The 72,089-nt window shown below is 35.8% G+C and overlaps 1 protein-coding gene across 1 annotated transcript; it reads right to left on the reverse strand.

Moving 5' to 3' along the window:
- Window positions 1-29,541: 29,541 nt before the first annotated feature.
- Window positions 29,542-34,905, reverse strand: LOG7 (Putative lysine decarboxylase family protein). Its single transcript, XM_079005711.1, has 7 exons — window positions 34,685-34,905; window positions 33,774-33,871; window positions 32,375-32,405; window positions 31,786-31,885; window positions 31,050-31,120; window positions 30,648-30,791; window positions 29,542-29,875 (listed from the first exon to the last, which is right to left on the reverse strand). Exons 1-7 carry the CDS (start codon window positions 34,793-34,795, stop codon window positions 29,780-29,782), a joined length of 651 nt encoding a protein of 216 aa, XP_078861837.1. The 5' UTR covers window positions 34,796-34,905; the 3' UTR covers window positions 29,542-29,779.
- Between the last annotated feature and the right edge of the window lie 37,184 nt (window positions 34,906-72,089).

The following is a 72,089-nucleotide window of genomic DNA, read 5'->3' on the forward strand; positions in this document are numbered from 1 at the left end:
GTTGTAATCGTGCTTGTGGGAATAATAAGAGACAAGGCAAGGATACGCCACCAGGGGCAGGAAGAAACAACTTCCTAGTGAAGAAAAAGACATGTTTTCACTGTGGAACAGCTGGACACATTGCCAGAAATTGTCCTAATCGTGCATACGTTCCCTACTATGCACAAGGGTGGCAGAACACGCCAAGAGGGAGATACTCCAACAGAAACCCCTCAAGGTCATGTTTACACGATGGTGACTGGAATGTGCAGAAGGCCAAGAATCAAACCCATAAGGCCAAGCATCTGAATCCCAAGGGAAAGAAGGAAATGTCAGCCAAGAAGCCCAATCCAAGAGATGCTCCACTGAAACAAAGACCGGTTAGGTCAAATTCATCTTAACGGCCGACATCAAGATCAAAAGCAAGTACTAAGCCACCCATCAGATCGAAAAAGAAATGGGTGAAACTCAACTACAAATGGGTTCCAAAGGCTCACTCTCCCAAATCTTCTAACGATTCTAATATTTCTACATCTTCTGTTTGTGATAAGCAGGACATGTCTTGGGAGAGAGTACCCTGCAATGATGACAAAGGTCGACCAAGTTTCAAAATGGACTGGGTTCCAAATACCAATTGATCCCGCTCTATGCTGGAGCAGCTATGGAGGCATATCATCAGACTTCGGTTTGTTGGTAGTGGTTGTTCCAGGCACATGATAGGAGGCATCTCTCAATTGTACAACACTCGGAATTTTGTTTGAGAGTATGTGTCCTTTGCGGGAAGGGAAGAAAGGAAGGAGTCACTCATGGGGTTAGTGCTTAATGACATGAAGAATTTTTGGATCTGTTATGAGATTATGTGTGCTGTTCTCAGACCTTCTGGATGCAAATTCAATCGGTGAATTATGGTTTGAGTTTTCTTTTCTATACTCCTGAGTTTATCTTAATCTGATTCATTTCGAAGACAAATCTTTTATAGTTTTTTGTTTGTAAGTATTGTTTGGGAAGTGATATAAAGAATGTGATAACGGGCAGTCTAAAACATGTGTAAGGGACTGAATCTGAACTGTCTAGACTCTGTGTTCAATGTGTTGGTAGGCACGAAGGATTTGAAAGTGTGAATTTAGATAGGATTGTTTGGACTGACCATACGATTCTCAGGTAGATTGAGCAGTCAGATAAACACGGGAACCTACAGGATACACTAAATTAATATGCATCTAGAATAGTTGTTCAAATTTTCCTTGATGTACGAACTTATGTCCTTAATTCTAGTTCTGATTGGACGACCGGGGGGTTCTGATAAAGTAGGTCTATATAAATTATTTTCTTGCTTTCTCTCTGTCAGTCATATGTTGCTTCCTCTGCGTGATCGGAAGATCCAACCTGGATTGCAACATATGCAACTCTATTTTTACGCACCTCCTTATCTATGAAATTCTTTCTATCTGTTATCCATATGTTGTCCCTTCTACGTCATCGGAAGATCCCACCTGGGACATAGCATATGCAACACCCTACTATCGCTATAACCCTCTATCTCTGTTAGTCATATGTTGTCCCCTCTGTGTGATTGAAATATATCCGACCTGGGACACAACATATGCACCTATTTCTAAATCTGACTTCCTCCTTAATAAATGTTTACTCACCTAAAGTAAGGAGTCCTTAGGAAGTTCTTGATAACCAGGGTATATCGGGAAGTAGGGAACACGTTCTAGTGCAACTAAAATTAAACCATTTAAGAGGTTGCCTGTAGATCTCGTTGCTTAATTTAAGTGGACAACAATACCTGTGGTCGTCGTCAGCAAAATAGTTTACTTAGAAAAGTTTGTTGATATCCTTCATGTTTAAGTGAACCACAATACCCACAATTAACCAAATCTATTCATGAAGGTGAAGGTACTGATAAACATAGTTAAGTCTGTCTCACAACTTTGATCCCAAATATTTTTGTTTTTGTTAAATTTGTTCATAGACTTCGACTTCTCAAGGTTTATCTTGGATGAGTTCGTGGTGAACATCAACGCTATAACCCGGGATACTTTTTTGATGTATCCCAGGTTCATTCAATTGTTCATCAACATTCAATTTCCCGACATGGTCAAGGAGGGAGAAACCCTAGACATGAAGTCTCTAGGTTCTCACACTGTTGGGCTTATCAATCAAAATCGCAAGGGAAAGGTCGTTTTCCAACGACTGTATCCGCTTGTGATGTTTGGAAAATTTGCTGAGCTAAATGAGGCATCCTGGATCCTCTGATAAAGTATCCTCTGAGCCTACCTCTTCAGAAAGAGTGATTTCAGAAGAGGATGTGATCACTGTGTCAGACCAAGAAGAAAGAGAAGAGACAGTTGCTCCAAATGTTTCTATAGCAGAGGAACATGATTTGACATCAGTTCAAGTTCAAAGTGATTATAATGAAGGGTCTTCAAAGAGTGGGACTAAGACTGATCTATATGAAGACCTTGATCTTTCTGGCTTCGATAAGGATAAAATTCCATTAAACTTTGGAAGTAATGAATATTTTTTGTCAAATGATAATCTTAACTCGCTACTTGACAATATCAATGATGTTGCTCATCCAGCAACGGAGATACGGGACTCTGATGACGTTCTCAAGTCAACGCCTCTTACTACCGAACAAGTGGTTGAAAGACAAATCCTATGGTGACGGTGTTAGGGATTCCTCCCCTTGATATTGTTTCACCTACCACAGAACCACTTCAGAGTGATGATACAACAACCTAGATCTCACAACCTCCTCCAAAAAGAAGAAGACGTGATCCTAGATAATGATTTCTGCATTCTGATCTATTTCAAGGCCTCCCAATTCCACCAACAACCACTCCTGCCATTGTCTCATCAGAACCTTTCAGTGAAGGTCCTAGCACCTTCTTTGAGGCTGGTGGATCTTCTGCTCAAGTAGGATTTTCTCCTCCCAGGCCAGATCATGATGTTGCCTCTATACGGCTCGCCATGCATCTAGCTCAGGAACAAAGCTCAATGCCTTCTCCCAGAGCTAAAGGAATTTCTTTTAGAGAAGGCCATTTAGGAGAAGATAATCCAACCATTGATGAGCTTCAGAAGAAAATGAATGTACTTGATCAAAAAACATTAAGCTCGATATCCAAGTTACTGATCTTTTGAGCGAAAATGCCAAGCTGAAGATTCAAGTTTCTGATCTTGAAAAGGAGAAAACTTTGAAGACTAAGCAGATTTCTGACCTCCAAGATCAGTTTAATCTCCCCACTTCAAGCTACTTTGATTTGAAGAAAAAGCTTGAAGAGGAACTTGGTGATAAGTTCAATACATCCGCTGATGAGTCAAGGATCAATCAGCACATTCAAGCTCACTCCATTGTGACATCTGCTAAAACATCTCATGTTGTAGATCGATTTCAGGAGGAGCTAGCTCAAGCTCCTAGTGTTGTGGCCTTAAAACGTGCCAAACTGGCCGAATCTGCTGAGAAGGGTCAATTTTTGTTCAAAAGGAGCTCAAATAAAAAATGCTCCTGTGGATCCCATCACTTTTACAGATATTGGATAAAATCGCTTTAGAAATGTATACGGTGATAGGTCAGGGATCATTTCATGGGGATTTCACGAAACTTTAAACATGTGGATCGTAAGACGGAAGAGTGGCAATACTGAACTATATAAAGATGCTCATGACTTCAACTCCTGGACCAGGGTTGATCTTTCAGAGTTGTCAAATGCTCCTTTTGCAAATCCCTCTCAAAATTCCAAGGCTACACAGTTTAAGCATTTCTTGGAAGATCAAGTGATTAAGGGTTTTCCCTCTATGAAGACTGGAGAGTCAATTATTAAAGTATACCCAAGTGTAATTGATCCCAAAGCCAATCAACCTCTTCGATCTGTGATGTGGCCTGCTACCAATCAAGTAAAGCAGATTCCTATTCTTCAGGATCATCCAGATGGATCTCTACGGTCCATGGTGTGGGTGTTTGATGAAACTACAGCCTCTGCTGTCATAAAGCTTGAAAAAGGATGCATTCGCTTATATGATTAAAGAGACCTGCTTCACTATGGGAAATGGGATATACATCAGTTGAGCCATCATCAGATCAAAGTTGCAGAAGACATCTTTCAGTCAGCTACCAAAGAATATACGACTATGGTTATTGATATCATTAACAAACGGATGTGAAATGGAGCAATGGGGAAGTCAGATGTGATGGTGGTCGACAAAGACTGAGCTCAAGCTAGCACCAAACCAAGGGGGAGATTGAAGGGTCCGGTTAGTGGTTCTAGTTTCTAAAATTGAACCATTTAAGAGGTTGTCTGTAGATCTCGTTGCTTAATTTAAGTGGACAACAATACCCGTGGTCATCGTCAGCAAAATAGTTTACTTAGAAAAGTTTATCGATATCCTTCGTGTTTAAGTGGATCATAATACCGGCAATTGATCAAATCTATTCATGAAGGTGAAGGTTCAGATAAACAAGTTCAGGCTGTCTCACAACTTTGATCCCAAAATGCTTTAAATCTAGTTAGTATTTTTGTTTATGTTAAATTTGTTCATAGTTTTCCTCTATGCACAAATTTAGGGGGAGAATTAAAAAAATTCAAAAAATCAAAAAAAAAATCAAAAATTCAAACAAAAATCAGAAAATTCAAAAATCAGAAAATTAAAAATCCAAAAATATTTTTGTTTCTGTTTTATTTTTCAGAAAATATGAAAATTCCAAAAATATTGTGCGCTAAGTTTTCTTTTAGTTTTGTTTTGTCTTGAAAGGTGAATTCAGGTGTAGATGAGACACATGGAGACTGTATCGAGATTTTCTAAGCCGAAGCTTCATCCGTGAGCATCGAAGAATTCTCAATCGAAGGAACAAGAAATGAAGATTATTCTTTCAACTTTCAATCTTTCAACCCCAGAAGCAAGGTGAAGCTGACTTGAAGACTATATGACAGATTGCATTGAAGACTCCTCAATCAGTCTGTTGCTATCTTAAACCCGCTGAAATGATCCAGAAGATTTGTTCTCTTTAACGTTCTCTCTAAAGATTCTCAAGCTGAAAGCGCTATCTTTCAAGAATCAGTATGTCAAGCCTCCTCACCCAATGTGCGTTCAATGCCAAATTCTAAAGAAAATCTCAAGTGCTCAAGATGAAGTCATTCATTGAAGATTCATCAAGTTCATCTTGAAGTTGTGAAGAATCTGAAGATAAATGTTGAAGCCAAGCTTACAATGAAGATGAACAAGAAAGCCAGCTACATTTTAGGGGGGCTTGTTGGGTCATTTAAGAAAAGAAAGCTATAAACCAAGGGGAGATTGTTGGGTCAAAAATATGGTTTATACTTTACTTTTCTAGGCATTAATAATTTTTGGCCGTGTAATATATTTTTGCAGTTGTATTTACGGCCCAATGGGTGTTTATGGTCGTAAACCCATTTATGGCCCATATTCCCCAAGTATATATATATATATATATATATATATATATATATATATATATATATATATATATATATATATATATATATATATATATAGGTGTTAAGTCGTTGTGGAGGGATTGATGAACAGAAGAGAGTGTACGGTCTATAGGAGCTTATGTGTGTGTATTCTAAGGTGTTCTAGAGAGAGAAACAAGAGAGAAGAACAAGTGTGTGTTAGTGTGTGTGAATCTCATGTAAAGGATCATCATTATGTTCATTAATACATTGAGATTCATCATCTTCTTCTTCTCCTTCTCTTCTATTTTGATCTGGCATCATCCATTTGTTTGGGATTCTGCACCATCAAACGGATCTGATTGATACAAAAGCATATTTCGGGACTTACATAGTTGATTATCCGTGATTCCATGCTGCTTGAGTACGCTGCATGTACTCTTAAGTACGCCTTCCGTACAACCATAATCGGAAGCCTTTTTCCTCAACGGACCAATTGTGAAACTTTTGATAAAGATGCAAGAAATAATAAAAATACATGATATTGGGATGTTACATCTAAACAAAAAATCTTCAATCCTTCAACCGTCTTTTGTGTTAGAACAGAAAGAACATACACAATCATGTTCATTGCTTCAAACCCTTAGACCCAAACAATTCTTCAAGCTCTTCAACCCATAAATCCTTTAACCACTTCAACCTAGATCTATTCATCTTCAAGAACAGCTAGATCATAAAACAAGTTCATCAGAACTGATTTCATATTTGTGTGTGTATGTGTGTGTGTATTATATTTGAACATCTTCAAGAACAAAAATATAGTTCTAGATTCACAAAATGATTTCAGATTTGTGTGTGTGTTAAATCAAAAATTGAAAACCTTACTTCCAAAATTGAAAAACATTAAAACGATTTCGTATTTTGCTAGAGCTGCCATTGATGAACTCATTTTTATAGATTTTTGTATGTGTTATATGAACACGAACCCAAATTTGCATGTGTGTATGATTTCATATTTGCATGTGTATGTGCTAGATTTGTCATGGTTCTTTGCTTTCTTTCAACGACTTAAAATAAAAGAACCCAATAATGATATTTGAAGAAAAACAGATGTTGTTAATCGTTTTTCAACAAAAAAGGGTTTTCATTGGTTTCCAGAAAAAATAATGTTTTGTCGGAGAACATGACCAAAGTATTGCTGGAGTTGCCAAAAACACCAGAAAGAGGCTAAACATACGATAATAGGTCAAAATGATGTTTTTTTGGAACAATATCAACAAGTTTACTAAGAAAATGTGAATGAAAACTTAGTGATCAAATTGAAAATATCTCACCGTTTTAAGTAGACCTGCCAATGAAACAAGTTTTGACTTTGATTTCACCCAAACATGTAAGAATTATATGGTTCAGTGCGTAGTTTTTAATTTGTTTACCCGTTAAAGTCCCATATGTAACATCCCATAAATCAAGGTAAAAATTTTCAATTTCAAAACCAAACCAAAAGCCATAATTGTTTACAAAACATGGTTCCTAATTGTTAAATCATAAATCAAAGTATCCAAAATTAATCTCATAAAATCCAAAGGATGTGCACGATCAAGCCTTCGCCTTGCCCCTGTCCTCTGAAATACATGAAACCATAACAATCAAACTATAAGCCAAATCTTAGTGAGTCCCCCATAAGTACCAGACACAACCATACAAATAATAGCATGCATGTATGAGCCTTCAGTCTGACTGTACCACCTCACAAGGCCTACAACCTATCTGGATCGCTTTCCGGGCCTTCGTCCTGACTAGACCGCCTCTCGGGCCTTTTGTCTATCCAGATCGCCCTGAGTATCTTGGTCTTTAGCATAAAGCAGTACCGCCTCAACCCAACCAACCATAACATGTCGACATATACAATAAAAATCAATAACCAATAAGTACAGGTAATCATACAGATCTACCAGTCTAACACATATAAAGTTAACACATAATCATACCGATCTACCAATATAACATATAACCAGCATAACATCAATCCAATATACCAGGATACATAATCCAGTGGGCTGACATTGGTGCCTTCGACCCACAAGTACAATGAGGAAAACTCACCTTAATGTCAAAAGGATAGCTGAACTAAATACTGCTCCAACTAACAACTCTACGGGCCACCTATATAACACATATGGACCAAGCCTCAATCAACGGTCAATGGTCAAAAGTTAAAGTCAAAGTCAACCTAATTCAACCTCCACATCATGGTTGATGGATTCAAGCCGATCGAAACCCGGTCTCGGAGAAACCCATATACGTACCGAAATACATAGCCACGTTGTGTCCACAAAGCACCACGTCGTGGCAGAGACAGTCTCAAAACAGTCGTAGAAAACCCCATTGCCATGTCGTGGCACCCTACTGCCACATTGTGGGAAAACGTTTGAAGGAAAAATTCTTTCCATGGTCCTTAATCCGTAAATCCTTTTGCCCAAACATTCTAGAAAGCATCTAGGGTTCTTATTGATCCTAAAAATGTAAACTTTATAAACATGCATTCCCCATGCATGTCCTCCATCAAATCTAGGTCAAAAGAGTACAAAAGGGACCTAAATTAATGCAAGGATCCCAAATCACAACCATTTCTCAGATCTACAAAGTATAGTGTCCTTGGGACTCCCAAGAGTCATAAAGTTGCAAACTTTATTACTTTTCTTCACTCAAAATCCATCAAAGAGTTCAATCATGCAAGATAACTGTAGATCCATTGAGAAAAGATGAGAAGCTAGGTTAAAGATCCTTACAAATGATCTAGCAAAATGATTCTAGAGATTGGAGAATGTTGTTTGCTTGCTTCTTGCACTCAATCTTCTACTTCCTTCAAAATCACCAAAAAAAATGCTTGAATATGAGATCAAAAGCTTTAAGGTGGGTTAGGGTTTGGTTTCTGGGGCTTGAGAGTGATGGAGGCTGAAGATGTGGAAGCCTAGCGTCCATACTTTCCTTTAAATACCCAAAAAATTAGGATTTTCAAGACAGAGGATCGCCACGTCGTGGCTAAAAGATGTCACGTCGTTGGGATCATTAAATGATCCACGAAACTTCCAGCGTCACTATGTTGGGGGATGCCTTCACCATGACGTGGTCACTCCCAAAATCCAAAATACATTAAAATTAAATACCTCCCAGAATCCATATATTACAATTCTCCCGTACTTGAACCAGATTTCGTCCTCAAAAGCCCGCTGCTACAAACAACTTTGGGTAATGCTCCCTCATCTCCTTCTTAAGCTCTCGTGTCCACTCTGAACCCTGGATGCTGCCATTGCACCTTTACTAAGCTCACAACTTTGCTATGCAAAGTCTTCATCTTCCTGTTGAGGATGGCAATCGGTCTCTCTATATAATTCAAGTGCTCGTCCACCTGAATGTCCACCAAAGGAACCACTACTGAATCATCAACCAAACACTTCTGCAACTGTGAGATGTGAAAAGTGTTGGGTTTTGAGCATTCTAACACTCCTATGGTTTACATGCAACCCTAATTACCTTGGATCTATGTTTTCTCTATTATACATGCAAATATCAATGTCGAAGGTATTTATCCTAATTAGCATATTATGAAGTACAAATAACATAAAATCTAGTAGAATGACATACCTCATTGTTGGTGCTTGATTCCATGTAGCTTGAGAGCCTAGTGCCCCAAGTGTGACACCTCAAATGGTTCACACAACATCAAGTGCACTTGGAATAACTTAGCGAGAAATTAGAACACTTCAAAATCGGCTTGCCCTCACTTGTTTCACTAGTGGCCGATTTCTTCAACAAAATGATCATTATATAGTTAGTCAAAAATATGGTAAACCCTAATTGTCATGGTTTTCCATTTCCTTGGATCCATGGGTTCAAATACCCCACGGAGCATCCATGGAGCATCCTATGGGTTTTAGCCCAACTTGATAATCCATGGAGCATTAGCCCACTATATATGTATGGATGATTTACACAATCAACCCATATATTTAATTAGTCTTCTTTTGACCACTTAATTAATTCTAGATTAATTCTTGATCAATAATAATTAAATAATCTTATTAATATATTATAACTTATAATATATTAATAAACCTTAAGTGTTATTTCTCTCATTTTAGTCTATCCAAATGCATGATGCCATGCAACCCAAATGGACCATGCCGAGTCGAGTCAAGTATATACCAATTATAGTTATGGACTTAGACACTAATCCAACAGTCTCCCACTTGGATAAGTCTAAAAATATTATTGCAAGTACCACTTCATAACCCAACTAGCAATCGTAGCTCTCAAAATCCGTTGTCAAACTCTGAACAAATCAATGACGCGTCCATTAGATAAGTGATCATATATTCCTCCATTCTTGATATCATATGGACTGAGACATGGATTATAATCATTCTCTCTGTCGATTTGTTATTTCCAGATTTCCGATTCTTGATGATTGACTAATTGAACAAATCAAATCAGTCCAGGCCCGGCCGAGCACTTACATTTTGTCATCAGTAAATCATCGAGGGGCCCAGAAATATCGCTTTTATCCCTTTGAGGGTAAAAGGAATGGATAAACTTCGACTCATATGCTTGTACTGACTACTTGTTGAATCATACACAAAGGCACGTTTTATAACATCAAGTTACCAATGCGTTTTCGTGCAATCAATGTATAACCAACTCATAGTTAACAACTCATATCTCTAGGTTTGAAGAATATAAGATATTATCGTCTCATGATTCACTCGTGATAAAATCCATGAAGTGATTCAAATGAGTGTGGGTTGAATCCTATACTCATAACTTATGAGCACTCATGAATGTTGTAGCAACCATTGCTATGTCTAATGCACTTTAGACAAATCTTACAAGCCAGATTCATGACAGTCTTGATTCATGTCTACTTCCAACATATGACCGGTTGTGGATGATTTGAATAAAATAATTATTATGGAAGTCAAAACATGCAAAGTGAAACACAAGAATAATACTTAATCCTATATGGCCCCAAACTCTTGAGTGTAAATAAAAACCCTTTTATCTAAGCACCATATTGATTACTCATTATTCATGTTTCGATTAATCAACTTAATACTTGAATTGAAACAATAGCCATGTCATGCTCCAAGCATGCACACTATGTTTACATGTGGTCCTCTCATTGTGAAACAGATCGATTGACAACATTTCCATGATGCTTATTTCACAATTCCAATCCTTATTGTAAATGTAAGAATAACAAACTCTTGCCATTTACTATAATTTGTTAGATTCTAAACTTATATTTAATTATCCTCTTGTAATGAATGTGCACACAAGTCACAAAGACTTGGCAATAGACATTACAAAGTATTTCCAATGGAAAGCAATTCCATGGAAATGAAGTCTCAAATTCAAAGTACATTCCTTTGAACATCCTTCTTTGCATTAAGTTCTTTAATCTTACACAGATTCAAAGAATAACTTCCACCTATGGAAACAATTCCATATTCCCAATTTGACCATCACTTTGAACAAGATTTGCCTCTTTTCAAATTATGGTCCTTACTCTATACTTCCAATTGTCCATGAGCACCCAATCTTTGGTAAACCTCAGATTGTCCTCGACAATTTGCTTAATCATTTTAGTCAATTCCAATTCTATTCTTTTTCCATCTTAATGCCCTAGGCATTTGGAAAATTTAGATCGGATTATAGCACATGTAATCGAACCTATATCCGAAAGCATATGGGACACGATTCATGCTATAAAATTTTTTATTTGCCATGTTTTCATAAATCGAACTATGAAGAGGTATGCCGTAATCATAATCGAATTTTGAGAATGCAACATATATAGAGTTTCCTTATGTTGAACCATTCCAACATAACATTCATATATATCATTGACTAAAGTTGATTCAAATCTTAATCTAAGCTTGTAGAATTGTAATGAAGTATAAAATCCTCTCCTTTAATTATAGCAAAACAACTTTTCAAAGTAGAATTGAAACTTTTGTTTTCTATAATTAACATTGCTAGCTTGCAACACTTAACATAATAATCATGCTCCCACGAACATGATGATTATTAGTATAACACTCATGCTCCCACTAGCTCTGACATGTATCCAGAAATCAGCTGGACTTCTTGAAATCAATACTTTATTGACTTTCTTACCAAATTTCAGATTTTTGATGCGAGATGCTTTGATAAGAATTTATCAAAATCATACACCTTTCCTTATATAGCTTACATGTTTGTCTAGACCTTTTGCAATTCTCAGTAGTTAGTGTGCCGGTTAACCACGCACGTGTTGGATATAGTGTCTAAGTCCATAACTATATTTGGTATGTACTTGACCCGAACCGGCATGGTCCATTTGGGTTGCACTTCACCCGAACAATTTATGGATAATGTTTGGAGAATAGTATAAGTTATGATTTATTAATATATTATAAGTTCTAATATATTAATATAAGATCATATTATTTAATTAGTATTGATCTATAATAAACTACGATTAATTTAGAGATCAAAAGTATTACTAATTAAATATGGGCTCCTATATTTATATATAGTGTGGGCTAATGCTTATTTGGAATGGGCAAGGCTTGCATGGAAAGTCCATGGATACTCCATGGAGCTTTAACCCATGGATCTCATGGAAATGAAGAGACATGGGTATTAGGGTTTACATGGATGTAACCCTAATCCACCACACTATATAAAGAAGGCCTTGGTTCTTGAAATCACACTAGTTGTGGTGAGTAAAGCAAGAGGGCCGATTTCAAGATAGTTGTGAGTATTCTCTCAAAGTTCCAAGTTTGTGGTGATTTGTGATTTCCATTTGAGGCATCCACACTATTGGTGCTAGGCTCTAAAACTCCAAGTAATCAACTACAACTACAAGGTAAGTAATTCTACTAGCTTTATTTGATTCAAGTTCCCCATGCCATGCTAGATAGGATAAGAACCTTGGAAAATAATTATTTGCATGTATCTTAGACAAACAGAGATCCAAGGTTTATTAGGGTTGCATGTACACTTAGGAAGTGTTAGAATGCTCAAAACCCATCAGTGGTATCAGAGCTTAGGCTTGTTTGTTTGATACTTGATGCAAAATATTGGAAAAAGTCGAAATCTTGATGTCTGCCTGATGAACTCCCCGATTCCATGGGGGGGACTCGCCGAGTTCATGTGTATCTTCATCCTACTCGCCGAGTAGCTTCGTGCACTCGACGAGTAGGAGCCTCATAATGCAGATTTTCGACTTTTGCTGCTGGAAATGGTGTCATAAAACTTGTTTTAGATGGTGTAATGTTTATGCTAATCCATTTACAATGGCTATAATCAAAAATTACAAGATTTATGAGTAATTTATGATTCTTGAAATGTTCATATTCATGTTCTTGAACTTATGAAGATTAGATGATCATAGGAATTGTTTGTAACCTACTTGGTAGTTTAATTCTTGATCATAATGTGTTTTAATGGAGTCCATAAATTGTCCTCAAGTTATGGAAAACCAAGAGTCACACTTGAATTAAAACCATTAAAATAACACAAAAGTTAGAAAAATGAAAAGTCATTTTAATACTCAATTAACTTCATAAGTTATAAGAAATAAAAAGTTTTGAATGTTTACAAAACTTGCCCTCAAGTTCTGGAACAAGTAAAGTCATGATTAATAACTTTAGTTCCAACCCTTAGAATTTTAAAAGTTAAAATTCAACCCTTATACTTATAATATTATAAGTTAATAATATATATATATATATATATATATATATGTGTGTGTGTGTGTGTGTGTGTGTGTGTGTATAAGATCAAAGTCATCTTACCGCTAGTACGCCTCATTCACGAAGCCGGTCTATAAGGGGGGGTATAAGGTTGTTGCCTATAAAATGGCAACTTAATGGGTGTCCACTCTCACCCACCGCTTCCTTGATCGGTGGAGGGTCGTTAGCCGAACGGGTAGGACAAGAACTTATAAATTCTCATTAAAAGTATAATGATAATACTAAAGTAACTAAACTTTATAGAATTCCCAATCATAGTTATTTTAGGAAAAATGTGAATAAGGTGCTAATCCATCAAATTACACCTTACACTTTGTTTAAGTCGTTAGTGGAGTGTGTGTGGTTAACCGGCACATCGATTGAGAGTAATACATTGAGGGTACCAAGTAATTTGCATGGTTACTTCACACCTTGTTTTGTGATCCTTGGCATCCCAGTCACAAAACTTGAAGGGCACACTCGAGATTGAAACATGCCATTGAAGAAAGTTCAAAGAATCTTGGAGTTTCTAAACCAATTAAAAACCTAATTAAAAATTTCGTTTTCATGGTGGAAATTGGTGAATCGTCATTCACCTACCTCCAAATATCTTATAGCTTAGATTACGGCATCCCTCTTCTAAGTTATAAAATATTGTGTTGGGTCCTAGCCTTAATACTACATTTGGGTGTTTTATTAAGGACTATCTCTAAATCTAATCTAATCTATTCCCTCTTCTTTTCAGATGTCTTCCGATAACAATGCTTCTGGCTCTAACCCTACTAGCTCTTTCTCTCTCATGAATCTTTGTGGGAGAGTCATCTTCGATGGATCCAACTTTACTGATTGGATCATGAACATCAGGATGGTCACTCGGTATGAGAACAAAGAATATGTTCTCGACAAGGAGCTAAAAGTACCCGAGCCAACTGCTACTCCTGAAGAGCTTGCTGAATATGAGGTACAACAAAAGAGATGCTACAAAAGTAGCATGCATCATGATTGCCACCATGACAGCCGAGCTCCAAAAGTCCTATGACGACTATTATCCTTTTGAGATGCACCAGGACTTGATGGACCATTACCATCAAAGTGCTCGTCAAGAGCGATATGAAATAATCTCCTCCATGATAACAACCCGAATGAAGGATGGTGAACCCATCACGGGCCACATGAAGAAAATGCAAAGGTATGTGGACCGTTTACTGAAGCTGAATGTGAACTTCCCCGAGGAGTTAGCAATAGACATCATTTTGCACTCCTTACCATCGTGTTATGATCAATTCCGCATGACATATCACATGAACAAGGAAGAAGTCACCCTCAGCAAACTTCAGGGACTCTTGAAGACCATGGAAAGTGGTCTAAAGGGTAAGTCGGTTGTTACAACTCCTACTCCTACTCCAACTGCGGCCAATGTCTTGGCAATCGGGCATGGAAAAGGGAAGAAGAGAAAGAACCCTTCTAAGGGTACCAAGGGTAAGACCCTTGAAGGATCCTCTTCAATCAAAACCAATAAAGGTTTTGTCACTCCTTCTGCTAACCCTAATGAGGCTGAATGCTTCTATTGTCATGATAAGTCACACAGGAAGCGAAATTGTGCAAAGTACCAACAAGATGTGAAGGATGGGAAAGTAAAACCCAACCATGCAGGTATATACACTATATTGTCTAATAACTCACCTCATTCTAAGTCTTGGGTCCTTGACACAGGTTGTGGTATTCACATATGCTGTGATTTGGAATGGGCTAGGCTTGCTTGGAAAGTCCATGGATACTCCATGGAGCTTTAACCCATGGATCTCATGGAAATGAAGAGACATGGGTATTAGGGTTTACATGGATGTAACCCTAATCCACCACGCTATATAAAGGAGGCTTTGGTTCTTGAAATCACACTAGTTGTGGTGAGTAAAGTAAGAGGGCCGATTTCAAGATAGTTGTGACTATTCTCTCAAGGTTCCAAAGTTTGTGGTGATTTGTGATTTCCATTTGAGGCATCCACACTATTGGTGCTAGGCTCTAAAACTCCAAGCAATCAACTACAACTACAAGGTAAGTAATTCCACTAGCTTTATTTGATTCAAGTTCCCCATGCCATGCTAGATAGGATAAGAACCTTGGAAAAATAATTATTTGCATGTATCTTAGTCAAATATAGATCCAAGGTTTTAGGGTTGTATGTACACTTAGGAAGTGTTAGAATGTTCAAAACCCATCAGTAGCCTCTAGAGGTTCCCTTATGGAAGTGGGAGCAGATCACCATGGATTTTATTACAAAGTCGTCGAGGACTGCGACGGTTATTGACATTATCTGGGTGATAGTGGATCATTTAACGAAGAGTGCTCACTTCATAGCCATTAGTGAGAGCTCTTATGCAAAGAAGTTGGTCGAGATGTATGTTCGAGAAGTGGTGGCTCGGCATGGGGTGTCGACGTCTATTGTGTCAGACTTGGATGTATGCTTTACTTCCAGGTTCTGGAAGAGATTTCACGAGGATTTGGGGACACAGCTACATTTCAGTCCTGCATATCATCCATATATGGATGGGGCAGAGCGAGCGTACTATTCATACACTCGAGGATATCCTACGGGATTGCCTCATTGATTTTGGTGGGAATTGGGACTCCTATCTTCCATTGTCTGAGTTTTCTTATAACAACAACCATCATGCTAGTATCAATATACCCCCCATTCTAGCTCCTATGTGGAAGGAGATGTCAGAATCCTATTTGTTAGGGCGAGGTTGGACAGAGGGTCATGGGGAGCACGGAGGTAGTGCTCAAGACGATAGAGCTAATACAACAGGTTAGACTGTAAGGCCCGTAGATCCGGGCTAGTCAATTTAGAGACGATAAGCATCAAAAATGACTTTATTATGGAATATTATCTAGAAGGATTAATCTTAACTAAGTTCTAGTATATGTTATAAGGATTTCATACATATAAAGAACGCCAAAATCCGAGTTATAACGAAGAAGTTATGACCTGTCGAAGTTTCGCGACAGAACCGGCACGACACAACGCGACGTAAATAGTGAGTTTATGTTAGATTGATATTTGGCCTTAGCGATCTAAATTAAAGTCGTAAAATACGTTAAAACGACAGCGTGCGTAAAAAGAACGCCCAAATCTGACTTCGTATGAGGAAGTTATGATTTTCCAAATTTTCGACTTAGCGGTATGCAGCCCAAATACTCGATTTGAGATCAAGCGGTTTTTAGCTGAAACAATCTAAATGAGAATCGAAGAGCTCGTTATTAGTAGTGCAGCGGTAGAAAGACAGACGAAAACGGACGTCAAATGAAGAAGTTATGAATTTATAACGGAGTTTTCCTGTCATGGCCTACTAAAATAATATAATAAAAATAAAGTCAAAATTAGCCGACGAAGCCTAAATAAAAGTTGTAGAGCGCAGTCTCACCTACGCGTGGATATAAAGAATGTCGAAAACGGAGTTCGTATGAGGAAGATATGAATTTTTGAAGTTTATTAAATAATTAAAATATTAGATTTAATTATAAATTTCGATATTATCCGAAGGGGGGGGGGAGTTAGCGGCCTTATCCACACTACGCCCCATGAAGCTAAGCATTACGCCCAGCGTAATGCGTAGATCCAGCCCCTATAAAAGGGATGCAAGGGCAGTCGAGTTTTTTGCTCCTTTTCTCTTCTCTCTCTCCCGTTTTACCTCGTTTTTCGTGCAAGAAAATATCCCAAAGCCCCGTTATCATTCCCGAGCCCCGAAGCAAGTCCCGAAGCCCCGAAGATCCCGAGAAGTGAAATTCCTGAGCCGAAGCTCTGCCCGTGAGAAGCCAATTTTTGTGAAGATCTTTCAGATCTACCGAAGAATACTACTACAAGTCGTAGTGTTGTCCGATCATCTTCTGACCAAGTGAGTGTGTGGTTACTTTCTTCTAACACATAAATACGAAGTATTTGCTTTGAAATACGTGTTATGTGTATATAGATTGTTGTTTAATTGGGGTGAGTGTATAGTTACTTTCTTCTAACACATAAATATAAAGTATTAGCTATGAAATACGTGCTATGTGTTATATATTATTTATCTATTTGAGATGGGCTTGGAATTGATGTTTTTATACGGGTGTTAAATGATTTAAATTGTATATGTATTTTATATATACAAATATGTTAGGTAGAACATAGGTAGATGAAATAGTGGCGACTATGAGACGTAGTGCCTATTGAGTAAGCTTTGGTGACGATGCGACTTCGTGCCTATTTGATAAACCTTGGTGATAATGTGACTTCGTGCATGTTTAGTAAACCTTGGTGATGATGTGACTTTGTGCCTATTTGATAAACCTTGGTGACTATGTTACTTCGTGCCTATTTGATAAACCTTGGTGACGATGTGACTTCGTGCATGTTAAAGTGAACCTTTGTGACTATGGAGTTAGTGCCTGTTGAGTAAACCTTGTTGACTATGGAGTTAGCGCCTGATAGCTATGGATTTAGTATCTGATAGATAAACTTTGGCAGCAATGGACTTCGTGCCAATTCCTTAGGTAAATCCTTAGGAATGAATGAATGAAGGATAATTGGTTCTTAGGGTAAACCCTTAAGAAATAAAGGAGATATGGGGATGGGTATTTGGGTTTATTGTTTGATGATTGAATAATAAATGTATTACTGTGGGTTGAAAACCCTATATGCTCACCAGGCTCCCAAGCCTGACCCACTCAGTTTTCTTTGTATCACAGGTATCGATGCGAAGACCCATTTTACTGAGAGATTAAAAGAGGTGTAAATCACTAGTGTAAACGAATGTATGCTATGTTTATGCTTATGTGTCTGTATGGGAACATGACATCCCGAGCTTTTATTATTAAATAAAAATACATTCTCTTTGAGAAATGTTTTGATAAGTTATTATCATATCTTGTTTTGGGAACAAATTCTGCAACTGTTTTCTTTAAACGATTACTCTTATTTATAAAACAAAGCATAAACAAATCGGTCTTTTCTGGCAGTGAAATTGGGGATGTCACATAGACAGAGATTGTTGATAGCTTAGAGCCGCCAAAAGCGTTATGCAGAACAGCGATGCTCTAAGCTAGAGTTTCAGGTGGGGGATTTGGTGCTTCTGAAGGTGTCACTGTGGAAGGGTGTTATCCGCTTCAGGAAGCGGGGCAAGCTAGGCCCCAGGTTCATTGGCCCTTTCCGAGTTTTGGTTTGTGTGGGCAAGGTGGCTTTCCGGTTGGAGCTACCGGAGGAGTTAAGTCATACCCATGATACTTTCCATGTTTCTCAGCTGAGAAAGTGTATAGCTGATGCGACAGCTGTGGTCCTTTTGGAGGACATTCAGATCGATGATTGTCTGAACTACATTGAGAAGCCTGTGGCTATTATGGATCTGAAAGTGAAAACCTTGAGGATCAAGGTAGTGAATTTATTCAAAGTTCAGTGGCAACACAGGTGAGGTTCAAAGTGATGGGTTTTGGTCATAAGACATCCTATGTGCTCATACAAACCCTAATGCTTTGATCTAGGTTTCTCTATTGTACATGCTTTGAATCCAAGACTATAAACCCTAATTCTAGCATTCAAATAATCATATTAACATGAGAATAGGTTTATAATGTTACCTTGATTGTTATGTAGCAATAACAATCCCAAATCTCCTTGTATTGACTTTGGAAGGCTTAGAGTCACAAGTGTCACTCCTCTAATGGCTTACAAACACCAAGAGCAAATGGAGAAGGTCAGAGAGAGGAGAGGTATTGAATTCGTCTTTTGATGCTCTAGGGATCAAGTACACGAAATCCTAAGGCCTTAGGGGTCTTTATATAGGGTTGGGATTAGGGTTTCAGTCCTTATCCTTATCTAGTTACTTGCCCATCAAGCAACCATAAGATAAGCCTTGAAAATCCCTATCTCTTGGACCTTGAACGATTTCAAGGATATCCTTATCCTTGAATTCATCCATCCTTTAACAAGGATAACCATTGCCCTATTTTGCAACTATCACATAATTACAATTCAGCCCCTCTATTTTAATTAATTACATTTGATCACAAAATTAATTCTTAATTAATTATTGACCAATATTAATTAAACAAATATGATTTCTCATTTAATATATTATTCTTATAACATATTAATAAATCATAATAACCTCTCTCTCTATTTATTTCTCCAATCAAGTTGCTTTGGTGAAGGCAACCCAAAAGGACCATGCACCATCGGGTCAAGCACATACCAAAATAGTTATGAACTTAGACACTAATCCAACAGTCTCCTACTTGGATAAGTCTAACAACTATTTTGCGTATGACTTCAGATCCTGATCTGCAATCGTAGCTTTCCAAAGCCGTTGTCAACTCTGATCCTATCAGATATGCGTGTCCTTAGATAAGGGATCATATATTCCTCCATTCTAGATATCATATGAGATATGATTTCAAATCATTCTCTTTGTACTATATCTCGATTCCCGATTTATGACGACTGACTAGTTGAACAAATCAAATTAGCCCTAGCCCGGCCGAGCATTTACGTTTGTCATCACAAAATCATCGAGGGGCCCAAAGATATCGCTTTTATCCTACCTTGGATAAAAGGAACGGATAAACTTTGATACAATGCTTGCTTGCACTTACTCACCAAATCACACACAACATTATGTTTTATAACACCAGGTTACTAGTGCGTTTACATATTATCAATGTGCAACCGATTCGCAAGATACAACTCACACATCTCGGTTTCAAGAATATAAGATGTTATCGTCTCACCAATCACTCGTGATACAATTCATGGAGTGATCCAAGTGAGCGTGGGTTTGATCCAATGCTCAAATCACATTCATAAGCACTCATGAACGTTGCAGCAAACATTTGCTTATGTCTAATGCTCTTTAGACAATCCACACACCAATTCACGACAGTCTTTATTCATACCTACTTCCAACATATGAACGACTGCGGCCCGTTCGAATAATTTGATTATTCTTAATAAACTCAATTATTCTGGAAGTCAAAACATGAAAATGTGAAACACAAGAATAATATTAATCCCATATGGCCTCAAACCTTTGAGCATAAATAAAACTCCTTTTATTTATCACCATACCGATTACTCATTATTTGTCGTTTCGGGTAATCAACTTCTTACTTGAATTACAACACTTGTCCCATGCTCCTAACATGCACACAATGTTTACTTATGGTTCTTACTTTGTGAAATAGACCAAATTGAGCACATTTCCAATCATTCTCATTTCACAACTCCAAATCCTTTTTCATAAGTGTAAGAATATCAAATTCTTGTTACTTATAAAATATGCTAGATTCTAACATCCTATGCAATGATCCTTTCATAATGTCACTGCACCAAAGTCACAAATACTATTGCCAATGATATTACAAAGTCCTCTAACGGAGATTGTTACAAGACAATTCCATAGACGTGATGTCTCTCACTCAAAGTATATTCTTTGAACATCCTTTTGCATAAAAGTTTCTAATCTAGTCATAGATTTTCAATATTCAATTCCCCATATGGACATGTTTCCATATTTTCCGTATGACAACTCATTCTTAATAGAATCTTTTCTATTCATAATAATGTCTATATTGTCCATCCAATACCATGCTTCCAACTACTCACAAGCAACCAATCCTCGTCGAACTTTGGATTGTCCTTTGATAGTTGTTTAATTATTTTAGCCAAAACCAATTCTAGTCCCTTTTCCCTCTAAATGCGCTCGACATTTGGAAAATTTTAGATGATCAAGCATTAAAGCATTTGCAATCGATCCTATACTCGAAGCGTATGGGACACGACGCATAATGTTTATTTGCTATGTTCTCAAAAATCGAATTGTGAAGAGGAATGTCGTAATCATAATCGAAATTTTAAGAACACACTATGTACCTTTGACTAAATTTATTAACATTCCACAACCTAAGCCTTTAGATTTGAAATGAAGCATAATATTCTCTCCCTTAATTATAGCAAAACAACTTTACAACCCTTACGACTTTGCAAGGTGTAACTCTTGTTTTCTATAATTAATATTGCCAACTTGCAATACGTGCCTTAATAATCATACAATCATAACTTTTATGCTCCCACTATCATGATGATTATTACAAAACATAACACTTATGCTCCCACTAGCTTCGACATGTATTTATAAACATCTTAACTTTCAGAAAACAATACTTATTGAATTTCTTAAGTTCATGTTTCTAATACTTAGTGCTTTTATAATCCTTTATCAAGGCTTCTTGAACTTATACACCTTTGCCTTCGATAGTTCATATGTGTGTCTAAACAATTAAGACTAATTGTCAAACCTCACAATTCAAATTATGGAAAGGGATACCGTAACCATGATTGAATTCGAGAATGCAATTTTACAATTACTATCTTCTTAAAATCTTTCTTAGTGAAAGCATTTCCTCACAATCATTTTCATGAAGGAGGAAATCCTATGACACTTAGATTTAAACGGTGTATGTGTTCCTATCCATGCGAATTTGTTAAAACCAAGGTTTACGACAAATTCAAACTTATATGGATCGAACTTTCTTAATCTTGATTTCTTGCCTTATGGTAGCACAGCTGCCCACCACGTCTTCCAAGTAGTTAAGCAGCTCACCTTTTCCTATCAATGTACCTTTCATTGATTAAGGTGCTTTGCCTTTTATGCGTTCAAAATGAGAACTCATAGAACTCACATGCATAATTAACTCGATTGGATTGGCACAGAAACAAAATAATGTCATCACGATAGGTTGTAAACCTCAACTCGTGTGCTAGTGATGATCGATAAGGTCTATTTGATTTGTTTTTGAAACTTTTCAAGACCATTAAGACTCCCACTGACTCCTTGACATATAGGATCCTTTTGTCAATAAACATTTCTTGACAAACAAATATTCAAGAGTTAGTGTAGCTTTTATCAAGACTCTTCATAAATTGGTTCTAGTTGGTCTTTGTCTTATCCAAGACATCACAACTTTCCACATTTGATGAATGTTATAAACCTTTAATACTTTTCACTCATTGTCACAATCTTAACTTTAAGACTTGTCATTGGAACGAAGTATGATAGACTTCTTGATTTAACCATTTCTTCAATCCTTGATTCCTCTTCTTAAACATACAATTGTGCTAAGATTTACTTAGAGGATCAATTGAGATATGGTTCTTAATCATTAAGACCTATCATAAAGCATAAAAGCTACTCTCCCTTCTTCTTAGAATGGAGAAACTTTTATCTTTCTGCCTACTTGATTCTTCTTATTCGTTCTACTATTGATTTAAACCTTTTTTCAATCAATCTAGAATTACACTTAATCTTGTAAGTATAATCACATTTACTAAACCTTTAGTAAATCATGACGAATATCTTGTTATTCTTATGGTGAACTTGATCAACACACAACTTTGTGTACTCGATCTCCTAGTCCTTCACTTGACACTTTGTCAATGAATTAGTCTAATTTCCAAAATATGAAATTTCTCATTCATCGTGCAACCAAGTTGCATGATTCCAAGTTTCTGTCCAATTGAAACTTGGGTGGTGAGAAACTCTCCCTATTTGGTAAATTCTCAACTTTCCATAAGAACTAAATCCATTATTGCTAATATTCAAACATCAATTTTTCATATACGCCATTGCAAGGATAAATGAATAATATAAAATCAAAATTTATTTTATTGCGGAAAAAATTGTCCTTACAATGCAATTCATTGAGAAACTATGCTAATACATCTTTCTTAGCAATCTAATTCTAACTCTAAATAGTAGCTCAATAATCTAATCTTCGAGAACTGCGATAGAAATCCATTCCTTCACGGTTAGATTCTGCTCACTTATTCCCTTAAGCTTCCTTTCTTTTCTTCGATCCTACAAAACATCAATTGTAATCTTATCACATTATGTATTAGGAATCTAGAATAGAAGCTTAAATGGATTTTACCTATATTAGAGCCATACGTTTCGACTCTCCTATCTCTTAGATCTCTTAGGTAAATAGGGCAGCTTCGTCTCCAATGCCCTTTCTCTTGGCAATAAAAGCAGATTGACTCTCTTGGAACAGAACATGGAACTACTTCAGACATTGCCTTTCTCTTATGATCAAACTTTTCGATCATAGCATATCTTTCGTTGCCATTGTCTATATCCATAGAGGTCTTGAAGACAGATTCACCAATCAACTTTGCTTTTCTATTGCGCCAAACCATTGCTGATTCAGCAACAATAAGCATATAGGTGAGATCTATAAGGGTCACGTCGCGGTTCATCATATAGTACTCTCTTACGAACTCACTATATGAGTTAGGAAGTGACTGAAGAACCCAATCAACAGCCATTTCCTCACAGACAACGGATCCCAACATTCTTAACCTATCAATGTGTGACTTCATCCCTAGGACGTGTGCACACACCGGCTTTCCTTCTTTATGTTTACTTCCCAAAAGGGCTTGAGTGATCTTGAACTTTTCAAGCCTTCGAACTTGTGGGTTAGGGAGAATAATTGGAGGAGGAGGAGGAAGTGAAGTATGATCTCTTGTTCCTTGATCGAATCGTGGAATATCATCTTCATGTGGAATGCTTGTTCCACGGGATTTGAGAAGACCATAGTTGTCAAACTTTGACATCTACAAAACGGGAGAAAATAAATTCAAATTAGTTGATTGATTGAGTCCTTAGTAAATCACCCAAATGAGATACTAAGGCTAGGACCCAACACAATATTCTATAACTCGGGAGAGGGATGCCGTAACCCTAATTGTAGAATATTTGAAGGTAAGTGAATGACGATTCACTAATTTCCACCACGAAAACGAAAAAGAAATTTAAGTTTTAAACTTATGAAAACTCCTAGATCCTTTGAGATTCATTGAACTTTCAACGACATGTTTAAATCTCAATATGCCCCTCTTGTTTGTGACTGGGATGCCGAGGATCACAAAGCGGGTGTGAATAACCATGCAAACTTACATGGTGCCCTCACATGTTACAGTCACCTATTCGATGTGCCGGTAAACCACACACGCTCCACTAACGTCTTTGCAAGGGCACAAAGTGTAATTTCATGGAATTGCATCAATTCACTTTTGCCTAAGTAACTAAGATTGGGAATTTTATGAAAACATTTAGTTACTTTAATAATTCATTATACTTATAATGGAAGGTTTCATCCTATCCTACCCGTTCGGCTAACGACCCTCCACTAGTCAAGAGTGTGGTGGGTAAGAGTGGATACCCATTCAATCGCCATTTTATAGGCAATTTCCTTAAACACCCCTTATAGACCAGCTTCGTGAATGAGGCCTACTAACGGTAAGACTGACTTTTTACTCATACATATATATAATGTTAGACTTTTAATGTTATATATAATATAGGGTGTATTTTATCCTTTTAAAATATTAGGTGGTCAATTTTAACAATTAAATTTTAAACCTAAACTTTTATGGATTTATTAAACCTCTTTTAATTATACACCTTAATTAATTAATAAAACCATAAGGGTGTGATTTGAACTTTTTCAAAACAATACTAGAGTTTTAGAATTTAACATTCCTAATTAAACTTTTAATCAACTTTTAAATTCCAAAACTTGAGGGCAAGTTTTGAAACATTTCAAAACATTAGGGTTTAGAATTTAAATATGCATCAAAATTAAACTTTTAATCAAAATTTAAATTCCAAAACTTGAGGGCAAGTTTTGAAACTTTTCAAAACAATTTAGTTTTAATTTCTCTTCAAATTTTTCGAATTTATGACATGTAAATTAAAATTTTAAATATTAAAACTCTTGATTTAATAATATCTTGAATTAGACTATTAATTTAATTATTAAATCATAAGGGATTATCTAAATCATGAGGATAATTACCATTTATACATTTAAGATATCCTAATCCCTTAAATATCTCTCTAGAATTCGAAAATATGGATAGGATAATGCAAAATCTATAATTACCATATATAACAATTAGAGGATAATTACAAGATATGGGATAATCCAAATCCCTAAAATTTAGGATCTTATCTTGGGGAGGAGGCCAATTTCGAAAATCAAGGGATTAAAACAAACCCTAGATTTCGAAATTTAAGGGTTTAAGGAAAGGATTTGAAGATCTTATTCAAACTCTTGCAAATTAGGATTTGCAAACCCTAATCTCAAAAAAAAAAACTTTAGCCTCCTAGGGTTTATTGGCAATAAACCCTAATATGTCAAGTTCATACAATTGAATTTTTCATACATATCAAGCATCAATACAATAGAAACCAGTCTAGGCTCTGATACCACTGATGGGTTTTGGTCATAAGACATCCTATGTGCTCATACAAACCCTAATGCTTTGATCTAGGTTTCTCTATTGTACATGCTTTGAATCCAAGACTATAAACCCTAATTCTAGCATTCAAATAATCATATTAACATGAGAATAGGTTTATAATGTTACCTTGATTGTTATGTAGCAATAACAATCCCAAATCTCCTTGTATTGACTTTGGAAGGCTTAGAGTCACAAGTGTCACTCCTCTAATGGCTTACAAACACCAAGAGCAAATGGAGAAGGTCAGAGAGAGGAGAGGTATTGAATTCGTCTTTTGATGCTCCAGGGATCAAGTACACGAAATCCTAAGGCCTTAGGGGTCTTTATATAGGGTTGGGATTAGGGTTTCAGTCCTTATCCTTATCTAGTTACTTGCCCATCAAGCAACCATAAGATAAGCCTTGAAAATCCCTATCTCTTGGACCTTGGACGATTTCAAGGATATCCTTATCCTTGAATTCATCCATCCTTTAACAAGGATAACCATTGCCCTATTTTGCAACTATCACATAATTACAATTCAGCCCCTCTAGTTTAATTAATTACATTTGATCACAAAATTAATTCTTAATTAATTATTGACCAATATTAATTAAACAAATATGATTTCTCCTTTAATATATTATTCTTATAACATATTAATAAATCATAATAACCACTCTCTCTATTTATTTCTCCAATCAAGTTGCTTTGGTGAAGGCAACCCAAAAGGACCATGCACCATCGGGTCAAGCACATACCAAAATAGTTATGGACTTAGAAACTAATCCATCACAAAGTGGACGTGGGAACCCGAATTTGAGATGTTTGAGCAATATCCTGAGTTGTTCCCTGAGGATGATTTCGAGGGTGAAGTCTGATTCTAGTAGGGGAGAACTGTAACATCCCAATATCAGGTATTCTTATTATTTCTTGTATCTTTATCAAAAGTTACACAATTGGTCCCCTGAGGAAAAAGGCTTGCGATTGTGGTCATACGCAGAGCGTACTTAAAAGTACGTGCAACGTTCTCATGCAGCATGGAATCGCGGATGATCAACTAGTACGTTGGGTGTATGTGTGGTACATCAGGCGTACTAGCCTAGACTTCAAACCCTAATCTTAAGGGTTGCTCCCTATTTAAACAGCATAATGTCCCCATTTGATCATCCTTATCAGCCATCATACCCTCCCTAAACCCTAATTCCGAGTTTGAGTTTCTTGTGTGAGTTTTGAAAGCATATTGAGTTTTTTTGGGGCATTTAGTTGAAGAACGAGACTAGAGAAGGAGTGGTTGCTAGCAAGCTTGTAGATCCAGAAACCTTTCATGTTTGTGCATCATTTCCAGGTATAAAGTTTATACATTGATAATTTTCCCATCAGATCTATATGGTTGGGGTTTTATGAACTTTTGCCCCCAAGATTGGACCTTTATAAGTTTGGAGAACTCTAGGGGGTTGTAGTTGTCCTTTCATGCACTATAGGACTTGTAGAGTCATAACAATGATTGCTTGATCAATTCCCATGACTCATGCATGAACAAAGTAGCTTACAATGTGTTGGAAGGTTAAGTTTGTTGCATTGAGACTTTTCTAGCCATGCAAAGGCTTAAAGTCGATGACTTTATCGAATAAGACATCTGAAAATGGTCAGATCTGTGGTTGGGTTAGTTGTCTTAAGGGATTAAGATACAATGTGGATGAAAGTGGAAGGAGACGGAGTACGTTGTGCGTACTCCTGGCTACGCCCTGTGTAGCCGGTTTCGACCCCGACCATATGTTGTTCGAGTTGTACGTCCTGCATAAAAAGAGGTAGGCCCAGCATACTCGTTGGGCAGTTGACTTTTGACCTTTGGTCAAGATTTAGGGTTTTGGGCCATGGGAAGGGCAAAATGGTCTTTTTGACCTTAGAGGACTTAGTTATGGGATTGGTCTGGCGAGTTGAGTTTTGGACCTTAATTACTAATTATGGTTAATTATCTCATTGATTAGGCGGAGTCAAGTTTCGGTAGTTTGGGTGTGAGGTTTACTTGTCGTCAGTATCAGGTGAGTCTCCTCACTTATTCTTACCTATGTGGTAGAATAGTTGTATATGTGATGACCAGTTGGGTCTAGTTGCTATTATTATGATATGTTGTTATTATGTGACTGAGACCGCTGATAGTCTCCAGGGTTGTTGATAACTCATAGGGCGTACAGTTAGCCCACTGGAACTGTTGATAGTCTCAAGGTTGCTGATATCCCATAGTTGTTTATTTATGTTGTGTTGTATGTGGTATCTTGGGAAACTCACTAAGCTCTGTGCCTATAGTTGTTGATTTATATGTGACAGGTACTTCTGAGGACCGCGGTAAGGCATTGGTCTAATTGTACACACTCGCTGTGGGATTTACTATTGGGACAGTTTATAAGTTCTGATATTATATGGTTGATAACTTGGTTTGGGAAACTTGCTTTGGTAAATTAAAAATGAAAGTTTTGGTGTAAAGTTTGAGGTGTTACATTAGATCTAACACACACACAAACACACACAAATCTGAAATCATTTCTGATGAACTCTTTTTCTCATCTAGTTGTTCATGAAGATATTTGGAAATGGGTTGAAGTAGTTGAAGGATTTTTGGGTTGAAGGTTGAAGAATTTCTTGAGGAAAAACACTTGAATCTAAGTGTTCTGTGTTTTGTGTATGTGTTAGTGGTATTTTTTGCATGAGAAGATGATTAGAGTCTCGTCGAAGTTGCCAAGAACACCGGAAACCGGATAAAACTATGGTAGCAGGTCATAAAGATGTTTCTTGAACAGTTCAAACAAGTTCAATGGAAAAATATGGACAAAAAACTCGATGACTAAATATATACAAATCAAAAAGTATCTTACATTTTTAAGTTATTTTCCCTTAAAATATATACACTTTGGCCACTAGCTTTTATAGCTTTCCCTTAAACACCTACATATATCTAAGGGTGATAATTCTCGATCCAACTCGTAACTCGACACAAATCCGACATGAAAATAAACGAGTTGGGGTTGAGATTTCTGAGTCGCCAATCCTTTTATTTCATGGGTTGGGTTGGACTACATGTTTGGATCGCGGGTCAACACGCCAACCCAACTATATATATTATATTAAAAAAAATATTTATGATTTAATGGAATATATATATATATATATATATATATATATATATATATATATATATATATATATATATATATATATATATAGTGTGCCCTAAGTGATTAAGTCCTGAGACTCACTCAAAACCTATATATATATATATATATATATATATATATATATATATATATATATATATATATATATATATATATATATATATATATATATATATATATATATATATATATAGTGCCCCTAAGTGATTAAGTCCTGGGACTCACTCAAAACCTGTGTTCCAATTTTCGATCCAAAGTTCTAGATCTTAAAGGGCATGTATTTGGTTGTTCATTTCATTATAATCAATATAAAATACTAATTATTAATTAATTTAAAGACGTATGTAATTCATATAAATTTAACATGTGAAAAGTAACTTGAAATGACTAGTCAACTCTTAGACCCGAAATCGACCCGTTAACCCGTATACTTAAACATGTTATATAGGTTGCGTTTGATTGATGTTTCCAACCTCACGCCCATATATTATACGCCTGAGTTGAATCAATATATTTTAACCTGTCAACCCGAACTCAATCCAATTGTCATGCCTAAATATATTAACATATAAAATTTTGTTATTTTTTTTGTTAGTTAAAGATTTAATTTAACAAAAATAAAAATAGATATAAATTATCAAAAATTTATAGCATTTGTACAAAATTTAATACCACATATTAAAGTTTAAAAAGTATTATGATCATATTATATTTTCTAATTTTCTTATATATTTAAATTATTAATATGAACTAATTTGTTTTTCAAGAATACCCCCGTTACAAAAGGGAAATATTAAGATAAAGATTATTATCTTCTTAAGATAGATTTTGTTAATAAGTCGCTAACAAATTCACATAAACAATAACATAAGATATAAAGATAAGCATCAAACTTGCAAAAGGTTAAAACAAAAGTATCATCTCCACATGATATCATATACATTAATATTTTTAGAGTTTTGTAAAGGATATAAATCCGCCAAAATACCAAAAATGCCCCTGGAGATGTTCCATATCATAAGTCTGTATATATATCATTCATATATACCCCAAACTGTATAAACCCCACTACTAATTTCACCCAAAAAAAACTCCACCATCCACCGCCACCACCTACGTCGGAACTCCGGCCTCCGGCACATAATTTAGTCTATCCACCTCATCCCACGTCAACTTTGCTGCAATTTCATCATACTCCGGCACAAATTCCTGAAATCCAGATCTATATATTTAAGTCTCTCGATTTATTTCTTATATAATTATTCATTTCATTCTCTTGATTTTATAACTCCCTATATTTTAATATATCTTCAATTTCTAAATTTCAATACGCATCATCAAATCATTTCCTTAGTTTTCTTAATTTTAACATGCCAGAAAGTTACGTCTTTGCTTTTTCTTATGCATGAAAAAATATCAATCTTTTTTGCCCAAAATATATTATACAACGGTATAAAAGAAAAAAAAATCAGCAAATCATTCTAATTTTCTTGATTATAATACGCATGAAAACGTTATTTTTTTAAATCTTGATTATTGTATGCATGAAAACTATATTGTTTTGGTCCAAAATATATACACTTTTGGTCAAATTTACTTTTAAGCATGTAAAGCCAAAAACCATTTCTCCAATTTTCTTGATTTAAATATGCATGAAAAGGTTACTTCCAGAATTTTCTTGACTTTAGCACCCATGAAAAAAAAAAAAAAAAAAAAAAAAAAACTTTTCCCTCAAAAATAATACTAATTTTCTTGATTTTAATATTGTAACATTCTTTAAACTTTCTTAGAATCACCCTTCAATCAATCATTTATACATAGTACTAATAATAATCAAATAGAATTCTCTCAAAACGGTTTTTTTTATTATCCTAAACATTCTCTTCAAGCTTCTTCGAATATCTATAACCAATTCTTTTTCATTATTAAAAATAACAATAATAATCAAATATGAAAAAATTTAAAATAATTATAAACTAACCTCTAGCTGTCTGACGAGTTGACCGGCGGTAGGGGCTGAGACAATAATCCGGCGGGCTGTTGGTGAGATAAAACCTTCATCAACCGCCTTATCTATGAACGACAGCAATGAGTTATAGTAACCCTCAACATTCAACAAACCAACCTGGACATGATCCACAAAATAAGTTCGATACATTTATTAAATAATATTATTATTAAATAAAAACTCACTCTAATTAAATAAATCGGACCTACAATATATATATATATATAAATATATTCGAGAACCATGTAAAGATGCATTTGACCAATTAAAAAGATGCCCATTTTCTTTTTATTAATTCTTGTAGTGTGAATTAATTAAAAAAATATGATTGAGAAATGAGAAACAAGTGTTGTTGCATAAAGTACAAGCTCTTACGGGTTTGTGATGGATTTTGAGTTGAGCCCATGTGATAACTTCAAGGAGTTCTTCAAGAGTGCCATAGCCACCTGAGATTTTTCACATATATATGTTTTCAAGATTATTAATCTTTTTGAAAGAAATTATAGAATGGGTTTTAATTTTAAAAAAAAAAAAAATTATCCGTTTATTTATATGATTATTGTGAATCTTTGTGAAATGTAAAGTGGTGTGGAAAAGGAATTGTTTAAGATTAGGAATCTTTATGAAATATCGTATGTTTTAAGAAAAGATTTATGTACGGGAATTTATCGGTTTGTTTACATGATTATGAATTATTAAATATAAAGTGGCTTATGTTCCAAGATTACGAATCTTTATGAAATATTAAGTGTTTTAAACAACACAAATGTACAAAAACATATCATAATAAAGATAAGTAACTAAAATGTTGTTCACAAAATACCATTTTAAGAAAGTATTTTTGTGAAAGAAACTTAGAGATGTTTACTCATTGATAACACCTTTTTAATACAATGATGTGTTTTAACATCTCAAATAGTTTTTTATCCATTTGTGACATTAACCTTTGTATAAAAAAAATTATCCATATATGTACAAGATACTGAATACATAAAAAAAATATAAAGTTTATTAAAAAACAAGAAATTATACCTAGGAATTTATCCATTTATGCTCTAGATAACGAATCTTTATAAAAAATAAAATAGTTTAAAAAAAAAAGAAATTAAACCTGGAAGAGCAATAAAGGCGTCAGCTTGACGAGCCATTTCAGCTTTTCTTTCATGCATATCAGCCACTGCTTTCACTTCGCCTACTGTCTCACCAGTTATCTGTTTAATTAATTAAACACAAAAGTTTATAAAAAAAATGTATCGATTTAACAATAGATTTAACAATTTACGAAACTATAATAAAGATTCTAGTTTTTATAAGTCTAACAAAAACCCATCATTTTAATTTTTTAAAGTGACTAAAGTAGTTGAAAACATGATTTGTTTTTACTTATTATAAACGAAATAGAACAAGATCAGTTAGAGTAGAACGAGTAACCAAATTAGAAATAGAAAAGTTGGTTTATTGCTATTTATGGTTCGAAGAAACAAAAATGTTACGAAATTGATGTGAAGTGAAGTTGAGTATATGCAGTTTGTATGATCAAGACATGTCTAATCATAATAAATAAAGAAGCTATATATTAATGGCGACACTTTAATTCCCAAATTCAGACTACTGTACAACTCCCACTGCAAAATGTACAACTCTAGGAATTTCATCAGAAGACGACTTTGATTTGAAAGGTTTCTGAATATAAATTATACCTCTCGTGGCATTAACGTCCTTGGTATAACTCTGCGAAAAACACGATAAAAAAAATATCAGAAAGGTATGTAGAAGTAGAAGGGCAAATATGTAATTTTACTAGGTTTCTTTTTTTTTTCTTTTTTTTTTTTGATCGAAAAGGTATTAAAAAGGTATCTTACTTTCTACAAAAGAAGGCTTTTTTTACATGATATGTTTTACCTTTCTATGAACAAAAGTCCCAGAGTGGACTGACAGTGTGTTTATAGACCAAAAGATGTTTCGTATAAACAGTGTAACGTTCAGAAAAATAAATAAAATTATGGTTTCAATCTTTCACGAAATTAAATATGTCGACTTTTTTAAAACTCTTGATGTTTATGTTCAGTTTCGAACAGAAAAAAGGTAAAAACAAAATGACAAAGGGGTTGATTAAGTACAGATTTCAGAGTTTTTTAAGCATTTGATCCCATGATGTCTGCAACTACTCATTTCTCATCGAGTAATGTGAAAACATGCATGAACATATGTTCTTTATTTGTCTTTTATATAACCTCGAATTTCCATTTCTTTAATATGTTTATTACTTTTATATATATAATTGTTGTATTAGTTTAGTAGTGCTATAGTATAAATCTTTGTAAATACTCGAAAACCATTAGATGTAAAGATGTATTCAAATTAAGGTCACGATCAAGAGAGTGTATATACAAGAAACGTAAAATTAAAGCAACCCATGTACGTTTTTATAAATGTGTAACGTTTTAATAAAATGTGATATAACTTAATATCATATAAATCTTTATAAAAAAAAATGTGCAACTGTTTTACGTCAATAAATGTGATATAACTAAATATCATAGAAATCTTTATTAGAAAAATGTATAACTATTTTACGTCAATAAATATGATATAACTAAATATATACAAGAAACATAAAATTAAAGCAACCCATATAATTTTTTAAGTTTTTATATATGTAAATCTGTATAACAAAAAAAAAAAAAAATCATATACTATTATAAACTAATTCAAAGGTCATGGTCAAGAAAGAAAGTATACATTACGCAAGAAACGTAAAATTAAAACAACCCATGTAAGTTTTTATAAACGTATAACTGTTTTAAGTGTAATAAATGTAATATAACTAAATATCATATAAATCTTTATAGAAAAAATTAATAATAAATAAAAATCATAGATGTATAGACTTATTCAAAGGTCATGAACTCATGATCAAGAAAGAGAGTATATGTACAAAAAACGTAAAATTAAAGCAACCCATGTAAGTTTTTTTACAAATGTATAACTGTTTTGAGTTTAACAAACGTAATATAACTAAATATTATATAAAACTTTATAATTTTTATAAAAATATAGATGTATAGATGCATTTAAAAGGCTAGTGAGAGAGCATACCCTAGAACATGGCGCCCACCATCATGAACTGCCTGAGAAACAAGACCCATCAGACCCACGCTCCCACCTCCATACACTAAATCAATCCTTTTTTCCACCTTCAAATATTTGCATAAAAACCATTTACACGTGTCACACACCCACTTAATTACCATTTTTTTCATAATAAACAAAACTAAAAACATACACTTTGTTCAAGATTCAATTTTTTAATAAGTTGAAGAACAACAAAAACCGATTAATTTTCATCGAACCCCATGAACGAAAAGTGATGATGAACGACTTTGTTTTGTGTGAAAACATGCTTAAGAAATGGACATTATACTAACAAGGCACGTTTGGTTCCCCATTCATAAGCACACCATTTTATTTCTTTATTTATTTTTTTTGTTTTTATAAATAAATTTGTTGTTTTCTTACACCCTTCCACCATAAACTTTCGATCATGCAAGAAGGCTGCTCAACTGACACCCAGGTAACAGCTAGCAGTTTCTCTCTCTACTTTCGTCTCTCTTCTCTCTCTCATGCGAAACATAAACCCTAACTTACATTCTTCGTTTATCACCAAACAAAGGGGATTATTATCTATTATTAACAGTATAAGATCAAAGAACAATGAAATGGGTTATGGGTTATGGGTATAGCTTGTTTTTTGTTTGAAATGGTGAAAAAGATCGAAACTTTTTTGAATAGTAGTAAATCAAGAAACGAAAAAGAAACAATGGGTTCTTGGAAAAAAAGGGTTTTAAATCGTTAGATTGTGAAGAAGATAAGAGAAAAACGAAATGGGTTAGGGTTTATAATGGTGTTATACATGCACAAAGAATCTTGAAAACAATGTAGATTATAAAGAAATGTAGATTATAAATATGAGAAAATGTATAGATTATAGATTATATATATATTTATACCAGTTCTTTTCCAAGCTCAATGGCAGCTTCTTGGTAACTTGGTTTCTTTCCAGAGCTACTACCACAAAAGACGCATATTCTCTTGAATCTTGATCTTGTTTCACCTTCCATATCTTAGTTTCTCTCTCTAGAATCTCAGTTTCTCTCTCTAGAAATGTGGAGAAGATGAAGATGAAGATGAAGATGAAGATGTGCTTCCTGGAAGAAAGGAGGGGGAGAGGTGAGGGGGTTAAAAAAGGAATGAAAATCAATTGTGAATGTTTGTATAATATTTATATTAAAAAAAATGCATTAAAGAAAGAGAAATAAGAAGAGACCCACAACATAACAACAACAATGCTACCCCACCTCTCTCACGTTCTCTTAACCCCGTGGCATAGCCAGTGAGATTTTTTTTGAAATAATGTTTTTTATAAGTTTGATTATTTTGTTAATTAACTAATTAAGTAATGGACTTTAGATTCTTTCCAAATATAATTGGTGTATGTATGTATTCTTTATTATTATAATAAAATTGTGTGATACATACTTTATTATAATATGGGTTTGAACAAACGGATTTAAGATTATAATTAAAGATACATTATGAAATTTATGTGGTTAAAATAAGCATCCTATTGACTTGAATTTGCGCGTATATGTTTCTAAGTGTTTTAGTTTATGCAATACAAGATCGATGCCAAAAGATTTGCATGCGTAAGCGGTCTTTTAGATCATATGAGCTTTTAAAGAGAATTTGCGCGTATATTTTCACTTTTACATAAATGAAAATATTTTAGTGCTTGTGTAAGGTTAATGCTCGGAAATAATCAAATGAACGATGTTTGATTTGCTTTATTAATTGAATCCAAATCAATTTTTTGGAGATTTAGACACTTCTGTGTTAGGAAAACCGAGGACAAGCAACACAATAAACACAAATTCAAGGTATGAGGAAAAAAAACAAAAGAATTTGCATGGTTTATGCGATTAGAAAATGTTATTATGTCCATGAATGGATTAATGAGTTTAATTGATAATATTAGTGTATATTAGCCCACATGTATATTAGTCCATTAGTTGTTAGCCCATTGTTTGTATTATATAGGCCCAATCAAGTATATCTTGTATATGTATTCAATTGTACATATGAATGAAGGCAAGGTATTATTGCACCTAAAATGGTATCTCAACTTTGATAGCTCCTAACCCTATTCCTGCTCTCTTCTGCAGATGATATCTCCTCCGCCGTTGTCCCTCTGTGATGGTCTCTCCATCCCCGTCTTCTTCTATCCTTTCAACTTGTGTCCCTCTGGCTACTCCTTCTTTTTCACCATTGGAGATGCAAACTTTAACCAAAAAAATTAAACGCCACAACATCACGAACATCAAAGCATTTGTTTCATTGATCCTTGACTTGGATTAATTAAACTACAATGTTTTGAGAGTTCTTTTCGAGACAATTACAAAGCTTACGAGGTTGTAAAGTTCGACAACATTGTCACTCTTATCCGTCATCGTGAGCTGCTCCTAAGCTTTCTTCAAGCCCGTTCCATACTTTTCTTGAGGAACAACAAGTTGATCGGATTCATCCTTTTCAAGCTATCCACTCAAATCACTCTTTGGCTTCTCAAGTGGTTCACACCGATCTTAAATGGGTCTCAATCTCAGGCCTGGAGGAACCCTTCTCGTCCATCAAACCGCAGCAACAATAATTGGGACCACTATGTGACAGTCGTTGCAGCCAAAGCGACAACAACAACCCCTATCAAGTGACAACAATAGCAACATCAGGTGTTACCTTGGCAAAGCTTCCCAAATCCTTGGCAGCCCTACGGGTGGCCTCCTCAGTAGCAGCCCCTAACGAGCGATAGTAGTAGCAACTGCAAGTATTGCCTTGGTATTTCCTTTCGGTTCTCTTGTCCTCAACATCCCAAAAAATGGTATGTCTGAACGTATGATTCGCGTAATAAACAACATCATATGTACTCTTCTTTTCCAATCTCATATTCCCCCTCAATGTGGGGTTGAGACTTTACATATGCCCACCCACCTCCTTAATCTCACACCCTTCATTTCTATAGACAACTAAATCCATTACTTCAAACTTTTCAAACAAAAATCATCCTTCCTTCATCTCGGGTCTTTGGGTGCCTATGTTACTCCCACATACTTGGTCCTCATACTATGCTATGTGTTTTCCTCTGTTATCCTTCACATCATTGAAGATAGCATTGCCTTGATCTCACCTCTCGGAAGATTATCATATCGCATCACCTTATCTTTAATGAGGCCTCATTCCCCTTCCACTCTATGTCACCCAACACACCACCCCATATGACTTATTAGACATATTTGACCACATCTCCATTATCTCCCATCACCCCTTGGATACGGTGTCACATCACACGAATCCTCCTTCCGGCCCTCCTATTGACTCCTCTCATCTCGGCTCCTCCAACTTCGAGAGTACGCATTTGTTGGGTTTTAGTTCAAAAATAGTTTCATAAACTAGAAAATTTGGCAATGGGAGACTTTAATTTTTAAAATAACTTAAACATTTTATACCCACCAAGGAGCTCCTTGCAAGTTATAGTAAGATAAAATACCAACCATATAAAGGATGAAGAAATAACAACATTTTTTGTTCTTTGGATCCTCTTGGGGGCTTGGAAGTTGATGAATAATGTGGAATCTTTGAGACACCAACAATGAATCAACTTGATGCTAGTCCAAAAATATTAAACCCTTAAGCTTTAAGTTCATAACTAATATGAAATTAAAAAGGGCATGAAGATGCAAGTAATCTTGAAGAAAAGAAGAACAAAAGGGAGAGAGTAACCTCCTCTAAGGAGGTTACAGTTTTGGGAACCAAGAAGGAAGCCACCAATTCAAGAGTGGAAGCCTCAAATTTATTTTATCTTAAAGTGAAGTCTTTAACCATTAGGTCATTCCACTTTAGACAAGCATGTCCCTAAAGCAATTTGTCCCCCATGCATGCATTATGCTTCATTTCTTTTTATTAAACAAATTGGAAAGCCATTCCTCTTTATCACTAACTCATTTTCGGCCATCATTGAGAAAAAGAGAAAAAGAAGTTTATATTCTGTAAACTCAAAGTTTATTAGATATAAACTTTGTCTTTTGCTAAAAGACAAAAGGCTTACCTAGTCCAGTATGTTGTACATGACTTCTTAATTCATACATTATGAAATAATATGTAATATTACTTGCTAATGAAAATTATTATTTCCATGAAATAAATAATATCCAATTTAATTATAAGAGTCTTATTGAATATTTATTAAAATCAATTTCTAATAAATAATCAATTATATCAAGTTGTTGTTAATATGACCCATTAGTATCATATGTTAATTAGCAATATCACTTTAATATGACTCTTGAGCATATTAGACCTTTCAATCTCCCACTTGCGCAAGATTCATATTAGACTGATACAGACAGTGGTGAACGTCTAGCAACATTTCACTGCCCCCAACAACATATGACTTTGTGCCATTCTATCAACACCCAATTCCCAAAAAAGCTCAAACCTATAATTGGTGTATAAGGTAAGTTTATCAGTTATACCTTTGCTACAGACATCATGTTGAACATGAGATACGGATCGTGATCAATCTCATTAGTTGTTCAAATTTTGGTAAGGCGCCTTATATGTCTAACTCTCAACACATATTAGGAATAAATCTCAGCTTGACTACATAATCCTCTTGCATAGTTTACACCATACCTGAAAATGGATTTTATAACTGCCCAGATAAGGAATAGCATTTGACCATATCAAAGCATGGTACTCCCTACATTTAAGTACCACTATGTATCTCAGGTGTTAAGGATACGAAGATAGTACCTTTTAATCAAGTATCATTCTTGGTAGCGATCCATGAGATGATCTTGATGCGGGTCAGTTCAATACTAGTTCTCTGACAAGTAACTATGAAAATTGGTTACAACCACTTGCCTACTTTCATCTAGTGAGAGTCAATCAATCCAATTCAAATTACTCTTACTTCATAATTGCTCCCACAATTATAACTGACTATGAACTTTTAGAATAATAACATTATTCATGGATTAAACATGTTAATATAGAACATAACAAGTATTAATGTGATGACTATATCCCAATATATCATAACATCATCTAATAGTTATTGCTAAAATCTTCCAATATCCAAATACTAAATGCAAATCAAAATTCCATTTCTAGAATAATAAAGTCTTACAGTTGAAGTGTGATCATTCATACTTAGCTCAAAAGAATGACTTTATCAATGGGCCTAACAAAATTTAATTTATATGAATTATGTGAATACTATCATCTCCATACTTAACTTTACTATAGTTAAATTTATTGGAGAATATGATTGGTGTTCTTTTATGACACAGAGTCTCTTAGCTTGATTAAGTATACTCTCGAAATCACAAAGATGTCTATGTGATCCTTGAATGGCAGAAATCAACATAGTTTTTCAATGATCCCATTCATCCAATCATATTTGAATTCAACTTCTAAAGTAGTGTATTCTTATTTTGTAGTAGATTATGTCATTATGTTTTGCTTGGACCTCATTCCAACAAGACTTACCATTCATTCCATAATGAAGTCAAAATCCAATTATAATTCATAATTATTTATATTTGTTTAGAAATTAACATCTTCTGTAGCTCTTTCCATAAAGATCTTTTCTAAACTGATTTTCTCATATATATTCTCTTAGTTCTTCTAAAGTACTCATATAATGCTCTTTTAGTCATCCAGTGACTTAACCATGTATTAAATTAGTATCTTATGACATGCTTACAACATGATCAAATACCATGTCCTATGTATAATATGGCGTAAATGATGAATTCATTTGCCAAGAAAATAGAATACAAATCATTTCATCTAGTTCAAGCCTATGAGCTATGTACTTTTGAGGCTAGCTCAAAATGGTGCCATATGACAATGCCAAGAATTCTCCAAAAGAATCTTGTGTCTTGACCCTTTTGAAGATATTGCCAATATATTTATAAGGACATGAAACTTTTAACATTCATTTTATCAATATATCCCTTATAAATTTTACATTCCAAGAATGTATCTTCTCCTTCCCAAGTCTTTCATTTTAGAAACACTTTCCAAGTCAAGGTGAAAACGACCTTGCTTAGTCAGAATGTGAGTTCAAATGATTAAGTATGTCTCATTCATACAAGATTAGGAATTTCACTATGCTCCCACTAGTTCTTAGTAAACACACATGTTCTATTCATTTTGATGTAAAATCATACCTTGTGGTTTTACATTAAAGTGATGATTGCAACATTGAGATGTTTGCTTTATATCCACAAGTGGATCTTAAGCTCTACACATTTTATTAGGATTACATGGATTAAGAAAACCTCCAAGCTAATCTATATATATATATATATATATATATATATATATATATATATATATATATATATATATATATATATCTTCCAGTAGATGTCTATTAGAAAAGGTGGTCTTCCTTGAAATCTATTTATTATATCTCATATTAAGAATATGAATTTATAGTAAATAATATCCTTGTTGATTTGATCATAACAACTTGTGAAAAAGGTTTGGTCACAGTTAATGTCATGAGTATGATGAGGACCATAGTCAATGACATGAGTATGAGAAAATCATTATACTACAAGTCTTGCTTTAAATGTGTATGGTTATCCATGCAATTTATTCTTTCTAGAAGAATTATTTACTCCTTCTAGCCTTGCTATAAGTGAAAATTTTAATCAACCCATACTTGATTCTCGTACATGGATTACATCTCATGTTCATGACTCTAATCCATTTATCAGATTCGAGATCTGACATAGCATCTTGGTATTTGATGGATTCTCCAACAACCATCAATAAGAGCTCATATATGAGAGATTCCACATTCCTCAAGTCATAGATGAATTCTACCATTAATGCGAACAATTGTGTTTGTGAATAGCTATTATTCAAGTTTAACAATCCTTGTTAAAACTAGTGTCAACTATTACTACATAAGGTCATGGTTCTTGAGCTGCTTCAAGTTCCATATACTTCCCACTTGCTTTGTCATTAGAAGCTTGTTTTCTACTAACTTGGCTTGCACAAGAATAAGAGAACCTATTTTTGGTGGGTTTGCATATAACAATTTAAGCCACATTTAGAGTATTATATGTACAAATATGTATTTAGTAGATTTTGGGTTTAGAAGCTGTAATCCACCATCGACTTCAAATCCATAAAACATTAAGTAAGATGAGGATGGATCCCTTCCATACTAAATCTTATAATGTGTTTAATCTACTTATTAGTTGGTATTTGTATTCACGATATAATTAATAGCGATTGAAGTACTATCCCAAAAAGATTAAAGGAGGATATTTCTACCGATTATAAGGTAAATCATACCAAGTAAGATTTAATTCATCCTTTATTATCATTAAGGCCTTAGATGGTTCTCACCAGTTTGTATCTCAACTTTTGAAACCTTCAACAAAGATTTTACAATTATGCTTTACCACATAAAATATAACTAAACTACTATAGTTTTTAATAAAGTTGATTTGGTATCTTGTGCTTGATCTCAGTCATCATTAGAAAGAAAGTCATACACCAAAGTGTATAGTTCCTTAATTATTTTCTCTACACCTTAGTGAAAATATTATTAGGAATCCTTTATATATATATATATATATATATATATATATATATATATATATATATATAAGGTTCACATATGTCAAATAAACTACATTATTTGCCTTCAAAGATCCCTTTCTTGAAGTTAGAATATGTGAATGTCATTTATATATAATAAAGATAAAAATGTCAAATATGAGTTTGATTTAAAACAAGTTTAAGTCAAAAGTGCTTGTATATAGAACTTGATTTTATAAAATGTTGATATTTAGTTTATAATTCTATTAAGAGATTTAGTCCTATAAATAGAAGTTAATCATTTCAGCATATGATTATTATCATTATGAAAAACGATTGAGTAAATTATCAAACATTTGAATTAAATAACTGAGACATAAATTTAGGCATGCTAAATTAAAACATACATTATTCCAAAACAAATATTGTTTTACATTACAAGTAATTTATGCTCTTAGCATAAATAATAAACTAAACTCCAAGATTGTAGTTCTAAGTTGATTGTGCTTAGCTGGTACTCTTCAGTAAATATCTGCAAGGCATTTACAAATATTAGATTAACATTTAAGTACCAAGTACCCAAGTGTTACATGAAAAGTATGAGATCTATCTAATAGATACAAGAAGTACTAGTCTCATCCAGATTTTCTTTCCACATAAGAGGAGTAAATCCTCTTCCAGTGTCCAGTTTCTTCACAAAAGAAACAAAATCCATATATGTGGGCTTTGGTAGATTTCTCGGGCTTAAAGGTGTTCGGTCCATAAAACACAGGCCTCCTAGATCACACAAGGTGATTCTTTTAGCCTTACATTATTCCAAAGTTTAAACTAGCTTTAAATAAAACATCATTGTATTTATTCGGATATTGCATGACATGTTATATCATCAAATATATGTTTAAATCATGGTTGCAGAAATCGGGATTAATCGGCGATTAATCGCTTGGCGTTCTGCAACTGTCGAGGATTAGGACATTAATCAGAAATTTAGGATTAATCTGGTTTGGCGGGATTAATCAGTCAACAAAAGTAAAAAAAAAAAAAAGTCAAAAAAAATTCAAAAAAGGTAAAAAAAAAAATTCAAAAAACCAACTTTTTTTTAACTCCGGAGTTTTCAAAATTTCAAATATTATAGCAAAATGTTCATATTTTCGTATTTCCAAATTTCCAAATTACAATTTTCTTATTTTCTAATTTTGAAGTACTTGTTTTTCTTAAGATATATTAATATTAATTAATTTTAATATTTTATTAATAATTTATAGTCCTCGATTAATCCCCGCCAAGACCGATTAATCCCTTAACACCAATCGACTGTCGAGCTACCGCCGAGCGATTTTTACAACCTTGGTTTAAATTATCCAAGACTTCCTAGAAGTCATGAATAACTATTCCTAGCTTGATGTTAGAAGCATCTTTAGCATCACAATGATGCCTTTAATAGGTATCATTTTCAGGTTTATTGCTCAAAGCAAATAGTTTAGGACTAGGACCTTTAGTGTATACAATTTCAAATCTCTTACGAGATTATCTCTTAAGATATGAACTCATTCATTAAAGTTGTATATTTTGGATGTTGTTGTTTCATTAAGTCATTAAAGAAAATGACAATTCATGATCATGAGAATGGATTATTTAACTACAAAAATTTTAATAAAATTCATTTAGTATTTTCAATATTTAATCTTTAATAATTAATATCCTTTTAGTTTCCAAAAACATTATGAAATATCCCAAAAATACGGTCCAAAAATTTTGTTTTAAATTCATTTAAGAAAACCATAATTCATATAACATCACAACAAAGATCATAATTCATGTATCTCAAATCACTATAACAAAATATTGTATAAAAATCATTTATAAAATTATCAGAGTAAATCATCCCAGGCTAAAAGTTGTGGTGTGTGTCACGCAGTCATCCCGAGCTCTTCCCCTGGCTAGTGAAAGTACCTGAAACCAAAACTGAAAACTATAAGCATGAAGCTTAGTGAGTCTCCCCAAGCTACCACAAAACATGCACATAAGCACATATCAACATACATTGGGCCTAGCCCACTACATCGGGCCCCGCTTGGCATCGGATGAATCCAACATCAGACCCTGCATGGCATCGAGCCCCGCTCGGTATACAGATCTGTTTCTATTAGGCCCCGCCTATCTCCGAGCCCCGCCCACTATACGCTTACAAACATTAACATATAATCATGCTAGTACATAACAGTCAAACACAACATTATAACTGCTAGTGTCAAGGCCCCACTTATCTTAGGCACCGCCCCTACTCTGCTAATAATGAGATATGAACCCCGTACATACTCAGCTAGTGATGAGATACAGGACCCCACCCACATTCATCTCCCTACCAGGTGCATACAAGTATCATAAAGACAACAAGTATAACTAATCATGCATTCCTTCCTCGAGTATCGCCCGACATCGAACTGTAGTTCGGAAACATACATATAAACTTTCCTTGGGCCTCGCCCGACATCGGAACGGAATCCGGAGTCATATAAGCTACATCGGGACATCACGACTCAACTCGTCGAGTTCCCTTATGGACTCGACGAGTCCATAGTTTTTTTGAGCCATCTTAACAGATTAAGCCTCTACTCTTCATATCAAAGTTCCATATTCCTTCTACTTACTGGAAATGCCCTTTCAAGGGTAAAGTTTCTAACTTTACTCGCTACTAGTCCTTCTTAATGGGTTTAGCTAAAACCCTAGTTCTTTAGGACATAGATCTTTGTCCAAAATCCAAAATACTTCAAACCCAAGCATGAAAACTGGGATTTGGGTCCTAAACACCAAGTGAACACGTAAAGACTTAGGCTTTCCTTCCATACTTGGCCTTTTGGGGCTTAAAAGGCCATTACAAGACTTTAAAGTTTGCATGGGGCTCCCATGGCCATAAAGGTTGCATCTTTATGGCATGAAACCCCTTCAAGACCCCAGATCTGAACGGTAAGTCACTTGGGACGTCCATTACCCAAGGACTAAGCTTCTTGGACCAAAACCCTCATAAAGTGAAAATAGAGAGATCTAATAAACTAATATACAAGTTAGAGATTTGATTACCATAAACGGATGAGGATGGGATTTTGCTTCTGGATCTACAATCTTCTCTTGTAATCCTCTAGATTCTTCTACTTCTACAAGCTTCAAATCACACAAGGTTCACTCAAAAATGGCTCACAAGCATTAGGGTTTCGTGGATTAGGGTTTGGACAATGGAGGCTGGAAATGAGGCCATAAGGTGGGGATTAAGATGCTCAAATAGGGTGCAAAACCCGAAATCTTGGGTTTCCTAAACCCAGACCAACTCGTCGAGTTGGTTTCTCAACTCGCGTCCTAAACACTTATTTCTACTCGTCGAGTTGTCCCCCCTAAGATTCGACGAGTTGACCTTCAATTTGCATAATATCTTTCCTTAATTAGCCTTCTGGTTTCTGAGTGTTACAATTCTGCCTCACTTAAACTGGACTTCGTCCTCGAGTTCCGCTACAGTCACCCACCCCACAAACATCTCACGCGACACACACAGAGCTCTTCTCCTACCCGTCCTGGACCGTTGTTGTTTCCTACCACCACTGACACTCTCCATCCTAGAAGTACTACTATCGTCCAGCGCAATCAATGGCCTTCCTAAGGCAACTGAACCCAACCATCGAAACCTTCCAAACTAGATGAAAGATATGTTGGATTAATGTCTAAGTCCATAACTATAATTGGTAAGACTTGACCCGACCCGACATGGTCCATTTGGGTTGCATAGCATCAGGACAATTGGATAGACAAGACGAGGAAAAAGGATACTAGTGATTTTATATTAATATATTATAAGTTCTAATATATTAATATATAATCATATTATTTAATTATTATTGATCAAGAATTAATTTATAATTAATTAAGTGATCAAAAGGAACTAATTAAATATGGACTCTTAGATATATATGTGTGATGGGCCAAGTTCATTTAAGTTGGGCTAAGCTTTTATGGATAGTCCATGGAGTGTTTAACCCATGGATCATAAGAAATGAAAGGTCATGGGTATTAGGGTTTAACCCTAATCTCCACACTATATAAAGAGGTCCTTGGTTGGTGAAATTAGCACTAGTGTGGGTACACTAAGAGGGCTAGCCGATTTCACTAAAGAGAATCAAAGTATCCTTATTCTCAAGGTTATTCCAAGATTTCATGGTGTTGTGTGAACCATTTGAGGTGTCACACTTGGGGCACTAGGCACTCAAGCTTCATTAAGACAAGCTACATCAACAAAGGTATATATTCTATCCATTTGATTACCCAAGTATCAATTATTGTATGCTAGATTGGGTAATACCTTGGAAAGTTCATAATTGCATGTATAATAGAGAAACCATAGATCCAAGGTATTTAGGGTTGCATGGACACTTAGGAGTGTTAGAATGATCAAAACCCAACAGTGGTATCAGAGCCTAGGCTTGCTTTCTTGTTATACTTGCAAAATTGGCTTAAAAATCGAATTTTGGTGCTGTCAGCACAGGAGACTCGCCGAGTCCACTGATGGACTCGCCGATTCCAAGCCTAAAATCATCCAACTCGCCGAGTTGGTTCATGCACTCGACGAGTTGGACCCCCAGACAGCATATATTCGACTGTTTTGGCTGGAATTGGACTAGGACCATTACCCTAAGATGTTTTTGGACTTATAAACTTGTTTTAGATGTGGCAATGTTCATGCTAATCCAGTTTCAAAGATAATTGTCAATAGATTCATGTTTTGTATTAGTTTAAATGTTATGCTAATTACATGAAAAAGTTTGATGTGAATTATCTTTGTTCATATGAGTTGCTTAGATTAATAGATAAGTTAATTGATTATGCGTTTTCAATCCATTTTAATCTAAGAGATGATTCTAAAATGTGTTTCTTAAAACTCATAAAAGTTGGCAAAGGTTACAAAAATGAAGAGTCTTGTCCTCATTAAATGGTTTTATGACTACATAACTTGTCCTCAAGTTATGGAGGTTCAATATTCACTTCATTAAATCATTAAAATGTGTAACCTTGATTAGTTCCATAAGTTACAAAAGAAGAAAAGTTACATTCTTTAATAGTTTAAAGTCTTCCATAACTTGTCCTCAAGTTATGGAACTTGAAGAGTTTATAATTAAAACTACTTTAAACTCATAAGTTATGGAATTAATTAGTTTTGAATTGTTTCAAAATTTGCCCTCAAGTTTTGGAATTTGAAAAGTTTTCACTTATGAATACTTTAATTCCAAATTAGCCCTTAGAATTTTAAAAGTTAAAATTCAACCCTTATACTTTATAATATTATAAGTTAATAATATTTATATATATGTATAAGAGTAAAGTCAGTCTTACCGTTAGTAGGCCTCATTCACGAAGCTGGTCTATAAGGGGGTATATGGTTAGTGCCTATAAAATGACAGTTTAATGGGTGTCCATTCTCACCCACCGCTTCCTTGACCGGTGGAGGGTCGTTAGCCGAACGGGTAGGACAAGGACTAGAATTCTCCCTTCATTAAAAGTATTAATGATAAATACTAAGTAACTAAACTCTTATGAATACCCAATCTTAGTTACTTAGGAAAATGTGAATAAAGTGCTAATCCATGAAATTACACTTTTCACTTTGTTTAAGTCGTTAATGGAGCGTGTGTGTTTAACCGGCACACTAACCTAGACTTAACAAGGTAGGCAAAAGGTAACTTAATATTTATCATAGTATTGGTGGAGCGTGTGTGGTTAACCGGCACATCGATTAAGGGGTAAATATTAAGGGTATCAAGTATATTTGCATGGTTACTTCACACCTTGTTTTGTGATCCTCGGCATCCCAGTCACAAAACCTGAAGGGCGCACTCAAGATTGAAACATGCCATTGAAAAGTTCAATGAATCTCAAAAGAATCTAGGAGTTTCAAAACCAATTAAAACCTAATAATACATTTTGTTTATCTTGGTGAAAATTGGTGAATCGTCATTCACCTACCTTCAAAATATTTTATAGCTTGGATTACGGCATCCCTCTTCCAAGTTATAAAATAGTTTTTTGGGTCCTAGCCTTAATATTTCATATCGGGTGTTATATTAAGGACTTTAGATCAACTATCTTGAATATCTCCCAAAAGATGTCTAGTTCAGACATCTATGATCCTCCCAAATCTCTTGGAACTACACTTCCTCCACCTCCTCCAATTATTCTCCCTATCCCACAAGTTCAAGGTCACTCAATCCCTATTGGAAAGGCAAGGTGTAGGTGTGCTCACATCTTGGAGATGAAGTCACATATTGACAAGCCGGGAGAGTTAGGTGTCAAAGTCTTGAGAAAGTTGGTGGTTCAATCACTTTCTAAGTCACATAGTGAGTTCCTTTGGGACTCCTATGAAACAGACTATGACAAGACCCTTAATGATCTTATATATTTGTTTGGTGCTACCGAATCAGCAATGATTTGGAAGGCTAGTAAAGCAAATTTGATTAGAAGATTGACTTCCCAAAACTTTATGGACATTGACAATGGTGACACTGGAAATGTAGAAAAAAGCATTCTCTTCCCAATGGAAAGGGATCGGCCATAGTCAACTCGGTTGACCAAATGGTAAAGAGAAAGGCTAAGTTTTTTATAGTCCCATGTACCATTACCAAAGCGTCCATATGTTAAATTGCCAAAGGAAGGGGCATTGATTGCAAAGCTGCCAAATTTATGTAAGGATGTTAAAGTCAATAAGTTTGACTCTACTTCAGGTAAAGTCCATTGTCTAACTATGTTAAGCTCCTATTTGGAGATTCTATTCCATAATGTGACTAGGTCACCTGGTGATGTTATAAGAATCAAAGAAAGAGAGAAAGTTTAACGGAAGCATATGTTGATTCTGATCGCAAGATAGATTTCGATCACATCATAATTTTGAGTTGTTACTTAGGAGTTATGACACATTGCTTAAGAATAGATAACAACAAGGTTTTCATTTGCACTGTAAGGATAAGTTTTTCCGCAAAGTTTTAAACTAAAAGGAAAATATTTGATTTTATTTATTTTAAGGATCCTTACAATGGAATTTGTGAAAAAGTGTTGCTTATATGATTCCATTGATAGCAATATTGGAAAATGGATTTGATTTTTTCGTTTGTGGTAGTGTCTAAATTTACCAAATAAGGAAATATTCTCATCACCCAAGGTTTCAGTTGGATAGAAACTTGGAAATCATGCAAGTTGTATAGTATGATGAATGAGAACTTTCAGCTTTTGAAAATTATGACTAGTTCCTTGTTCACATGTATATGTGAATCAAGTGAAGGACTAAGAGATCGAGTACACATTCTTGTGCACTGATCAAGTCCACCACAAAAGATCTATAAGACAATTCGTCATGATTTACTAAATTTTAGTAAATATGGTTACACTTACAAGTTTAAGTGTAATTCTGATACATTGGAAAATTTTCGATGTATGACAGAACGAATGAGAAGAATCAAATTAGGCAGAAGGATAAAAGTTTCTCAAATTTGAAAAGATGGGAGAGTACTTTAGTATCATGTTATATGATCATCTTAATGATTAAGAGACCTTATCACAATTCATCCTCTAAGTACATTCTGATAGCTAAGAAGAGGAGCTATGAATTGTTGAAGTGGTCAAATCAAGAAGATGAGTCATGCTTTATTCCAAAACAAGTCTTAGAGTCATACTCCAAGACTGTAAGTTGAGTGACATATCTTAAAGAAAGGTTTAAAACACTTGTCAAATGTAAGAGTAAAAGTATCCTACTCTTGTACATTTGAAATTGGTAAGTTGTGATGTTTTAGATAAAACAAAGACCAACTAAGGCCAATTGTGTAAAGTGTTTGTCTTGATAAAGAATCCAAACTATCTCTTGAATATTTGACAAGTGAGTCTTATGTGTCAAGAGGATAGTGGGAGTCTTAAAGATCCTGAAAGGATAATCAGGAATAAAAACCTGTAAGTTTATCGCTAGCACACAACGTGAGGTTTATAACATATCGTGTTGACATATTTCTATTTATGTGCCCATTCCAGTTAAAGTTGACTTTGCATATGAGTTCTTAGAGTTCTCAATTGGTTGCATAACAACTTGGAAGCAATGGCAGGCCCTTGTGCTACCAGGTGGCAAGAAGTTAAGATTGCACAAGTTTAATCCAGAAGAGTTTGGATTTGTCACTAACCTTGTCTTGTGATTATGGTTTTGACAATTCACATGGATAAGAACACATACACCATTAAATCTAAGTGTCATATGGTTTCTGTCCGATTCATGAAAATGATGGTGAGGAAACACTTTCACTAAGTCGATTTTAACTAGATAGCAATTGTGATATTTGCATTCTCAAAGTCGTTAGTAGAGCGTGTGTGGTTAATCGGCACACTAACATGGACTTGTGAGAAGTGGCAAAGGTCTAAACAATTGAGACTATGATTACGGCATCCTTTTTCATAGTTCTTAAATTGTTTAGACACACTTATGAGCTATCTAAGATAAGGTGTATGATATTGATAAAGTTTTATCAAAGCAATCTAGTATCAGAAATCTGAACTTTGGTAAGAAAGTCAATAAAGTATTGTTTTTCTAGAAGTCTAACTGATTTCTGAGTACATGTTAAAGCTAGTGGGAGCATAAGTGTTATGCTAATAATCATCATGTTAGTGGGAGCATGATAATTATGATAAGTATTGCAAGTTAGCAATGTTAATTATAGAAAACAAAAGTTTCAATTCGTGAGGCTGCAAGGGTTGAAAAAGTTGTTTTGCTATAATTAAGGGAGATGAAATTATACTTCATTTCAATTCTAAAAGCTTAGATTGAGATTTTAATCAAACTTAGTCAAGAATATATGTGAATTTCATGTTGGAATGGCTCAACATAAGGAAATTCTATATATGGGTTCATTATTTGTGTTCTAAAATTCGATTATGATTACGACATCCTTTTTCATAATCTGAATTTTGATAACTTGGCAAATAGAAATGGAAATATTATAGCAAAAGACCGGTTTAGTCTTTATGTGAGGCATCATGAATCGTGTCCTATATGCTTCGGATATAGGATCGATTACATGTGCTATATTCATCATTTCTAAAATTTCCCAAATGCATGGGGCATTAAGAAGGGAAAAGGTCTAAAATTGGATATGACTAAAAGGATTAAGCAATTGTTGAGGACAATCTAAGGTTTACCAAAGATTGGTTGCTCAGGGACAGTTGGAAGTATAGTGTTAATTATTGGAAGGACCATATTGACATATTCTGAAAAGAGGCAACTCTTGTTCGGAAGTGATAGTCAAAAGGGGAATATGGAAATGATCCCATAGGTGGAAGTTGTTCAATAAATCTGTGTAAGATTAGGAAACTTAATGCTAGAAGGATGTTTCCAAGGAGTTGATCTCCTTTGGAATGCTCTGTAATGTTTGTTGTCAAGTCTTTGTGACTTTGTGCATAATCGTTACAAGAGAATCAGTGCATATAAGTTTAGAATCTAACAGATTTCGGTAAATGGTATGAATTTGGAATTCCTGCATTTGCCATAAGAATTCAGGACTGTGAAATTAGAATCATTGAAATTCTGATCAATTGATTTATTTCACAAAGTAAGGATCATAGACAAACATAGAGTGCATACTTGGTGTATGGCAAAGCTATTGCTTAGAAAACATAGTGTATATGCTTGGGGCATGGGGCAACTATTGTTTTAATTCAAGTATAAAGTTGATAGTTTGAAACAGTATGCAATGAATGATGTGTAATCAATATGGTGATAAATAAAAAGGTGTTTTATTTATATTCATAAGTTCTGAGACCATATTGGATTCGATTATTCTTGTGTTTCACTTTGCATGTTTTGACTTCCAGAATAACTAGGTCGTTTTTTTTAATGACTAAGTTATTCAAACTATCCACAGTCGGTCATATGTTGGAAGTAGATATGAATCAAGACTGTCATGGGTTAGGCTTGTAGAGGTCTAAGATGTTGGACAAGGTGATGCTACAACACTCATGAGTGCTCATAAGTTCTGAGTATTGGATTAAACCCATGCCCATTGGAATCACTTCATGGATTTTATCACGAGTGATCATGAGACGATAATATCTTATATTCTTCAAACATAGAGAGATGAGATGTTACTATGAGTTGGTTGTACATTGATTGCACGAAAGCGCATTTGTAACTCGATGTTATAAAACGTGCCTTTGTGTATGATTCAACAAGTAGTAGAACAAGCCATATGAGTCGAAGTTTATCCATTCCTTTTACCTTCGGGATAAAAGAGATATTTTTGGGCCCCTCGATGATTTAATGATTATACATGTGAGTGCTTGGCCAAGCCAGGACTGATTTGATCTGTTCAATCAGTCAGTCGTCATGGATCGGAAATCGGGAAACAACGGATGGACAGAGAGAATGATTTATAATCCATGTCTTAGTCCATATGATATCTAGAATGGAGGAATATATGATCACTTATCTAATGGACACGTCATTGACAAAGGTCAGAGATCATCGACAAGGCCAGAGTTCGACGGAAGCTTTTGAGAGCTACGATTGCCAATCGGTTCTTGAAGTCATACGCAATAATAGTTTTAGACTTATCCAAGTGGGAGACTGTTGGATTAATGTCTAAGTCCATAACTATAATTGGTAAGACTTGACCCGACCCGGCATGGTCCATTTGGGTTGCATGGCATCGGACAATTGGATAGACAAGATGAGGAAAAAGGATACTAGTGATTTTATATTAATGTATTATAAGTTCTAATATATTAATATATAATCATATTATTTAATTAGTATTGATCAAGAATTAATTTATAATTAATTAAGTGATCAAAAGGAACTAATTAAATATGGACTCTTAGATATAGATGTGTGATGGGCTAGGTAAGCTTTCATGGATAGTCCATGGAGTGTTTAACCAATGGATCATAAGAAATGAAAGGTCATGGGTATTAGGGTTTAACCCTAATCTCCACACTATATAAAGAGGTCCTTGGTTGGTGAAATTGGCTCTAGTGTGGGTACACTAAGAGGGCTAGCCGATTTCACTAGAGAGAATCAAAGTATCCTTATTCTCAAGGTTATTCCAAGAGTTCAAGGTGTTGTGTGAACCATTTGAGGTGTCACACTTGGGGCACTAGGCACTCTAGCTTCATGAAGACAAGCTACATCAACAAAGGTATGTATTCTATCCATTTGATTACCCAAGTATCAATTATTGTATGCTAGATAGGGTAATACCTTGGAAAGTTCATAATTGCATGTATAATAGAGAAAACATAGATCCAAGGTATTTAGGGTTGCATGTACACTTAGGAGTGTTAGAATGGTCAAACCCCAACAAGATCATCCTTACTGTCATATGTAGATCTACTTCCGTCTTTCCGAGATCTGAAATCTATAGTGGCCTATATCCCTGACAGACCGCCTATGTTCCAAAAACTACCATGCCAAAACCTCATCAAATAACTTGTTCAACCATAAAACTTCTCACCCTGATTATCTCGATGCTACCATCAGAAAACACAATCCATGTCCATAACTATCTATAGAATATTTATACTTGACAGGAGGCTCAAATAATCCTTCGAGTAGGGGATCCATCCCTGAAACGGTTAGATTCATACGAGAGCTGCGCAACAAAGTCAAATCAATTACTCTAAGATTATCCAGTCCAACTATAAGTGTCTTCGCTCTTCTGATCCGCAAGCCACCCTACACACAAAACCTCATAATCACTACTTCTACCCGCACATCATGCTGCCTCTTCTCTAACTTCCAAAGGAATTGGGACCTCCCTGGTCCAAACTAATTTGTCCACTAATTGGAATACTGGATTCCACCCGGTTACTGCACCTATGATCACCCTCTCATTCGCTCCCAACGACTTCTGAAGAAAACTTCGGCTGTTGAAACTGTTCTATCCACCTTGTTGGATTAGTGTCTAAGTCCATAACTATTTTGGTATGTACTTGACCCGATGGTGCATGGTCCTTTTGGGTTGCCTTCACCAAAGCAACTTGATAGGATGAATTATGGAGAGAAAGGATTAAATATGATTTATTAATATATTATGAGAATAATATATTAAAGGAGAAATCATATTGTTTGATTAATATTAGTCAAAAATTAATTGGTAATTAGTTTTGTGACTAAAAGAGATTAATTAAACTTAAGGGATTGGAATTGTAATTATAAGATAATTGCAATTGGGCCATGGATTGCCTTGGATTAAGGAGTGGACGAATTCTATGGGGAAGTCAAAAAGAAATCATCCAAGGCCTTAAGGAAAGGGATCCATGGGTTGCTTAGGGCTTAAGCATCCAAATTAGGGTTTCCTTGTTAGATATCCCTAATAGCCTCCTATATATATATATATATATATATATATATATATATATATATATATATATAGATCCCTTATGATCCAAAAACGTGGCTAAGCATCCTTCTAGGGTTTCACACGTTTTAGGGCAGCCTCCATCCTCTCTCCTCTTCATCCTCTTGCTCTTGGTGTTTGTGAACCATTAGAGAAGTGACATTTGTGACTCTAAGCTTTCTAAAGTCAATAGAAGAAGGATTTGGGATTGTTATTGCTACATAACAATCAAGGTAATATCTTAAACCTATTCTCATGTTAATATGATTACTTGAATGCTAGAATTAGGATTTATAGTCTTGGATAACTTGCATGTACAATAGAGAAACCTAGATCCAAGCATTAGGGTTTGTATAAGCACATAGGATGTTCTTATGACCAAAACCCAACACACCTTTCCACTCATGGCTCTATAAATCCTAGAATCCTTGATCTTGTATCTCGACCCACGATCTCTACCCGGTCCCACCTACCTTGCCACAAACGCATGGGCCTCACCCACGGATCTCACCCAAACCATACTGCTGAGTGGCCTCGCCCCCTAGTCTCACCTGTCTCGGGCTACGCAGGTACCACTTCACCTCAATTCCTATCTACCTATCCTTTTCATATTTTGATCACGCTAACTAGGAGATATGGGCCTCTCCCATACTCTGTTGACTAGGTTATATGGGCCCCTGCCCACACTCCGCTAACTAGGAGATACGGGTCCCCCGCCCACACTCCACTAACTAGGAGATACGGGCCCCCACCTATACTCTGCTAACTAGGAGATACGGGCCCCCATCCACACTTTGCTAACTAGGAGATACGAGCCCTCACCCACACTCCGCTATCTGACTGCTAATGAGTGTTGCGGCTAACCCACAGTATTACAACATTTTCCACACTGTTTGGATGCTAGTGAATGTTACGGCTATCCCATAGTCTTACAACACTTTCCATGTTGTCTGCTGCTAGTGAATGCTACGGTTCTCCCGCAGTCTTACAACACTCTCACGTTGATCATGCGTAAGACCTAACATCCTGGCTGAATTCGTGTTCTAGAGGAAATTTCCTTAACCTGATTCCCAAAGCCAACTATCGTACACCAAAAGACGTGAATCCTAGGCTGGGAAGTTTCCCAAACTCCCAACTCACATACCCCTCAATCCAAATCAACCCTTAGGCTGCCTCCCTTCCTGACGAGAATGCGAACTCATCCTAAATCCACACTCCCTTCTATTCCTAAACCCTTAGAGAACTCCCCCCACTTTGGTTCAAATAACATCTTACGGCACACCCAGCTAGAAAGATCCCCAATTCTTCGTATCATCCAGTGATCAATCTTGTTGGCAACCACGCTTACCACTGTTAGTGTTCCCAAAACTAACCTACACTAAAGCAGTAAGACTCCTCAAGACTGTCGGAACACTTCCCGGGTTCCAATCACACTTGCTACAACTACCGTATCCTGAGAACCCACTTTATACGGAGACGTCCCCACACTACTACCCTAAGACCCATGGTATGCAGATGGCATATAATCCAAACATAAGTAGGAAGTGTAATCTCAAGATACAGCTACTTATATGGATGCGAGAAAAATAACAATAAAATCATAAATAAAAACTTATAGAAAGGAAAAATTTATGCACCTGCAACATCAAAAGTTGCTCGCGTCTCCTCTGTAATCAACTAGAAAGTCCTGCTCCTTGCCGCAGGTGCCTCTGCCCGGCCCTGACGGCCATCGGTGATCCTCAACGTCAAAGGGGCAGGTGTTATCACCTGTTCTGCTACAACCAAACTCAGACATTGGTCCTTCTTGTGACCCCGATGACTGCAATGGAAACAAATCAGGTCTGATCCATGGGTGGTGGTAGCAGTACAATCCCTGATATAATGACCAATCTGGCCGCACCTGAAGTAGCTAGATTCGCCACCACTGTCACTCCTACACGCACCCTCATGTGTCCTATTGCATTTGCGACAACGGCTACGGTCCTGAAGACCTCTCGATCTAGAATCGGATGTCTTGGGCCTCTTGCCCGATCCCGCGGATGTATGAACCTCGTCCGGCTTCCTTTTCCTATTCGCGTCTAAGTCGATCTCCCTCTCCCTAACTCGAGCGATCATATCCTTCAACGTCTTACAATTGGACCAGCTCATGAACTGTCTAATGTCGCTCCTCAGCATCTCATGGTACCGAGCCTTCTTCATCTCCTCCTCCGCTACATACTACGGAACAAGAAGGGCTCTCTCTCTGAATTTGGCGGTGATCTCCGCCACTGTCTTTGTAGCCTGTTGGAGGTCCTGGAACTCCCGTTCTAAATGTTGCACCTCAATAACTGGTGCAAACTCGGCCTTGAACCTAGCCGAGAAGTCACTCCACATCATCGCGTCCAACGCGGCATCATCGCCAATGGCATGCACTTTTTCCTTCAAAAGACAAGAGGCGATTCGGACCTTGTCCCCCTCGGGACACCGGCTAGAACAGAAAGCGTTGGCGACATCTGCCAACCACCCGTTGCTAGCAATGGGGTCCTTAGCCCCATGATAGTCTGGAGCTCCACATGCTCTGAACTCCCTGAACGTCAATGTGCGTGCCCCAATCATGGCCACATCTCAGTGCAGAACGCACCCAATATCTCGTCCAAAATCTCCATAATGCCCTCATTTACCGTACCAAAAATCACAAGATTCTGGTCTAAAATACTGTCGTAATCTCAGCTGAAATAAACTCTCTCATCTGCTCATCAAGCTGCCCGGCTCCAAAGCCCGAGCCTGATCCTTCACCGACACCTGAACTGCCCACTGGTCTACCACATAGCGTCACCATGCTGCAACATATCATAACAACCATTAGAATACTCATCACTTTCACACACACACTACAAGTTTCCTGGTTTTATCTCAGCCCTTCTTGACTCGAGTACGAATCCTCTACTTTCAGTAGTACGGGCCCATACTACCTTCCACATTTATTTGTACTTTTCTCAAGGATTTCCTTAACTCCACCAAGTCCCTTTCACAACTACTGCTCCCAGCACTAAACTCATCCTAGGCTTGCCCTAGGATAATCACCATCCCACTCTCCGCCATCAGTTGCATAAGAAGTCTCTACTATCTCCCCATAACTAGCTCGCGAATACTATTATATATCACTAAGACTAGATAATTCTTCGAATAAGAGATCCTACCCTACAACAATTGTACTCAAACAAGAGCTGCGAAATAGAGCTAGACCTAACCTTTTGAAATTAGTTAGTCCTTGCAATATGTAACTTAACATATTAGTTTACTAGTTAGTAAAGGAAAACTAAGACTCCTAAAAGCACAAAGCAAGCAACATTCGAGCATTGAACACACATAATCAAGCATATTCTAATCAGGCCATCATATCACTGACTAATATGTACTAGCATGCAGTTCATAAAGTTGATACACATATAACAGGCATATAAGGCATCCTTCCTAGATCCTTAGTCCTCATCTAGCATGCAGTCATCATAAGCATATCATAACATAAACTTGTATGGGTAATTTAGGAGTACTTACTTGAGCTCGACTGATTGCATGCACCATACATCTTTCTCTTTTTCAAAGTTCTTTTCTCTTTTCAAAATTCTTTTCTTTTTCTCAAAGTCCTTTTTTATAAAAATGATTTTCTTTTGAAAATTTTCATACCAAGTCCTCAGTTTGAGTTTGGGCATACCTGAGAGTATGCCCGAATCCCTCAAACCAAGGCTCTGATACTAACTTGAAACATCCCAAAAATACGGTCGAAAATGTTTGTTTTAAATTCATTTAAGGAAACCATAATTCATATAACATCACGATAAATATCATAATTCATGTATCTCAAATCATCATAACAAAATACTGTATAAAAATCATTTATCAAATTATCAGAGTAAATCATCCCAGGCTAAAAGCTGTGGTGTGTGCCATGCAATCATCCCAAGCTCTTCCCCTGGCTAGTGGAAGTAACTGAAACCAAAACTGAAAACTATAAGCACAAAGCTTAGTGAGTCTCCCCAAGCTACCACATACCATACACATAAGCACATATAAACATACATTGGGCCTAGCTTGCTACCTCGGTCCCTGCCCAACATCGGACAAATCCAACATCAGGCCCCGCTTAGCATCAATCCCCGCTCGGTATACAGATCTGTTTCTACTAGGCACCAAATGTCTCTGGGCCCCGCCCGCTATAAGCTTACAAATAATAACATATAATCATGCTAGTACATAACAATCAAACATAAACACTATAACTGCTACTCTCAAGGCCCCGCCTATCTTGGGCATCGCCCTACTATGTTAATAATGAGATATAGAACCCTGTCCATACTCAGCTAGTGATGAGATACGGGACCCCTCCCACACTCACCTCCATACCAGGCACATACAAGTATCAAAAAGACAACAAGTATAACTAATCATGCATTCCTTCCTCGGGTGCCACCCGTCATCGAGCCGTAGTTCGAAAACATACATATAAACTTTCCTCGGGCCCCGTCTAACATCGGATCGGAATCCGGAAACATATAAGATATATCGGGCTATCCCCGACATCAGATCTAATCCGACATACACTAACATACATAAACGGGCCGGCATTGGTGCCTTTGACTCGTTCCTACTAGAGAAAACTCACATAACAAGCTGATTGTAGAACCCGTAAATAAACCTCTTGCTACTAGCTGGCAGGTCCACGAACTGCTGATCTCTCGACTTCCCGAGCTATCATTACCAACATAATACTTAGTCAAGAACTGCTAATCCTTCTTAGGGTAAAATGACCGTTTTCCCCTGGTCAAAGTCAAAGTCAACACTCTAAGTTGACTCAACTCGCCGAGTTCTATAAAAAAGAACCCTGAAATCGCGATCCAACTCGTCAAGTCACCCCTTGACTCGCCGATTTCCCTAGCTACTCATAGTCGCGATTGTACAAATCAACTCGTTGAGTCCCTTCACAGAATCGTCGAGTTCTACCTTAAAATAGATCGGGACATCACGACTCAACTTGTCGAGTTCCCCAATGGACTCGACGAGTCCATAGTCTATTTGGGCCATCTTAACAGATTAAGCCTCTACTCTCCATATCAAAGTTCCATATTCCTTCTACTTACTGGAAATGCCCTTTCAAGAGTAAAGTTTCCAACTTTAACCGCAATTAGTCCTTTTTAATGTGTTTAGCTAAATCCCTAGTTCTTTAAGACATAGATCTTTGTCCAAAATCCAAAATACTTCAAACCCAAGCATGAAAACCGAGATCTGGGTCCTAAACACCAAATGAACACGTAAAGTCTCAGGCTTTCCTTCCATGCATGGCCTTTTGGGGCTTAAAAGGCCATAACAACACTTTAAAGCTTCAATGGGGCTTCCAAGGCCATAAAGTCTGCACCTTTATGCCATGAAACCCCTTCTAGATCCCAAATCTGAAAGATAAGTCACTTGGGATGTCCATTGCCCAAGGACTAAGCTTCTTGGACCAAAACCCTCATAAAGTGAAAATAAAGAGATCTAATAAACTAATAGACAAGTTAGTGTTGGGCTTTGAGCATTCTAACACTCCTATGGTGTACATGCAACCCTAGAAACCTTGGATCTATGTTTTCTCTAAAAAACATGCAAATTTGATTTCCAAGGTTTACAACCTAACTAGCATGTTATGGGGTACTTATAATATAAAACCTTAAGTAGAATAACATACCTTTCTTTTGTGGTTGATTGCTTGGAGTTTTAGAGCCTAGCACCAATAGTGTGGATGCCTCAAGTGGTGTCACAAATCAACCAAAACAACTTGGAAATACTTGAGAGAATATGATATTTGCTAAAATCGGCCCACCCTTGCTTCTCACACACACTAGTGCCAATTCTAGAACCAAGGACCTCTTTATATACTATGGAGGATTAGGGTTACACCCTAGTACCCATGGCTCTTCATTTACCTAGGATCCATGGGTTAAAAGCTCCATGGACTATCCATGGACTTCCATATACTCTTAGCCCATCCTAAATAAATCTTAGCCCCTTCCATATATATGTAAAAGTCCATATTTAATTAGCTTCTTTTGATCATTAAATTAATTCTTGATCAACACTAATTAAATAATATGATTTCATATTGATATATTATAACTTATAATATATTAATAGATCATAAACATCTTATTCTCAAAAATATATCCATACAAATTGTTAGGTGAAGTGAAACCCAAATGGACCATGCCGGGTCGGGTCAAGTTCATACCAAATATAGTTACGGACTTAGACACCTTATCCAACAATTTCCCACTTGGATAAGTCTGATAACTATAGTTGCAAGTATATCTTCAGGAACCAACCAGCAATCGTAGCTATTTAAAACTATGTTGAACTATGAAGCGCCATTTTAGATAAGTGGTCATATAATCCTCTGTTCTCAAGATATCAGTCGGACAAATACATGGAACCATGTCGTACTTATTGTCCGACAGTTGTTTCTCGATCTCTGATTTGTTTGACATAGAACTAAATTGAACACATCAATTAGGTTCTGAATGGGCCCGACACATAAGTCAAAACCAAATCATCGAGGGGCCCATACATCACTTCTATTTCTAGAAGGAACAGATAAAATTCGACTCATATGATTGTACTAACTGCTAGTTGAATTATGCAAAAAAGCACGTTTTATGACATCAAGTTACTGATGCGTTTTCGTGCAATCAATGGATAACCAATTCATAGTCAACAAATCACTTCTCTAGGTTTAAAGATATATATGATATTACCGTCTCACGATCACTCGAGATAAATTCCATGAAGTGATACTAGTGAGCATGGGTTTAATCCAATACTCATACCTTATGAGCACTCATGAATGTTGTAGCAACCATTTCAATGTCTAATGCACCTTAAACAAATCTTACAAGAAAAATTCATGACATTCTTAATTCAATACCTACTTCCAACGTATGACCAACTGTGGAGAGTTTTGAATAAAATAATTATTCTGGAAGTCAAAACATGCAAATTTGAAACAATAGTAATGATTAACATAAGATAGTAACACTTCACTTATAAATAAACAACAACTTTTATTTAGTCATCAAATGTCAATTACATTTTACAAGTTTCGAAATAGCTATCTAAATATTAAAACTAATATCGTCTCTCAGCCTGATGCTCCTCGCATGCTGCAAATGCCTAACCCTAGTCAGTCCCTTCATGAGGGGATCTGATGGGTTCTCTTCTGACGATACCCTCTTTGCCACGAGGAGTCCTTCTTCTATCTTGTGTCTTATGAAGTGATATTTTCTGTCAATGTGTCTGGATCTACCATGATCTCTTGGCTCCTTGGCTAAGGCAACCGTACTATTGCTGTCACAGAAAATCTCAATAGGCTCCTGTATAGCTGGTACAACTCCAAGGTCTCCAATGAAGTTCTTCAGCCATATCGCCTCCTTTGTCGCTTCACTTGTTGCTATGTACTCTGATTCACAAGTAGAATCAGCCACTGTCTCCTGCTTGGAACTTTTCCAAGTAATAGCTCCTCCATTCAGGGTAAAGACCCAGTCTGACTAAGAGCGGAAATTATCCCTATCAGTCTGAAAGCTAGCATCACTATACCACACTTCTCTCAAGTCATCACTCCCACCGAGGGTAAGAACCCAGTCCTTAGTCCTCCGTTGGTACTTTAGAATATTCTTTACCATAGTCCGGTGAGCCTTGTCAGGGTTTCACTGATATCTGCTGACCATGCTCAAAGAAAAGGCCACATCAGGGTGAGTACAAGTCATAGCATACATGATCGAGCTAATAGCGGAAGCATATGGTAATCGACTCATCTCAGCTATCTCAACCTCTGTACTCGGACTCTGAGTTTTACTCAGTCTAGCATTGTGCTGGATCGGCAACTCCCCTTTTTTGGAATTCTCCATGTTGAACCTCTTCAACACTTTATCCAAGTAGGTTCTCTAACTAAGTCTGATTAGTCTTTTACTCCCGTCTCTCAATATCCTTATCCCTAGGATATAGGCGGCTTCTCCAAGGTCCTTCATAGCGAAACACTTTCCAAGCTAGGACTTAACCTCCTGCAAAGTTGGGATGTCATTTCCTATGAGTAGTATGTCATCCACATACAGTACCAAAAAGCTAACTATACTCCCACTAGCCCTAACATATACACAGGACTCATCCTCGCTCCTCGAAAATCCAAACTCTTTGACTTTCTCATCGAAGCAAAGATTCCATCTGCGAGATGCTTGTTTCAATCCATAAATAGGATTTCTTAAGCTTACACACTCTATTAGGGTACTTTGTATCGACAAAACCCTCTGGCTGACTCATGTAAACATCGTCATCCAACTTTCCATTAAGGAAAGCGGTTTTGAAATGCATTTGCCATATTTCATAATCATGAAATGCAGTTATGGCTAGCAGAACCCTAATAGACTTAATCTTCGCTACTGGTGAGAAGGTCTCATCATAGTCAACTCCTGGAGTTTGAGTAAAGCCCTTCACCACCAGTCGCGCTTTGTAAGTGTGCACCTTCCCATCTATGTCGGTCTTCTTCTTGAATATCCATTTGCACCCAACTATCTTACGACCTGGAACATTGTCAACCAAGTACCAAACCTGATTGTCATACATGGACTGAATCTCGCTGTCCATTGCCTCCTTCCATTTAGCAGACTCGGGGCCTGCCATGGCTTCCCTGTAATTATTAGGTTCATCCAAATCTATCAGTGTACTGTCACTGATAAATGTATCACCTTCAGTAGTGATGTGATAACCATAATAACAATCAGGTGTGTTCCTAACTCTAGTGGAACGCCTCGGAGGTACAGACTCATCTATCGGCTCAACAGGAGTTTCCTCCTCAGATTGGTCTCTAGTGTGTGACGTTGCTTCACCACTTGACTCTTGAAGCTCTTCAAGGTCAATTTGTCTCCCACTATCTCCTTGGCTTATAAATTTTCTCTCACGAAAGACTCATCTCCTTGCCACAAAGACCACATTCTCACTAGGTCTGTAGAAGAGGTAACCAAAGGATTTATGTGGGTAGCTGATGAAAATACACCTCTCGCTTCGAGGTTCGAGCTTGTCATGAGACTCCCGCCTCACGAAAGCCTCGCAACCCCAAATCTTGATGTGGTCTAGATTTGGAACTTTCCCAGTCCACATCTCGTGATCTGTTTTGGGAACCTTTTTGGTAGGGACTAGATTAAGGATATGGGCGGCAGTCTCTAAGGCATACCCCCAGAATGAGATTGGTAACGAAGCTCGACTCATCATGGAACAAACCATGTCCAACACGGTTCGATTGTGTCTCTCATCCACACCATTCAGCTGTGGTGTCCTAGGAGGTATCAATTGTGAGACGATCCCACATTCCTTAAGATAGTCAAGGAACTCAACACTAAGATAATCTCCTCCCCGATCGGATCAGAGCATCTTGATGTTCCATCCTAGTTGATTCTCCACTTCCTGCTTAAACTCTTTGAATTTTTCAAAGGTTTTCGACTTATGCTTGATTAAGTAGATATATGCATATCTACTGTATTCATCAGTAAAAGTCACATAGTAGTGATTAGCATCTGTTGTGACGGTTTTGAAGGGTGCATACACATCTATGTGTATGAGGTCTAACAAACCTTCACCCCTCTCACAAGAACTAGTGAAGGGTGACTTTGTCATTTTTCCAAGCAAATAAGACTCGCTACTATCATCTGATTTAAGGTCAAATGATTCCAAAACTCCAGCCTTTTGGAGTTGGCATATGTGCTTCTTGTTGACATGTCCAAGACGACAATGCCACAAGGATGCTTTATCCAAGGTAATCGAAGAATCAATATGAAATACATTATTTCCTAAGTTTTCTACAATCGAAACAGTTTCATATACACCATCACAAGGTAATGCTTTAAAATCAAACACATCATTATAAAAAGCATCAATAGCACCAATTTTATTATCAAATGAAAATGCGAATCCTTGCTTGTACAAACTATGAAAGGAAATAATATTTCTTTCCGTTTCTGACGAGTAACAACATTTATTCAAATCTAAAGTTAACCCATTATTAAGCAATAAAGAATAAACTCCAATCTTGGTCACTGGTGATGCTTTCCTGTTGCCCATGATTAAGTTTATCTTCCCGTGCTCCATTTCTTCACCACTTCTTAGGCCCCACAAATCAGTACAAATATGAATACTACAACCTATATCAAGCACCTAAGAGTTAGTATGCAATGAGTTTTTAGACAATATGGTATTAATATCGGCATGGGTGGGTTTAAATTTCCCATCCTTTACATCCTGCAAGTACTTAGGGCAGCTTCGCTTCCAGTGCCCCTTTTCGTGTCAATAGAAGCATTGTGCTTCCTTTGGGTTTGAAGAAGGAGGAATGGGACCTTTCTTGGTCCCACTTGAAGAGGATCTATCAAGAGACTTTCCCTTGGTACCCTTCGAAGAGGTCTTCCTCTTCTTCCCCTTTCCCTATCCAATTGCCAGAACAGGGGTTGTTGTACGAGTAGGTGTAGAAGTAACAACTGATTTACCTTTAAGGCTACTTTCAGCGGTCCTTAAAAGTCCATGAAGTTTGCTGAGTGTAACTTCCTCCTTGTTCATATGATAAGTCATACGAAACTGATCATAACTTGGAGGTAAGGAATGGAGAATGATATCAATCGCCATGTCCTCAGGGAAGTCCACATTAAGTTTCAGCAACCGGTCCACAAACCTTTGCATTTTCTGCAAGTGACCGGTGATGGGTTCACCATCCTTCATCCTGGCTGTTATCATGGAGGAGATGATTTCATACCTCTCTTGTCGCGCACTCTCTTGGTACCTTTCCATCAGATCCAGGTGCATCTCATAGGGGTAGAAATCTTCATAGGATTTCTGGAGTTCGGGAGTCATGGTAGCCAACATAATGCAAGATACTTTAGTAGCATCCCTCTCATGTGCAGCATACTCCGTAATCTCCTCAGGAGTAGCAGTGGACTCATTAATAACCTTAAGCTCCCTGTCAAGGACATATACCTTGTCCTCATAGCGGGTAATCATTCTGATGTTACTAATCCATTCATTGATATTATAACCATCAAAAGTGACCTTCCCACACAAGTTCATGAGGGAAAAGGAGCATGTAGGGTTTGAGCCAGCAGCAGTGTTGGAAGACATCTGAAAGAAAAGAAAGACAAGTTTTAATTAGATGAGAAGTCCTCAATAAGTCACCCAAATGAAATATTAAGGCTAGGATCCTACAAACTATTTTATAACTTGGAAGAGGGATGCCGTAATCCAAGCTATAAAATATTTGAAGGTAGGTAAATGACAATTTACCAATTTCCACCATTATAAACAAAATAAATTATTAACTTTTAATTGGATTTAAAACTCGTAGATCTTTTGAGATACATTGAAATTTCAATGGCATGTTTAAATCTTGATTGTGCCCTCTCAAGTTTGTGACTGGGATGCCGAGGATCACAAACAAGGTGTGAATAACCATGCAAATTGAATTGATACCCTTAATTTTATCACCAAATTGATGTGCCGGTTAACCACATGCGCTCCACCAATCTATGATAAAACTTAAGTCACCCTTTGCCACTATTACTAGTCCTAGTTAGTGTGTTGGTTAACCACACATGCTCCACTAATGACTTGGTAAGTTACAAAGTGTAATTTCATGGGTTAGCACCTATTTCACATTTTCCTAAAGTAACTAATATTGGGAATTAATAAAGGTTTAGTTACTTTATAATTTCATTAAGGTCCTATCCTACCTGTTCGGCTAATGACCCTCCACTAATCAAGGAAGTGGTAGGTGAGAGTGGACACCCATTAAACCACCATTTTATAGGCAGTAACCTTATACCCCCTTATAGACCGACTTTGTGAATGAGGCCTACTAATGGTAAGACTGACTTTATCTTATGCATATATATAATAATTAAACTTTTAACATTATAGAAGTATAAGGGTTGAATTTTAAACTTTTTAAAATTCTAAGGTTCAATTTGGAATTAAAGTATTAATGTGTGAGACTTTACAAATTCCAATCTTGAGGGAAAGTTTTAAAACTATTCAAGACTTTTCAACTTCATAAATTATGAGTTAATGGTTTATTAAAATGAGTGAATTTTCATTTTATGTAACTAATGTGTTTTTAATATGGACTTAAAAGAGAGATTTTTGGTAATCCATAACTTGAGGACAAATTATGGATTCCATTAAAACACATAACTGATAAAAAAATTAATCATTAAACAATTCAGCAAATAATTCCTATGATCTAACAATAACTCATAACAACATGAACATTCATATCAAAATTTCAAGAATCATATTAACACATATAAAACATGGAATTTTGATATTAGCCATTGTAAATGGATTAGCATAACCAATACACCATCTAAAACATGTTTTAAAACACCAAAACAGTTTAGGGTAATGTTTCTATCCATTTCCAGCAGCAAAACTCGAAAAACTACATTCTGGGGCTCCAACTCATCGAGTGTAAGAACCTACTCGACGAGTAGGATGAATTATCACATGGAATCGTCGAGTCCCCCCATGGACTCGGCGAGTTCATGCTGCAGAAAGCAAATTTTTGAGCTTTTTCAACAAGTTTGCATCAAGTATCAAGAAAACAAGCCTAGGCTCTGATACCACTGTTGGGTTTTGAGCATTCTAACCTATGGTGTACATGCAACCCTAGAAACCTTGGATCTATTTTTTCTCTAAAATACATGCAAATTTGATTTCCAAGGTTTACAACCTAAGTAGCATGTTATGGGGTACTTGTAATATAAAACTTTAAGTAGAATATCATACCTTTCTTTTGTGGTTGATTTCTTGGAGTTTTAGAGCCTAGCACCAATAGTGTGGATGCCTCAAGTGGTGTCACAAATCACCCAAAACAACTTGGAAATAATTGAGAGAATATGATGCTTGCTAAAATCAGCCCACCCTTGTTTCTCACACACATTAGTGCCAATTCTAGAACCAAGGACCTCTTCATATACTATGGAGGATTAGGGTTACACCCTAATACCCATGACTCTTCATTTACCTAGGATCCATGGGTTAAAAGCTCCATGGACTATCCATGGAGTTCCATATACTCTTAGCCCGTCCTAAATAAATCTTAGCCCGTTCCATATATATGTAAGAGTCCGTATTTAATTAGCTTCTTTTGATCATTAAATTAATTCAAAAAATTAATTTTTGATCTGCACTAATTAAATAATATGATTTCATATTAATATATTATAACTTATAATATATTAATAGATCATAAACATCTTATTCTCAAAAATATATCCATACAAATTGTTAGGTGAAGTGAAACCCAAATGCACCATGCTGGGTCGGGTCAAGTTTATACCAAATATAGTTGCGGACTTAGACACCTTATCCAACAATCTCCCACTTGGATAAGTCCGATAACTATAGTTGCAAGTATATCTTCAGGAACCGACCAGCAATCATCGAGTTGTCTCCCTAGGACTCAATGAGTTGACCTTCAATTTGCATAATATCTTTCCTTAATTAGCGTTCTGGTTTCCGGGTGTTACACATTAATTATCAAAGTCTAGGATCCAAGCTACAAAACAAATAAACGGTTAGGTATCCTTTATCCCATCCATTTGAATTCAACCCGGTAGATATCGATTATCAATTACATCTTGCTATATAATTCCTATATATATGGGATCTCTAATAAGAAATTTAATTAAACATGTTTGATCCCATCTATGCCAAGGAACTCTCTTGCTTAGGTATCCTTTATCACAAAAGATTTCGATTAAATCATCCAACTTGAAAAACTTGTGTAATCGGCATATAACTTGGTTATAGAAATCACAAAGACACCTCAACCATCAAAAGATAACACTAAGCGGTTAGGTATCCTTTATCTCACTACTGCATATAAGAGATGTGCATGTGTTTTTCAAAAAGATTGCATAGATTTGAGGTTTGTAAAAATAAGGGTCTTTATATGTTTTATAACTCTTGTTTAAAAACATATGATATCATGTTTATTAACTGCATATAATAAACTGTGGTATCAATTTTCAAAAGAAAATCAGTTTTAAAGGTTCTATATAAAAAAACTAGTTTTTATATAATTTGACGTAATTCAATTTTAATAACCGGTATTAATTTTCAGTGCATTTGAACCTTTTACTTCTTTAATAAAACTTCATTTTATTTCTTATATATTTGGAGTTTGTATAAGTTACAAAAATCATCATTTTAAAACTTATAATGGAGTATTTCAACATTTGTCGTTATTAACGATTTAATAAAACCGGGTTTTATTTTTAAAATAATAACTTGTTACATCTTATGTCTAATTTTGGAAACTCAAACTCCATGTGATGTTTATTTTGTCCAAAATTATTTAAACATGTGAAAAACTAATTTATCAACCACACATAATAATTGTATAAAATAAACAACACAAACATGCATAAAAAGATATGTGCATAAACATAGTCAACTAATGACATTTTTTGTGAGCTAACACAAAAAATGTCAAGTCCATTCCTAAAGGGACATTTAAGGGTATCAAAAATCTTCTTGTAATGTTGTTGTAGATGCTCCCACTTGAGTAAACATTCATTGCCTGCAAAAGACTTGAAGGGCTTCTTTAAAGGAAAACTGCAGCTTTCATGACACTTTTCAGAGAGTGTCATCTTTCTGTTCAACACATTTTTAGCTCATGTTTAGAATTCATGACACTTTTCAAAAAGTGTCATCTTTCTGCCCAGCACATGTATGAATTTGAAAATTGTCTTTTGTCTTCAAAAAATGGCTCCAACTTCATTTCTTGTTACATCTTTGTATAAATAAATTATTCTAAAACCTAATTTATTACTTTACAAAAATAAACAAGAAAACTAATCTATTTAATTATTACATACCATATGAATAAATAATTTATTACAACCATTTTTATAACAAAAACAACAATACAACAAACATAATGGTCAATGGCTAGTTTATGCACATAATATAGATCAACATACACATAAAACAATTTTTTTTTTTCTAAGACAACTTTTAAATGAAAAAAGATGCATAGAACTTTTGTCACATAAAATAACAAATACAAAGTTGTCATAGAAAATATGTATGAACTTATTTTATACAAAAACAAGTTATCCATATTCTCCAAAAACTAAGATTTCCAAAAAAAAAAAAATCTAACCGAACTTGCAAGGTGGCTTTGATACCAATTGTTGGGTTTTAGTTCAAAAATAGTTTCATAAACTAGAAAATATGGCAATGGCAGACTTTAATTTTTGAAATAGCATAAACATTTTATACCAACCAAAGATCTCCTTGCAAGTTATAGAAAGATAAAATACCAACCATAGAAAGGCTGAACAAATAACAACCTTTGTTGTTCTTTGGATCCTTTTGGGAGACTTGAAAGTTGATGAATAATGTGGAACCTTTGAGACACCAACAATGACTCAACTTGATATAGATGCTAGTCCAAAGCTCTTAAACCCTTAATCTTTAAGTTCATAACCAATATGAACTTAAAGAGGGCATGAAGATGCAAGTAATCTTGAAGAAAAGAAGAACAAAAGGGAGAGAGTAACCTCCTCTAAGGAGGTTACGGTTCTGGGAAGCAAGAAGGAAGCCACCAATTCTAGAGTGAAAGCCTCAAATTTATTTTGTCTTAAAGTGAAGTCTTTAATCATTAGGTCATTCCACTTTAGACAAGCATGTCCCTAAAGCAACTTGTCCCCCATGCATGCACCATGCTTCATTTCTTTTGATTAAATAAATTTGAAAGCCATTCCTCTTTATCACTAACTCATTTTCACCATAGAGAAAAAGAGAAAAAGAAGTTTATATTTTATAACCTCAAAGTTTATAAGATATAACTTTGTGTTTTGCTAAAAGACAAAAGGCTTACCTGGTCCAAAATGTTGTACATGACTTATTAATTTATACATTATGAAATAATACGTTATATTACTTGCTAATGAAAATTATTATTTCCATGAAATAAATAATTTCCAATTTGATTATAAGATTTTTATTGAATATTTATTAAAATCAATTTCTAATAAATAATCAGTTATATCAAGTTGTTGTTAGTGTAACCCATTAGTATCATATATTAATTACTAATATCATTTTAATATGACTCTTGAGCGTATTAGACTTTTCAACATTTCCCCTCGGTCTCATCTGAGGTGTCTTCTACTCCCCTTCCATTTCACATCCCATGGTCACTTATTCTCAACATTGAATCACCAAACCCATTAATCACCTTAACCTTTATGTTACCACATAATCACCCTACCCAAATCTCACCTTCACGCCTTTCATAACCATAACCAGACCATTATCATGCAGAATTAGTTTGACGCTCTGATATTTGAGGGAACTTGGCATCTTGTTCCAAGGCATATAGTGGCTAACGTGGTTCATTCTATAGGGTTGTTTGAGAAGAAGTATAAGGTTGATGGTACTCTTGACATGTACAAAGCTTGTTTTGTTGCTAATGGGAAGAACCAACATCCCGTTATTGATTGTGATGAGACGATCAACCTAATTATTAAAACGACTTCCACTCGTACAATTCTTAGAAGCAATATATCTAGATATTGGTCCATTCGTCAGTTAGATGTGAAGAATGTATTCCTTCATGATCAGTTGCATGAGACTGTCTATATATACCAGCCTCCCGACTTCCATGCCTCTATTCATATGGATTTATGTCTTCCACCTTCAGAAGACTCTTTATGGTCTCAAACAGGCTCCCAATGCATGGTTTCAACGGTCAAAAAGTACATTACTTGGATTGGTTTTGTTTACAACAAAAGTGATTCTCATTTATTTATCTTTCGTAATTGGCGATGTTGTTGCATATTTGTGTTTATATGTTGATGAAATTATTCTTACGACGTCATCCTCAAAGCTTCTCTGGCACACCATTTCCATGTTATCTTTGGAGTTTTACATAACAGTTTAAGGGAAGTTGTCTTATTTTCAAGGCATCTTAGCTATTTGGCTGAAGTTTGGCCTTTTTCTCTCCCAAAGCAAATATACATTGGAACTTATGGATCGTGCTTATATGTCAACATGTAATCAATGTCGCACTCCATCCTAGTCTTAGACAAAGTTACCTTCCAAAGGTCCTTCGATTCTTGACCCCACTCTGTATCGCAGCCTCCCAGGTTGTCTCCAGTATCTCACATTCACCCGTCCAAACATCTCATTTACGATCCAATAGATTTTTCTTTACATGTACGATCCTCAGGAGCCTCACTTTAATATGCTTAAGCGCATGCTTTGTAATAATCGGGGAACTATTTACTTTGGCATACATATTCACCCAACCATGACTACAGGTCTCAATTCCTACTCTTTGCTGATTGGGGGGATTCCTCGCCTCACGTTGATCTACTAGTAGCTGTCATGTCTACATGTGAGACAACATTATTTCCTAGTCCTTCAAATGCCAACACATAGTTTCAAGGTCTGATACTAAAAAAAATATCAAGAGGTGGCAAATGCAGTTGTCGAGACTTGTTGGCCAAGAAATATTCTCTACGAGATGTTACTGGGGAAATTCGATTTTAACATGTTTAGTGTCCCTTTCAACCAATCCCGTCAAATATCAACGGATCAAGAACACTAAGATTGTTATTCACTTTGTATTGGATAGAGTCGTTACTAGGGAAATTTCATTTTTACATGTTTCATCATCTCTTCAGTACATTGGCATCTTAACAAAGGGTATACCATATTCACTATTTTCAAAGTTTAGATCCAATTTGAGCACTTGATCTTCATCTCCCCCCCCCCCACTATAGGGGCGGTTTAATGTATATTAGCCCACGTGTATATTAGTCCATTAGATGTTAGCCCATTGTTTGTATTATGTAGTCCCATTCGTGTATATCTTATATATGTATTCAATTATACATCTGAATAAAGGCAAGGAATGATTGCGCCTTAAACGATAATGCATCTAGTTATTACAATCAATGGATATCTATGTATAAAGAGAGATTTTATGATATGTCCCTAACCAATTTTGTTATACCCTAAATTAGATTTTGTAATATGTCACCAACCGAGTTGTTGTGCCCTTGGACTCCCGTTTTCATCGGCAGTCGGGTCTATCCACCAATGACCACACCTACAACATAGAATCTTTCAATCAAGGTTAATCGGCAAAAAAAAAACTATTGTCTATGACATATAACTCTAGTAAACTCAAAGCGGGTAGTCCCTCCCCATCTCTTTCTCTACCTTTGTCTCTTATCTCTCTCTCTCTCTCTTTCTATGTGTGTGTGTGTGTATATATATA

Source organism: Lactuca serriola, chromosome 6, assembly GCF_051521515.1.
Source record: "Lactuca serriola cultivar US96UC23 chromosome 6, Lser_US96UC23_V15, whole genome shotgun sequence".
Lineage (NCBI taxonomy): Eukaryota > Viridiplantae > Streptophyta > Magnoliopsida > Asterales > Asteraceae > Lactuca > Lactuca serriola.

What these genes read in the sequence shown, in the direction of transcription:
- LOG7 (XM_079005711.1), bottom strand. Translation starts at nt 34,795, where the DNA reads ATGGAAGGTGAAACAAGATCAAGATTCAAGAGAATATGCGTCTTTTGT. An exon ending in TTGAGCTTGGAAAAGAACTG is followed by an intron (nt 33,872 to 34,684) that starts GTATAAATATAT and finishes AAATATTTGAAG; the next exon opens with GTGGAAAAAAGGATTGATTT. An exon ending in GGTGGGCGCCATGTTCTAGG is followed by an intron (nt 32,406 to 33,773) that starts GTATGCTCTCTC and finishes TGTTTTTCGCAG; the next exon opens with AGTTATACCAAGGACGTTAA.